Source organism: Chrysemys picta, chromosome 25, assembly GCF_011386835.1.
Source record: "Chrysemys picta bellii isolate R12L10 chromosome 25, ASM1138683v2, whole genome shotgun sequence".
Taxonomy (NCBI): domain Eukaryota; kingdom Metazoa; phylum Chordata; order Testudines; family Emydidae; genus Chrysemys; species Chrysemys picta.
The window spans coordinates 5,817,311-5,885,949 of NC_088815.1; the positions used below are offsets into that span (position 1 = coordinate 5,817,311).

Genomic DNA, 68,639 nt, shown 5'->3' on the forward strand with positions numbered 1-68,639 from the left:
TCTAGCAGGGTAACTGTCCAAATCTAACCAGAAGGGATGCTAGTGGGGTCTGCACAGGGGTAGACTCCCTGTGATCAGTGGTTTGAATGAGGGTCAGCTGTTCCCGTCACCCCTCCGAATGCCATACCTGAGTCTTTCAGGGAAGTTCCCGCCTGCCCTGTAGGATCCTGGGCACTTTCTCTAAGAGAAGGGGTTTACCTCTCTACCTGTGGCCAAATACCACTCTCCGGCTCCTGTGTAGTGCTGCTGTGCGTTGCCCTCCCAGAGGCAGCTGCATTTTAAAGGTGCTGTGTGTCTATAGTGTCCGTGCTTTGGGGCGCCAGGCACTGCTGGAACTGTTGTTGTTATAAGCAGTCGTTCATTCAGGCCATGGCTGTCGTATTTATTTATTTGTATAGAGTCCCCTTTTAAAGTGAACTTCCCCGTCTCAGATCAGGTCTGGTGGCCTTTTCTTCTCCCTAACTGCATCCAACGCGGCCATGTTAACCCTTCTTCTCCCAGAGGTGTGACCCACTCAGTGTAGCGCGCTGTCCCATTTTAGTGGGGGCTGGGCCATAGACAGAGGTTATTGAGCCTACTGCAGTGCTAGCTACCTAACTGTGGTCTTCTTGCTTGGGCAGTAGCGGCTTGTGCTTTTTAGAACCAGAGGTCCCAGGTCAATCCCTGCTACTGAGATCCCAGCTGGGAATGCAGTGTTACCAAAGCATCCCGGGTCTCCTTTGGTGCTGGCTCCCACACCGCGCCTTGCATCTCCCTGTAAGGATGGTTAATGCTCTCGTTCTCTAGGCAACATCTGCTGCAAAGCGCGGTACCTGCCAAGTGTAACAGGGTTAGGAAAAAACGGCGTGCAGCTGCTCTGTTCCTGGAGGTCGAATCATCCTCGACCCCATTTTTCAGGAGCTTTTAGCTCCTGATTTTGATGTGTTTTAGGATTCGCTCTCTGAGTTGAACCGAAATCAGGGTTCTCTCTCAGTGGATCTTTTTATCACAGCAAAGTTACTAGGCGGTGATGGGGGCAGCGGTCATTATTCCCCCCTCTAGCATCTTCTCCTCCCCAGAGTTTCAGTTTTGGAAGCAGCTGATGCCTCTAAGGAAAAAAAAGAGGGACTATATTTGTGCAATCATTTGGGTGGAGGGATACCATCTCCTTCCACACTGTGTAACAGCCCATAGGTTGGTTATACTGCTGGAGAGATTAAACTGTCACCTACTGTGGATTATTTTTTAGTTCCTGCTCCTGCTCCCATTGTTGCCAATGCCAGATCGTACAAGGAGAAAACCTTCTTGCCAGAGGAACAGTGGTTCCTACTGATAAATAGTCAAACTCCCAACTCCTTGCCCTTTTTCTTACTTATTTCTTCTGTAATTAACCTCCCCCATCCTATAAGTCACCAAGAAGGTTTGAACCTACTACCTTCATTTCTATAGTACCGCCCGCTCCATCTCTTGAGGTGAGCAAGTAACTCCATTAGCCAGCACTAGTCATAACTTTTTCTTCTGCGGGTGGCCCAGCTTCTGGAGAGGAACACGCTTTGCACTTATTCAGGCAAACCTCCCCATGAAGTCTATGGGAACTCTGCCTGACTAAAGGCAGAGTAAAAATGGAGTAAGAACTTGGGACTTTCATTTTCCCTTAAAGCCACCATACACAAAATAAAGCTGGACCTTATTTCTTGTTTGTTAACCACTGTTAGATGTCTGTAGGGGAATATCAGAATTCTCCACCTCCGTTTATTAACATGGCATTTTTCTCCACTGATTGCATGTTCCTAAATTCACTCATCTTTCAGAAGAAGGCTGCTGGCTTTCCCAGTAGCCCGTTGCAGTATCTAGTGCCATATATTGTTCTCCAGGACAGTGTTAGCAGGGGTGGGGACGTGATATTGCTTTTTTTGCTCCACCCTCTGATCCCAGAACTTTGTGGACTTGAAAAGTCAGTATTGCCTTTTTCATACACGGGGTTGTGCCTTTTTAAAAATCATTTCCAATTGCACCAATTGCTTATTGGCTATCTTCCTTGATGGACGGCAGACCTTAGGGGGCTAGCACAGCGAGGAAGGAATGTGCTTTGTTAAAGAGGTTTTTGTCAGTTTCTGCGAGAGGACAGAAATCCCTTTCTTGAAGGCAATAGCCACAAGTGTTCCGAAATGTTTGAAAAAAAAAAAAAAAGGCACAATTCCCGCCCCTCCCCCCTTTTGTGTCTTTGATGTTCTCCGGACAACGTGCACAAGGTTAAAAGTCGCCATTTTCATTTCATCAGCGAAGAGGTCAAGAGAGCACCTTACATCTGGAAAGACTGAGCCCTCGCCACTGAAATTGCAATTTCCCTGCTTGCGACACAGCGTATGTCAAATGGGAGAAATTTTGGATTCTGAGCAATAAAAGCCCACAGAGAAATTTAAGGAAGAGACTGGAAACATAAGACATTGTAACCCAACCTGCCAAACTGCAGGAAGCAGCAATTTTCTTTTTCTTTTTAAAGGCACCGAATTGTTGGTGAAATTAAATTTTTTTTTTATAAACCAGTTTGTCAAAACTCATGGAGTTTTGGCCCTTTTCACAAGTAATCTCAACCTCTAACAGCTGAACGAAAGTAGGACATGCGTGATTATTTAAAACAACCTGTTACGGCTGAGATCTTCAAATCCACCTAGGGGATTTAGGCATGTTGAAATTAATGGGAGTTGGGCATCTAACTCCTCTAGGCGCTGTTGCAAATCTCCACCTACATGTGTACCATATATACTTGCGTATAAGATAACCCTTTGTATAAATCACCCCCTAATTTAGAACTGCAAAGCTCAGTGTCCCACATAGGCCAGTTTCCATATACTCTTGTTCTGGCTGCACTGTTCAGCTCCGGGCTTGGGACCTGCCCTCCAGCCCCCACAAGCGTTCCAAGCCTTGTACACCTTTCCCTCTCCTTCTCCTCTCACCTTTGCCCCTTCTGTTCAATCTTATTCCCAGTGTAGTCAAAGGTAGTTATGCCAGTGGGGCCTGATATGCCGAGCTGCTGAGCATTCTCATCTCCCACTGACTTGTATGCCACTTGAGGGTGCTCTGCACCTTGCGGGATCAGGCCCCAGGTTCAGTCACTGGGTTATCATAATCACCGTAGGAGTGTGTCACCCGCCTGCCTCACAAATTAATGTCTTGGCATTCTAACAGATGTAATGAATGCTCCCATTCCCCCATATGGGATTGAAACTGGGACTTGCAGGCCTCAAAGTAGGGACCTCTATTGCTTGAGCTGAAGGAGTAACTCCACGGGCTGGTAGCAATTACCCACTTATGTGGGTAAGAGATTAGAGGCAAGGCCTGTAACATATGCTGCATCATTGGGGTATACATACAGTTTATATGCCAGTATACATGGTGGGCCTTAATGTAAATGGGATTAAGGCCTTTTTACACCACTCTGCCAATATGAAGTGGACTTAAAGTGCAATTACACACAGTTTAAGGCCCCTTTATGCTGCCAGAGTGCATTAAATGAGGCTCGGTGTAAGTCAGGCCTGGTGGATACACACACACCAAGCGATATAAAGATAAGATCACAGGTAAAATTTTCAAAAGTGCCTATGTGACTTAGGCACTTAAACCCCTTTGAGGCTCTTGGTCTGAATGCTACAGATTTCGGTGGGAGTCAGACGTCTACATCCCTTTGAGAATGGGGGCCTAGGAACCTAAGTGCTGTTTTCAAAAGAAACTTGGGCACTTAGGAGCCTCTAACTTTCAATGAGACTTAGGCTCCTATGTCATTTTTGACAAGTATCAGAGGAGTAGGCGTGTTAGTCTGAATCTGTAAAAAGCAACAGAGGGTCCTGTGGCACCTTTAAGACTAACAGAAGTATTGGGAGCATAAGCTTTCGTGGGTAAGAACCTCACTTCTTAAAGCTTATGCTCCCAATACTTCTGTTAGTCTTAAAGGTGCCACAGGACCCTCTGTTGCTTTTTGACAATGACTCTTAAGAGCCTAAGTCAGGTGCTTTGGAAAATTTCACACCTTGTTTCTCTGACTCATAGCTCCATGCTGAGCAGGCTTTAGATAGTTGGATGGGTTTCATTCGTTTGCTTTCCTTCTTTATTTAAAAAAAAAAAGTTGAATTGCGGAACCAAACAAAAAGCGAGAACTCACTCTTTCCCAGATGAAGATCTAATATATATATATTTTGTTTTATACGACCATTTAGCTGAGTGTGTTTTCCCACCTCTAGACCCCTCGCACTGTGTATAAAAAGAAGAAATGGCTAATATATATTCTTGTGAATGTTGGTGCAAAAGAGAAAATATATAACATTGCAGTCAGTCTTATGTTATTTTTATCTATATGAATGAAATGAAGAAATGTAAAGCATTTTTCCATCTAACACAACACACACACACATCCCACCCCCACCACCTGTAGATACAGACAGGTTTTATGGAAATGTTTTACTTTTTAGACTTAGGAAAACACTTCTGTTCTCATTGAATGTCCTGTCTTGTAAGATTGTAATTTCTATTTTTTTAAAGAAAAAAAAAACCTAACAAAATAATGAAACTTCCTCTTACGAATTGGCCAGCTGGGGGGGGGGGGGCGGAAATGTCAATTTAAGGAGCTGCGGGGCTTTGTTTGGATATTTCATAAAAGTACTATAATGTATGGGGGCGACCTTTTAATGAGGTGGATTCTATAGAGATATAGATGTATATTGCACAAGATTTATGGAAAGAAAAATAAAGTCTGTTTTACAGGAGGAAAATGTGTTGAAAGTATTGAATTTGACTCCTGTTTCTTAGCAGAAAGCCCAAAGCCCACTTGAATCCAGGGAGAGTCTTTTCATGGATTTCAAGGGGCTTTCTGGGACAGGCTGTCATTGAAAGCCCATTCACAAGGTACTCAGTGCCTGACTTTAAGACCTATGGTACTAGTCACATGCTTACAGTTAGGCATATGCTTACATGCCTGGTTGAACTGGCTAGTGGCCTGAGGGAAAGCGCTGAAGGGAAATTGTGAATGGTGAAAAGCAACAGAGGGTCCTGTGGCACCTTTAAGACTAACAGAAGTATTGGGAGCATAAGCTTTCGTGGGTCAGAACCTCACTTCTTCAGATGCAAGAATGGTGAATCACTGTCCAGTTCTGGTGCCCACAATTCAAGAAGGACGTTGATAAATTGCAGAGGGTTCAGAGAAGAGCCACGAGAAAGATTAAAGGACTAGAAAACCTGCCTTAGGCCTGGTCCCCACTTAGTCCGGACTTCGGACTAAGGTACGCAAATTCAGCTACGTTAATAACGTAGCTGAATTTGAAGTACCTTAGTCCGAACTTACCGCGGTCCAGACGCGGCCGGAAGTCTCCCCCCGTCGACGCCGCGTACTCCTCTCGGCGAGCTGGAGTACCGGCGCCGACTGTGAGCACTTCCCGGATCGATCCGGGATCGATTTATCGCGTCTTAACCAGACGCGATAAATCGATCCCAGAACATCGATGGCGTGCTGCCGGACCAGCCGGTAAGTGAAGACTAGGCCTTAGAGTGACACACTCAAGGAGCTCAACGGGTTTAGCTTAACAAAGAGAAGGCTAAAGAGTGACTTGATTACAGTCCGAAGTACCTGCCTGAAGAATAAATATTTAATAACGGGCTTTTCAGTCTTTCAGAGACAGGTCCAATACAATCCAATGGCTGGAAGTTGAAAGCCAGACAAATTCAGACAGAAAATAAGGTGTACATTTTTAATTAGCAATTTACCATGGCCTCCATCGCTGAAAATCAAGATGGGCTGTTTTTCTAACAGATCTGCTCTAGGAATGATTTGGGGCCAGTGCTCTGGCCTGTGCTATACAGGAAGTCAGACTTGAGGATCACAATCATCCCTTAGAATCTACGAATCTAGGGAAAAACTGTGAGTTGCTGCTGAGTTCTGAGGAAAACTGCTAGGAGGCCTGGGTAAAGCTGGGGAACCCTGCCAAACGGTGGGGAGGCTTGTGCAGTGCCCCTAGGAATGAGGGGAAGAATCTGCATGGTCAGTGGAAGGCAGGCCCAGAAGCAAGGGGCTGACTCCAGAGGGAGAGGCCAAGGAGTAGGGGTAAGAGGATTCCCAGGTTTGGAGGTCTGGGGAGTATAAACACTGCAAGGAGCCCTCTGGCAGAAGACCTGAATGGAGGGTTGTGGGAGGAGCCCAGGAATAAGGGTTGCTCTGAAGGGAGGTTCCCCTGAGCAGGGGGTAGGAATCACAGGTGAGGAGGCCTGGGAGAGTGAAATACTGCAGGGAGCCCTCTCATGGGAGACCTGATTCGGGACGACAGGAGAAGACTTGTGGGAGAGAAGCGAGTCTGGGAACTCTAAGGTGGATGTCCTGGAGAGTGGGGCCCTGGAACAGGGGCTAAAGGAATGGGGACAGACTGATTAATGACCGTAAGGTGAGTGACCTGGGAAAAGTGACTTTTGAATGGGATTGAGGAGCTGCTGCCTTGTCACTTTGTTTTACTTTGGGGAGGAACTGTTTTCCTATGAGGGATCTGCAGTCTGTGGCACTTTACATGAATAAAAAGGGGTTGAATTTCCTACTGAGAGACAATATTCCTTAGAGAGGTGAAACAAAGGGGAGCTAAGGCAAACATGTGTGTTGTGGGGCTGGAGGGTGTTCAAGCAGGGGCCGCCCAGGGACAGGGTCTGAGCTGCTATTTGTCTATCTTGGATCAGCACAAAATTCCTAGCACATCTTTTCACCCCTGCAACACAGCCTTAACTGGACCCTCTTTGAACAATACCTCACTCACACCAGGCGATTTTTGTACATGTGATTTTTAGGGGGCTGTATCTCACAAACACCTGGCTCAAATAACCCCAAATTTGGACCACTAGCTCCACCCCATACCCACACGAAGCCCAGCAAGTTTTGAGACACTCTGAGTTGGCACATAGATGTTAGAGCACTTAGACTAAGCCATCTTCTAAACAGTAAGCAACTCTCATTCTTTTTTGTTTGTTTGGGGGGTTTTCTGTAAAAAATGCTTTTGATAAAAAAATGTTCAGTTTTACAAAACTGAAACTTTATATAGAAAATGCTCAGTTTTTGATTTTTCATGGACACTGTCAGGAAATTTCAATACATTCAAAATCAGAAAATCTTCATTCCATTTGAAATAACCTTTTTCATCAAAAAGAAAGTGTTGAAAAATGTTCTTGCCAGCCAGCTCTACATATAACAAGCTGGAAATCCATTAGATGAATGTTTAATATCCACAGATGAGTGCAAACTGGCTAAGAATTCAATTATATTGAAAGTGCTCCTCAATAAACAAGGACACATTTAAAAGGTGGCGATAGGTCTTGTGCAATGAAACTCCCCTTCTTCCCCAGCTGCAGCCCAGTCAAGCTTCCAGTCTTGCTGGGTATTCGGCTGCTTCACTAGAACAGCAGTCCCCAAACTTTTGAGGGTCGCACCCCCCTGGAGCCAGGGCAGGAGCAGGGCCACAGCTCCGTGGGAAGAGGGGAAAAGTGGACAGGGTTAAGGGGGTCAAGGCTGGGGCCGCAGCTGGGGGTTGGGGCTGGGGCCGTGGCTGGTGCAGGGCCAGAAGTGGAGCCACGCCGAGACTGGGGACGGGGCCAGGCGTGGGGCCGAGAGCCAGGGATGTGGCTGGAGGCAGGACCAGAGCAGAGCTGGGGGGGGCCTGGCTGGTACTCCCTTCCCACCCTCCACAGGGGCTGGCCCAGGCCCTGCCCCCTAGATGTTCCTCCATGCCCCCCTAGGAGGGGACACCCCCACAGTTTGGGGACCGGTGCACTAGAGGCAGAATGATCTCTGCTGGTTTAGAGCTGAAATCCTGACTTCGCTTCAGCCATTCTCACAGAGGGACGTGAGACATTGGACCTGATTCTCCTCTGCCTTGCATACTTGTTAACTCTGGAGTAGCTTCACTGGGTATTTCTACACTACAAAAAAAGGTGTGTTCTTAACTCAGGTTAGCAAACCTGTGTTAGTTAATTCCGATAAAATAGCAGTGAAGACACTGCAATTTGAGTTGGCAGCATGAGCAGCTAACCCAAGTTAAAGGGCAAGTTGTAGTGTCTTCACTGCTATTTTAACCTGAGTTAGCTAACCCGAATTAAGAACAAGCCTAGGCAGGTGCCGCTGCTGGAGAAGAAAAGGGATCTTAAGTGGCCACTAATTGCCAGACACTCTTTTTATGCTGCCAGAGGGGAGTTGGTGCATTAGCCAGGATAGGTAAGGAATGGTGTCCCTAGCCTCTGTTTGTCTGAGGGTGGAGCTGGATGGCAGGAGGAGATCACTGTTAGATTCCCTCCCTCTGGGGCACCTAGCATTGGCCACTGTCGGCAGATAGGATACTGGGCTGGATGGACCTTTGATCTGACCCACTACGGCCGTTCTTATGTTCCACTGCTGCCAAAGGGCAGTGAGATCAGGCCAGACCAAGCCTGTCAGTCTACCAAGGCCCAAATGTGAGACACAGTATGTGCCAGAGCCCCACAACCAACGGTACACTGGAAACCTGAAATACTGCAAAGTTATTTCCTTCAGTGTCAACAGCTCTTTCCATAAACTCAGTGTCAAACTTCTTTAATTCTGATGTAAATAATTCTCAACAAGAAGGCCTTGTTTAGAAAGTTAATTCGGATTAAGGTAGGGTCTGAATTTACAGGACGATAGCTATTCTGGAATAACTCCACGTGTAGCCACTCTTATTCTGGAATAAGAATGCCTCGTTCCTGTTTGGTAATCTGCTTTCAAAAGGGGATTAAGCTAAACTGAAACAAGGCAAATTTACTTGAGAATAAGAGTGTCCACGCATGCAGTTATACTGGAATAACTCCAGGTGTAGATAAACTCTAAGAGTATGCGTACACTACAAATGCAACAGCAGCACAGCTAGCTACACTGTTGTAGTGTGGACACCTGCTACAGCCATGGAAGGGGTTTTTTCCATCATGGTAGTAAAACCATCCACTCAAGAGGTGGACGAATTCTTCCATTGACCTAGCAGTGTCTATACCAGGCCTTATATTGGCTTAACAACTTTTCTCAAGGACAACGTAACTTTTTGGTGCAGACCAGGCCTAGGGTTGCCAACTTGGTAATATTTAAAAACCAGATACTCCAGCAGGAGTGCCAGAACTTCCTCTGCCCTGCCTCTTGTCTTCCCCCCCTGAGGCCCCGCCCCCCACCTCTTCCCTCACCCTTGCCCTGCCCTCAATCTATTCCTCCTCGCCCCATCATTAGCTGCTTTTCCTCTCCTGCCCCCCACTCGGGTCAGGAGGGACTCACCTACTTCGCCGGGGCTGGGAGCTGCAGCTGTCTGATGCAGGTAGGAGGCAGCCCTTGCTGAGTAGGGGCAGGAGGGATTGACGACTCAGCCCCTCCCCACGGCAATCGGACTAGAGCTGACTGGACACTGTCAGGTCCCCTTTTCGACCTCATTTTCCGGTCAAAAACTGGGCACCTGGCCAGTGCCACCCTAACCAGGCCTGACACTAAAGGGGATGCCCAATCGGTGAGGAAAATAGGTAACTTGGTTAAGTCTTCACTAGAGGCGCTTCAGCAGCACGGCTGCAGCGCTGTTGTGTAGCCGCTCACTGCGGCGCCGGGAGGGGAACATCCGTCGCTGTAGTAAATCCGCCTCCCTGAGACGGGGCAGCCGGAAGAATTCTCCCCTCGAGCGGGTACTGTCTAGGGGGGCTTAGGCCGGCTCGGTGACGCCTCTCAGGGGCTGGACTGTTCACACCCCTGCGCGCCGTGGCGGGGTCCGACCGAACCGGCGTTGATCGGCCCCCTGGGCACAAAACCGAGGGGCAGGGACGTGCCTTGCGGCGAAGGGCGTGGGCGTCTGGCGGCCCCGGAGCTGCAGGCTGCAAAGGCCAGGTGGAGGTGCTAAGGGGCAGAGGCCTAAGCTGTGTGGGGGGTGCAGATGCCAGCCCCATCAGTGACCTCAGGCGGTGGCCAGCAGCCTCCACACTCCCCTGGTGGGCCCAGGCAAGCCCTGGCTTCGCCTTTCACACCCCCGCGCCTTCCCGCCCTTATAAAATTGTCCCCCACAGGCCGCCGTAGGCCAAGATCCGCCTGCCCCCTCCCGCCCGGCTTCAGACAACCCCCCCCTTGGCCCGCTCCTTAGTCACATGATGGAGGGACGGCCCCGTTGCCGCCGAGGGGCATGTTGGGAGAGGTAGTCATCGTCCCGGCTCGCGGCGGTGGAGCTCAGCCGTCCTGGAACTACAACTCCCGGTGTGCCCCGCGGCTGTTGCTAAGGGCTGGAGGGAGCGGCGGGCTTCGGCGCCTGATGCTGGTAAGGGCGATAAACAGCCGAGTCGGTAGCTGCCCCCGGCGGGGAATGGCTTGGCGGCCCGGGAGCGGCCCCTCGCCCCGGTTAGTAATGGGGAGTAACCGGGCCCCTAGCGCTGGCGAGCAATTAATGGGGGCGGGGGGTGTAACCAGGCCCCACACACCCCTAGCGCTGGCGAGCAATTAATGGGGCGGGGGGTGTAACCAGGCCCCGCACACCCCGAGCCATTAATGGGGTGGGGGGTGTAACCAGGCCCCGCACACCCCGAGCCCAGGCGAGCAATTAATGGGGCGGGGGGTGTAACCAGGCCCCGCACACCCCGAGCCATTAATGGGGTGGGGGGTGTAACCAGGCCCCGCACACCCCCACCCCAGGCGAGCAATTAATGGGGCGGGGGGTGTAACCAGGCCCCGCACACCCCGAGCCCAAGCGAGCAATTAATGGGGCGGGGGGTGTAACCAGGCCCCACACACCCCGAGCCATTAATGGGGTGGGGGGTGTAACCAGGCCCCACACACCCCGAGCCATTAATGGGGGAGGGGGTGTAACCAGGCCCCACACACCCCGAGCCATTAATGGGGGAGGGGGTGTAACCAGGCCCCACACACCCCGAGCCATTAATGGGGGAGGGGGTGTAACCAGGCCTCACACACCCCGAGCCCAAGCGAGCAATTAATGGGGGGCGGGGGGTGTAGCCAGGGCCCACACACCCCGAGCCCAAGCGAGCAATTAATGGGGGCGGGGGTGTAACCAGGCCTCACACACCCCGAGCCCAGGCGAGCAATTAAGGGGGGCGGGGGGTGTAACCAGGCCCCACACACCCCGAGCCCAAGCGCGCAATTAATGGGGGGCGGGGGGTGTAGCCAGGCCCCACACACCCCGAGCCCAAGCGAGCAATTAATGGGGGGCGGGGGGTGTAACCAGGCCCCACACACCCCGAGCCCAAGCGAGCAATTAATGGGGGGCGGGGGGTGTAGCCAGGGCCCACACACCCCGAGCCCAAGCGAGCAATTAATGGGGGCGGGGGTGTAACCAGGCAGACCTCTCTCCCCCTGCCCCCTCCCCGCCCCCCCGGCACTGGGGACTGATTGGATTGGAAACACTTCTCCCTCCAACCCCTCTGCCCTAAACAATGCTCTGCCCCCCAAGTGTGACTATTCGGCAACAAGCTGTCAGTGGCTGGTTCCCGCCCATATTTCCTCTACCGAGTTTTGCACCTTGTTGCCTTGTGATTTGTGGCGAGTTGGGTGTGTAACTGCCTGGTTTGTGGATGCAAATGACCATTTTGTATGTGTGGCAATTGAGGTAATTCTGTATTATGAGTGTACAGCAAGTAAGAAGGGTGGGGTGCTGTCTTGTATGCTGTGCAGGTGGAAGGAGAGGCTGCTTGTACAGTGAATGCGAGGGCAAGTTACATCTGTAATACATGGAGGTTTTGCACATGTGGTGATTGCAAGAAGGGTGAAAGTTTTTTCAAAGTGTGTCTTGGGCACTAGTAGTTCCAAGAGGGATGGTTTTCCTCCCCCCCCCCCTTTTTTGCTTTTTACTGCGATACCTTTTGCTAAATATATTCTGAAACTGTATTTCTCTTACACTGTAGTAATGAGACCTTTGTGGTATTTATCTGTGTTGTAGACATTTGACATAAATAATTGATTATTTTTGTGTGTGTTTTTAATTTTACTTTGTGTGTTACTGTTGTCTGCTGCAGAGGTCCCATTTGCTAGGCCAATCTGAGTAGTTCACTCCTGGGGGAATTCTGCATCACTGCATGTGTGCAGAATTCATGTCCCCCCACAGATTTCTTTTCTTCCCTGCAGAAAAATGACTTCTGACAGGGGAGCAAAGGGAAGCCACAAGAGCAGTCATGCATCCCTCCCCAGCAGCACAGGCAAGTCAGTTCAGGCACCTGGAGCAGCCAATAGAGACATAAATCACCACCAGGTGTGTGTGAAGGGGTGGGCAGTTGTGAGAGAGAGACACTGTCCTTGCTCACTATTGTGGCATGCTTGGCATGGAGGGGCAGTGCTTCAGAGTGTGTCTGAGGAGGTAGGTGTGGTGCAGGCTGTCCCCTCAGAAAGAGCAGAACATAGCAGCCTGCCCGCTTAGTGAATTGTTCCTATTGTCTTTGTGAATTCCCCCAGGAGTATAAAACCGGTGTGTAAGTTTTAAGGCTCCTTTACATGGTCAGAGTGGTGTAAAGGACAGTATGGCCTTATAAATGCGCATGGTGCTTTACTGATTACAACTGGTCTAAATTTTTGGACTGAAAAAAATTCTTATCAAAATGTGCTCTATGAACTGTTTGCTACTGACTTTTCTGGAGATGGTCAGTAGCCAATACAAATTGTGAGTTTGATTCCCCCGCCCTCACTTGCTCTTCATGTGCCTATGATGTAACACTGAGCATATGGCTGCATATATTTGTTGACTAATAACTAGAAATAAAGGGTCAAACCTTGCTACATTACTATTAGGCAAGGGAGTTTGGGGATTTCCTCCAATGCTCCCCACTCCAATTCTCCATCCCATTGTATTGTACTTTAAATAAATTACCTAAATAATTGAAACCAGCATGATTATATTGTTGTTTTAACAAATAAAATATGCAGAATTTTAAAATGCTGTGCACGGAATTTTTAATTTTGGTGCAGAATTTTTAATATTTTTAGCGCAGAAGTCCCCCAGGAGTAGTAGTTGTAATGCAGTGCGAAAGCACAGAGAAACACATGTTGGAAAAGCAAGTCTTTCTTTCCTCCTCTGAGGCCCACTCCTGCAATCTTTTACTCATGTGAGTAAGGCTTAGTCACAGGAGTAATCCCATTGAAGCCAATATCTGTCTATCATGGTTTTGTCGTGTGGGATCTTACATAAGGTAGGTAGGATATGGGGCTGTAAATAGTCCACCAGAGGTATGGGGGAAATTCCTCCAGAACAAGCATTGTGTTGGGCTTCCATAAACTGGCTTCTGCAAGTACCAGTATAGGTGTTGAGAGGGAGGATGGCAGTAGCATATATTGTTAGTAGGCTTGGCAAAACTTGGCTTTTATTTTTTTTTATAATTTTGACAGATCATATTAATGTCTATTTTAAATGTTTGTATCAATTTAAATTTTTACAGTTGCAGGAAACTATGCGGGGCAGGCAATAATTAATGACTGTAAACATCAAGCTTCAAAAAGTTGAAGTTTTATGATTGTTAAAACACAAATTGCCAACATCACATATCAAAATATACAAAATAAATATCCTTCAATCAAACTCTAATAAGATCTCAACACCATTTTTCTTTCTTTGCCCATCTGTAAATTTTGCTTTATTCTTGATGGAAATATTTCTTCGTCAGTTTGGCTGTGTGTGGTGAATTGACGTTTATCAGTAAAAATTGCATCCTTCTGAGCCTGATTGTAAGCTATAGACATCCTTGGAAATCTAATTAACATAGAGCAGCCCCTAGGCTGTCTAATTGACAGAAGAGAGAGGTTGTTTTTGTCCCATCTTCCCAGCAACTCAGGATTAGGAGGGTGCAAAGGTAAAAGCCTGTCAGTTACGACTATGCTCCCTCTCTAGCCTGACAGTGAAACTGGCTATAAACAAAAGTGAAATTAAATTCACTTATTTTGATCATCCATTTTCCTATTTCTCTTTTAGGTACTCATATGGCCCCCATTATCTGAGTGCCTCACAATCTTTAATGTATTTATCCACACAACACCCTTTGTGAAGTAGGGGAGTGCTTTTATCCCCATTGTACAGATGGGGAGCTGAGGCATAAGGAGACTAAGGGGCAGATATCTAGAAGTAGTTAGGTGCCTAACTCCCATTGACTTCAATGTGATTTAGGTGGTGCCTAGATACTTTTTAAAAATCTGGCCCTAAGGGGCTTGCTGAAGGTCACACAGGCAGTTTCTGACAGAGCAAGGAATTGAACCTGGCTCTCCCAAGTAACTCTCTAATCTAGGAACAAAGAATGTAGGCCATACTTGCAAGTTGTCAGGGGAGTCTATCTTGGGGCAAGCAATAGCTCCATGGGGAACAAAACATTGATAACTGGTTCCTCAATCTAGCAGACAAAGTTAGAACAAGAACCAGTGTCTGGAAGTTGAAGCTAGAAAAATTCAGACTGGAAATAAGGCACACATTTTAACGGTGAGGGTAATTAGCCATGGAACAATTTACCAAGGATTGTGGTAGATTCTACATCACAGACAATTTTTAAAGTAAGATTAACTATTTTTCTAAAAGATCTGCTCTAGTTCAAACAGGAATTAATGGATGGAAGTGCTATGTCATGTTATCCAGGAGGTCAGACTAGATGATCGCAATGGTCCCTTCTGGCCTTATTATCTATGATTATAGATAATATAATCATGCATCTGACAAAGTGGGTATTCACCGACGAAAGTTTATGCTCCAATACGTCTGTTAGTCTTGTGGAGGAAAAATGGTCTAAGGCCTAAACTTTAGTCAAGTGAACTGTATGTTTGATCAGGTGAACTGTATGTGTGGCCTGGAGGAAGGAGAAAGGGAGGAGGGGGTAAAAGGAGAAGGGCAGAGAGAAATCATAAAAGCAGAACTAACTGTAGAAATTATAAAAGTAGAATTAACCTTTGTAACAGACTATGATTAATAGATGTCAGGTGGCAGAGCAAGAAACCGCGAAAGACAAAACTAAGAAAAAACAGGAAAACTTGTTTTGCTTCATCCCTTATATGGATGTAAAACTTTAATGAAGTAGATGTAATTTTTGTGGTTTTATCCTATATAATCTCTCTCATTTTATCTGGCGGGGGGGGGGGGGGGGGGGGTTTCGGCTGCCTAAGCTGACTTCCCCCTTGCGTGCATGTTTGATCAATAAAGGAGCCTCAGGCTGTCTGATCCAAAATCAACCATGTGCTCAATTTTCCACAACAATTTGGGGGCTCGTCCGGGATCCACAGAAGACTCCCCCAGACCGGAGGACCGCGGGTAATCTCCCACCAAACCCAGGGCTCATCTGAAAGGTAAGAGACCTTTTGAAATCTCTATCGTGGGTTTCTGGTGGAGGATTTGCCCGTAGGCTCAGGACTGGGTGAGTTGCACGCTGGATCTGAACCTTTTGCTGACAGACACGCCTGATGCCCTTTTGTTTTGTCTTGTTCTGGTTGTTTTGTGTCTGTCATAGGTTCGGGGCTGGAACCCCCCCAAGGTAGGGTCCACTATGGACCCTGGGGCAGTGAGTAAGGTCAATTACTCTGGTGCCCTCGGAGTGGCCCTAAGGTTGGCCAGCGAAAGTTCACGCCAGCAGTATGTTGGTGGTGAACGCTGTAAAACTAGCCGCCAGTAATTGGGGCTAAAAGCCAGTTTAGAGGGTGTGCCGTATGTTTGTGAATGAGTGAGGGTCGCAGGGTCCCCTACCCTTGTTTCCCTCCTGGAGCCCTAGGCTCCCTTCCCTGCTCGGAGAGCGAGGAAGCCCTGGGAAACCGTCCACAAACTCCTAGTCAGTAAGGTGACTGTCTCCGCTCTCTCGAAGACTGAACGATGCCCTTTGCTGGGGGAGGTGTGTGCGGGGACCGCGCCTTTCCAGACCCTTTCTGGTATGGATGTCTGAATGTTTGGGTTTGGGTCACGCCTCATCGGTATAAAGAGGGGGCACACAGTGAATGGTAAATGTTATATGTTTTGGTGTTGTATGTTTTGTCCACTGTGCTAGCCTACCTGTTAAATTAGCCCTTTGTGGGTGCCTGTCCACTTGGTTGTGGTTGTCTGTCAGGTATCCATAATGGGGGCGGGGGAATCTGAGCGGATTCCCATGCCAGAAAAGGGCACTCTTGCTGCGTGTATATATACTCCAATTATGGTCCCTCAACCTGTAAATTTTTAAACAAGTGGAACTGGTACACTAGGAATAACCCTAGCCTGCAATTCCCCCCAGATGAAACTGGGCAGGGAGCTGCTGTTCAGACCCCAAGGGCAAGAAATATCAAGCGCCTTAAGTATCAAAAGGCCTTACAGGTACCCCTCAGACAGTGTCTCCCCGTACTGAAGCAATGTTCCCTTCCGCCAATTCCCGGGCATTGGTGCTTCAGGTCAGGAGACCTTGGTGTCTGTGCATGCACTTTGGTCTCCCCCGGAATTGTATAATCTGTTGTACCCCAAATGGTGTGTATCTGGATGTGCCTGATCCCGCTCACAATGAGGTCCTGGCAGTTTTGCAGAAGGACACTCTGAAAGAGGAGACTGACCCCAGCCCTTCCTCGTTGCAACAGGAACTGCTGGCTAAGGTCTCTTCCCCCCCTCCCCCCATTGTGGGCTGATCATGCCAACCTAGTTGGGCACATTGGGTCTGCCCAACCAGCTGAAATTCACCTAAACCCAGCAAAACCCCTTCCCAAAGTGCAATAGAACCCTCTCTCAAATTAGACCGAGAAAGGGATTTAACCTGCAATTACCTCCTGCATTCAGCAAGGAGTCATTATTCCTATGGTCAGGGAGTGTAACTCCCCCATTTTATAGTGCTTTTAATGCGGCTGTTCTCCCTATTTTTCCCGTTGTCCCTAACCCTGCTATTTTCCTTTCCTATAATGTACTGATGCTGAGGGGTTGTTACCGCCTCAAGAAAAGATTGTATTAAGTTTGGACATAGAGAAAAGGTTATTAAATAAGATGCATCTAGAGGTAATGTGTGTATGTAAATAGATAAAAGGGGAGTTAGTCAAAAGGCCCACCCTCCTTGCTAAATTGGTAGTGAAACAATGCCTGTGCCCATGGAAAGAAATAATGCAGCAAAGAAAAAAGAATCGGGCCCAAACAATCAGGCAACTGCAGTTCGAGGAAGTTGAAAGAAAGTCAGAAGTTAACTCTGTAGTTATTAGAGGGAATTAAGCAGTGAAACTATGTACAAATGTTAAAAGAAAAATTTGTGGTTTCTTTGCAGCCATTCCTTTGGGAATGTCTGTAAATAATCCAGGCAAGAGATTATATAAGTGAAATCATTTGACTATGAAAAAGTTAGTCGAATTTGCTAAAGAACACTCCTGGTGTGTACACATCTTTGTTTTATAAGTTTAAAATAAATTGATGTTGTTTTGGGGTGTTAAAACCAAAAAATACTTTTGCCAAACAAAAGAAATCAGTATTGTTTAATTTTGGTATTTAGCATTTAAGCCTTAAGGTGACTTAATGCTTTATAAGATTTAAATTGTTTTAAATAAAGACCAAAGTTGTGGCTGCAGCAGTGTAGTCAAAGCCAGGAGAATGGAAGATTTTAAATCTGTTTTGGGAACAAATAGCAAATAAAAGTGGATATCAACTAAAAAGCCGCAAAATTGTTCTTGAAGTGTTGCTGGGTACACCTTACACCCTGATCACCTTTGGCGCTCCCCGGACGGTTATGCCTCAGGTGCTCTGGCCCTATTTGCTCGCGAGCATCACCACGTGAGCAAAGGGTGGGTTGATTGCTGCACTTGAATAAGACTTTTCCTCTGTGGCCCAGCACTACTGCCAGCAACATAATGTTAGGCAAGCAGCATTTTCCCCTCTCTGGGGATCTTTTATAAATACTCAAATTGATTTAATTCAAATGTTTAAATGTTATAATTGTAAATATGTGTTAGTTTTAGTAATGTATTTTCTTGTAAAAAGGCAGATGCCAAAACTGTTGTAAAACTTTTGCTTAAGAATTCTGTATCATAATTTGGCATACCTGGACAGATTATAAAAGAGTTATGTGTAGCTTCACAGATCCAAGATGGCCAAATGCCCTTTGAAGGCCACTCCAAATTGAAAGACCGGACTCAGCCCTCATAAAATTTCTATCAGGGCTCCCGATGCGACTACCGGCAGTGCCCTACTGGCCCTGGCTCAGATGAACATTCATTTAATGGATGACACAATGCTTGATTATCGCCAGGCCCTAATGAAATGTGTTATATATATAGCAGCCCTGCCACTCGCTAAAACCAGGAGACTTGATCTACATAGAGGTCCATCAGTGAGGAACCACCCTGGCCCCACGCTGGAAAGGCCCATACCAAGTCCTGTCAACTATCAACGCTGTGAAGTGCCAAGAACTGACTGGACCCTCGCTTCACACTGCAAAAAGGCCCCTCCACCATGAGAAGATTCTCCGACTGATCCGCTGTTTCTCCTTCTGGTGCTGCTGTTTCTTCTGGACAGCAGGAGAAAAGCACAAGATAAAAAGCTGGTAACCTCTCCTTTGTCCGCTGACAGACCCACTGTGCCTTTGGATCTTGCTAAGAAAACAACCTCTCCACCTGAGCACATAATAAAGCCTCCAACCAAGCCAGGTGATTGTGCTAGTAACCTCTCCCTTGCTGCCTCACTGCCGGACAGCTAAGTGAACTAAGACTATGAAATCTCGACGAATAGCTTGCAAAAGCTAGCCAAAACTACCTGAAAATGAAACTTTTAATATTCCGTAGCCTCTCCTTCTTAACGAACGTAGGGTGGGGATGGGGAAATAATATTTTTTTAAATCTTAGCCAATCAGTAGCCTCTGATTTAGCCTGTACCATATTGTAATATACCCCTATTTATATTATTGATATTAATGCCTTTCTGCCCTTTATAAAGGTGTTTAACCAACAGATGTGGTATAATACTTCGCAAAGAAGAGATGTATTAGGACATCGGTGGACTGTAATTAATGCCACATTAGGGACCATTAAGTTCACGCTGTTCTTATCCAGTTTTCAAATTATCTTTATATATCCAAGTTGCTCTAAAGGAGCTGCCATTTGGCTAGCACAGCAAAAGACCTGGGCTTCTCCCAGAAGGAAGAGATTTGACTGGATACTTGTGGGATTGGGCTAATGGCGCAGCTGCAATTTGGAATATTCACAAAAGCCAACACCATAAGGAAAAATTAGGTCAATTAGAAAAAAGCCACTGGTCTTATTATTGAAACACAGCTAACGCAGGTGCAGGCCGGGGTGGGCGAATTGTATGTTCTTTCCGCCCTTAGTTCTATAACCCAGGAGTTGCTGACAAAGATGGTCTTAAATATCACTGGTGCTGGGAAGGCATCGCAGTGGGACTTGGCATGTTCAGAAGTTCAGGATTTCCTGAATGACCAGCTATGGCCATTCGGAGTGACCTTGAGCACCAGGCCTGGCCCACTGCCCTTACAGACACTTCAGGAGTACCATCTGATCTATGGCCATGAAGGCGTACTTGGAGGTTCTCCGGATGGAGATGGGGATATTCACTGTGCTCCTTCCAAACATACGGACCGGTTGGAGGGATGTGGGCTCCCACGTACCGAATCCTGCCGGGTCCATGGGGAGGATGCATGTGGGATTGGGTGATTCACAGACACATTTGGGAAATCAAGCCACCAGTCATAACCTTATTATGACTGTGGGCAGCCATATTGTCTACTGGCCTGTGGATAAAAATTTGTAATCCACTCTCCGGTATCAAATGCCCTTTAGCTGGACGACCCTGGTACCTGACCGTTTCCAAAATCTGCTTTCATTATTACCAGAGGTCCAAAGGATTTCTGATTTATAAGGGCAAATTCATATACTTGAAAATGTATAGCAGGTAGAAAAAGGTGCCTTTCAGACCGCCTATAGACTGTCTTCTTTGTGTATTAGTTGGGATTTGCTGTGTGTGATAACCAAAATTATACACGAACCCCATCATATTGTTACATTGAGTGGGCTAACAATTGTGGTGATGTTGCTTGGTTTGGGATTGTGCCTTTGTTATTGCCGTTGCAAAAAACATTGCTGTGCATATAATTTTTCTGCTAGGCAAGGGAAAGAGTGGCATTAATGATTGTTAATAAAACTTTTGATAAAAGTTGGGATGAGAAAAGGGAAAGGAAAAGGAAGGAAATCAATGGGCTCATGAATGTGGAAGTTTAGGCCAAAGGTGGCGCCAGAGAAGCACCAATTTTCCACAACAGTCTATAAGGTGCCACAGGATTCTTTGTCGCTAAGAGTCTCAGGTTAGCATCCTAACAGCTGGACTGTCCTTTCGCCAAGCTGAGAGAAATTCAAAAAATCAACGAAAGGCACAAACAGTGAGAAATAAATCTGATTTAAAATTTTCCCTTCTGACAACCTAAGATATTAGTAAAATAGGTAAAGAAATACATTTATTTATGACCTACGACTTTAAACATGATGTATCCCTTTAATGTAGTTTTTTGCCTGCTTCCTGTGCAGACAACAGTGTCCTGTTTCTTACATTTTTAAAACAGAAAATGTTACCCTCAACAGGATACAAGGGCATTTTGTATTTTTGAGATGGAGACAGTAGCAGCTTTCATTGAACCCCATCTTGGTTTTGTGAGTCATGTGAATTGGACTGTAAACTTTGAGTTATTCATGTTTGCTTAGGAGCATAGTGGAAAAGGGAAGTGCATTTTACATCCAGGTTTCCTTTAGTTCCCCCCCCCCCCCCCCCGCAAGATAGATTTTAATTGAAAAGTCTTGGCTGCAGAGAGTGGTGGGGTGATGCATTTTTAATCTGTTTTTTTCAGTTAACTTAAAGATTCTACATGAATGTACAATAGAACTTATGTTTCTGTTAATATCTTTCTTACGACTGCATCACAAGACATAAGTCAGTTACGGTCTCTATGTGCAAATGTAACTGCTCATCCGTATCTCTTCTTGCTTAACTGATCAATATTTGCAGTGCAGCTGTTTCACAACACTTGTATCTTGCAGCTGGAGTTGAGCCATTACAAACATTGAATCTATCTCCCCTTGTAAGTATTCTCACACTTCTTATCAAACTGTCTGTACTGGGCTATCTTGATTATCACTTCAAAAGTTTTTTTTCTCTTACTTAATTGGCCTCTCAGAGTTGGTAAGACAACTCCCACCTGTTCATGCTCTCTGTATGTGTGTATATATATCTCCTCAATATATGTTTCACTCTATATGCATCCGAAGAAGTGGGCTGTAGTCCACGAAAGCTTATGCTCTAATAAATTTGTTAGTCTCTAAGGTGCCACAAGTACTCCTGTTCTTTTAACTGATGGCTAAGACTTCTTCAAATAGAAATATAGCATTGTACGGGCTATATATGCTCAAGTCAATGGGAACTGAGCAACGTTGTCACCTTGCAGGAGCAGGATCTTTCTTCTGTTTTATCATAAATCTAAGGTGTCTTCTCCTCTAACATACAATCAAGTATTTGCAGGAGTCCCTGCCAAAATAAATGACAAGTTGGCAATGTGTAATAACGACTCAATTACCAAGCCATTTCAGAGCACTAAAGAAAAGTACTTCAAGGTCCAAGCCAACAATGTAAGTGCATATCCTCATACAACCAGTAGAAGCAAGCTCAAACTCAAGTCCATGGCAAAATTTCCATGGACTTCAGTGGGAGCAGGATTGGGGCCCAAAGCCAACCAAACTAGAGGAATCTAAATAAATCGTGGAACCTGATCCTGCAACACTTAACTTGCTCATTGGCTTTGTCTTAGTTGCAAAAAGGTGGTTGGGGGGGGGGTTTGTTTTGTTTTGTTTTTTTTACATTGAAATTGCTGTTTCAAAAAACCACCCTTTTTGGAGTGAAAACATGGACTTCAGTGAGATTACTCATGTAAGAAAGGGTTGTAGAACAGGGCAGGCTACTGTATTCATTCATGTGCTGTAGTATAAAATCATATGTGAGATTTAGTAAGAGTTTGAGCGCGGTCTCCGCTTAAAATTTTAGGTTGACCTAGCTACCTCAATCAGGGGTATGAAAAATCCTCATCCCTTGAGCGCCATAACCATGCCAACCCAACACCTAGTGTAGATGCTGCTGTGTTGACAGAAGAATGCTTCTGTTGACCTTGCTACCGTTACTCAGGGAGGTGGTGGTCTGTACTAATGGTAAAATCACATCCATCAGTGTACAGTGTGTGTACACTAGGGGGCTATGCTGGCATAGCTATAATGACATAGCTATGCTGGTATAGTCCCCATAGTGCAGATATACCCTAGGAAGGTTTAATGAGGATAAAGAGTTAAAGTGGGCAGTAGCCCATGAAAGCTTATGCTCTAATAAATGAGTTAAGAAAAGTTATCTTCTCTTAAATGCTTTTTAATTATAACACTTTTTAGTGAAAAAAATATATGGGGAAACTAAAACTCTGGGATGCTGTGACATGGCTCTCTGCAATGCCAGAGATATAATCCAGGAATTCTCCTCGGTTCCATGCTCTAAGCACTATACTGTTCCCCTCCCGTTAGGACTTTAAGGACTGATTAGTGTGCTCCCACACTATCTGCATTCCTCCGGCCTGAAAAAAATAACTCCATTTGTTTACTGATCTTTCTTTCAATAATAGATTTTTCTTTCTATTGACATTTTAATGTAATTGGTTGAATTGTGTGACTTGTTCTTTCCAAAAAATTTTGTTCTTTGTTAAAAGCAGCTGCATGTGGTAGGGCCAAATTTAATTTGAACTTCTGTCTTCATGCTTTATTTCCTGTTTACACAATACAAAAGGAACAAGGCAAAGCAAAAAAATAAGCCTCAATTTATGAATCATGTTTTAAGTTTAAAATGCCTGTCAGACAGAGTGTGAAGAGGTGGTGGTGGCTGGTTGTTTGTATTGTGATAGACCTTAGGGCACCAACTCAGATTGAGGTCCCATTCTGCCAGGCACTGTGTGCAAACATGTAGTAAGGGACAGGTCTGGCTCCGAAAAACTTACAATTTACATAGGTCTCGTCTACGCTAAACTGTACCAGTAGAGTTAAAGTGATGCAACCTCCCTAGTGAGGATGCAGTTACGGGGTATAAGGCACCTTTATAGTGGTGTATCTCTCTTCCTGGATGGGAAGGGGAATAAGCCATACCAGTATGAGTCATCTTTGTACCAGTATAACTGTCCACATTAAAGCTATGTCAGCACTAGCACTTCTGTCGTTAAAACTTACGTCACTCAGGGGTGTGACCCCGACTGACCTAAATTACACTGACAGAAGCGCTGGTGTGGACAGCGCTCTGTTGGCAGGAGATGGGGGTTGGGATGGTTTAATTATGTCGATGGGAGAGCTCTCTCCCGTCAGCACAGAGCAGATACATGGGAGATCTTACTGCAATGCAGCTGCAAGGTGTCTAGTGTAGACATAGCCTAAAGATTGTACCAGTATAACTAGATCAGTGTTAAAATAAATAAATAAAAATCACTAAGCAAAATAGATAAACTGGTGCAAAATGACAAGTTTCAGGGGGGTAGCCGTGTTAGTCTGTATCAGCAAAAACGAGGAGTCCTTGTGGCACCTTAGAGACTAAAAAATTTATTTGGGCATAAGCTTCCCTGGGCTAGAACCAGGGCCGGTGCAACCATTTAGGCGACCTAGGCGGTCGCCTAGGGCACTAGGATTTGGGGGGCGCCATTTTCGTCGGCAGCGACTGTGGCGGCCGGATCTTCTGTCATTTAGGCAGAGGGAGCTGGGGCAGTGGAGCACGGGGAGGGCCGCCTGCAGCGGGGGGTAGGAGAGGGCAGCACGCAGGGGAACTCCATGCCCCAGCTCACCCCTGCCCCGCCTCCTCCTCCCCGAGCACGCCGTGGCTGCGTCACTTCTCCCAGGCTCTGGCCCAATCAGTTTAGGCGCCGCAAGCCTGGGAGGCGGGAGAAGTGAAGCAGCGACAGCGTGCTTGGGGAGGACGCGGGGCAGGGGTGAGCTGGGGGGGGGAGCTGCTGCAGGGGGGTGCCTCAGGGCGGAGGGGGGGAGCTGCCGCGGGGGGGTGCAAGGTGGAAGGTTCGCCTAGGGTGCGAAACATCCTTCCACCGGCCCTGGCTAGAATCCACTTCATCAGATGCATGGAGTGGAAAATACAGTAGCAGGTGTATATATACATAGTACATGAAAAGATGGAAGTTGCCTTACCAAGTGGGGGGTCAATCTAACGAAACAATTCAATTAACAGTACCAAGGGAGGAAATATCCCTTTTGTAGTGGTAATGAGGGTGGCCCATTTCAAATAGTTGTCAAAAAGGTGTGAGTAACAGTATGGGGAAATTAGGTTTTGTAATGACTGGGAGTGGATGGGTCATTACAAAACCCAATTTGTCCCTACTGTTACTTGGTGTGCAGACCAAGCGATAGACAAGACTGATAAAGGGTGGGAGAAGAAACAGAGGGTCAGAGATGTAAAGTGAGTTGCCTCAAGTCACAACAGTTTAGTGGTGGTTCTGACTCACAAGTTCAGTGCCCTAGTCTGGAGATCACACTGCAGTGTGAGGTGCAACTTTGTACGTGTCTGTCGTATTAAAGTAAGGGCTGACTTTTTTTTCTTTCATTTTACCAGTTATTTTTGTTGGTACTTAAAATTCTGGTTTAGAATTGTGGCCAAAACAAAGGTGTTTTTTGTTTTTGTTTTTTTAAAGTATTCTTTGTTTTCAACTTGGGTTTTACTGAAAGCATTGGCACACATTTTCTGTCTTTAAATATCAAGTAGATAGAATCAGCTATCTGTGGTTCAGGACCCAAACCTGCAGCTTTTACTCACGTGGTTAATTCCACTGAAGTCAGTGGAATTGCTGAGGAGAATAAGGATTGCATGATTGTCTTCCAAGAATTGCAGTAATAAGAATGGTTCTCCACCCCTCATTAAATAATCTTTATTTGTAAAGTCTCTGAATGGTTTTGCATGATTATTATTTTTTTTAATTAATGATGGATGTGTGAATTCTGTGGGAGTTCTGTACTGCAGTCTGGTTCCCTGCCAAACTTTTGTGTAAAAGAATTATCTGGGAAGATGAACTATGTTGTCAGTTTCTGTGTTGCATCTGTGATATTGTGTGTGTTTCCTAGCAAACAATCGGTTAATAATTAAGGCCTGGTCTACAGTGGGAAATTATATCAGTATAACTACGACCTCTCTCAGCATGTGTCTACACCGAAGCACTACGGCAGTGAAGCTGCTGCTGTAGCATTTTAAGTGTACTCACACCCTAACCGTTCTGAAAGTGCCATGGTGAGCTGGGGAACAGTCAGACCATTACGTCTTTTTTTTTTTTTCCCCTCTGACCTGAGTCCAAACCAGGCTCATTTGTCTCAACTTGTTGTCTGCCTTCAGCTGGACTGTGCATGTGTTCTGGCAGCAGTTTCCTGGGCAACCTCGGAATGCGTCAGGTACATTTAGCAGCACGTTTATACATTGCTGAGCAATAAAGCTGCTAAAGTTGTTGACCGTGAGGTTGTAATTAAGCCTTCAAAGGTAGCATCCCATTAATACAAATAGGAGTAATTCATATTTCTCTTAGTGATGCTGTTTGAGGCTGCCTGCTCTGTCGAGTTAGAAACAAACGCTTTGCACTGGAAAGGCTACGCTGGCAGGCAAGAGCTAGAACGATGAATTTTTGAAAAAATGTGGACTTTGGATATTGCAAAAATGCCTTTAAAATTGGGGTTTCTGTGGATATGGGTTACAGTTATATGCTATTAATCTGATTTCTTTCTTTAATAGATCCATTGCTGTCTGATTTCAAATTTCTCCAAGGAACATTTCTAGCAGAAATGGCAGGTAAAGAGCAGTACTAAATACAGAGAAACAAAAACGATTGCAGATAACGTTTTAACAGTGTACAGCGCTCAGCATAGTGGATTAGGCATGACAAGCTTTTCTTCTTCTCTCCATGGGCCCTTTGCATCCCTTGTAGAGCCTTCTGGCTGCTCCGCTTTTCCTCCCTTCCACGTACTCCTGTTTTACACTGTGTGTCCCCTTAGGATCATTAACTGAGGTCCCCATCCTGGCCATAGAAGGCTGGGTGTGACTTAAATGCTTGTGTGGAGGAAATTGGTCACTGCAGTCCCTACAGAGATTAAACATCTGCTTCCACAGCACTCCTAGCTGCATTATGAACTTAAATCAAGGGCTTAATTCTGCTCCCATTGAAAACAATAGCAAAACTCCCATTGACTTCACTGCGAGCTTATACAGGCTCTAAAATTGACAGTGTTTTTTAGCAGACATTGCACTTGCTGTAGTCGAACAATCTTGTCCTAGAGCAAAAGCGAGTATTGTAGAAATCTCGGTGGCATGTGATCAGATCTGAGAGAATATTCTTACATTTCTATTGTCTTTCCTCTGAAGAAACCCCAAGCAGTTTAAAATTACATATGCACAGCAACCCTAAAATGCAGCCAACTCTGGGGTCGGCGGGTAGCAGCCAACTGGCACACCGCATGGTACACAACAATAGAGGAGAATAATAGAAGAGGAAATTTTGGCCACTGACAAACACCTTTAGCCAACTACCATGGGGTCATTACTTTCCAGGCAGTGCAAAATGCAAAGTAAACATTATGGTACTAAATGTATCTGCCTGAGAAAGCTGGAGGGCTTATCTGAATCTGCCGGGTTTTGAACCTGTGCTTCAAGAAAATCTATGGGCCAGATGCACTGGTGGCTTGCAGTCACGGGAAATGTTGGTGAGTGAGACCACCTTGCTGGGAGGGAAGGAGAGAGGGATCTGCAGTAACATAAAGTGGCTGCAGCTACATTTTGGGAGGGGGGACAAAGAAGGGGCTAGCAGAACCCTGATAAAGAGGCTCTGGCCAGACTGTTCATTTAGCATCACAGTGAGGTTGTTCCTATTGCTGGTGTTTCTATAGAGAGCACTAATTTTCTATAGAGAGCAGTTAATTTTGCCAGAGCAGCTTTTTATCTTCTCACACAGAGATGATGGCAAGAGAGGGGGAACTCTCTGGGCCTGAAAGGTCATGTTCAGACGCTTGTCTTGTCTTCCGTGCCATTTGGAAGTTTTCCCAGGACATTTTTCTTCTCTTCCTCTGATTGTTTTTAATTCTGTTTACTGAAGCTGAAGACTTGAAACAATTAGTCACAATGCCCTGGAATCAAACTTTAATCAGCACTCAAAGGCAAGAACAAATATTCCCAAACATGTAGAAATGCACACATGGTTATATTCGATATTCACACGTGCATATCTTCCCAGCAGCTAACAGCAGTTTGGATTACACAATTTAAAGAGCCCTATTACTTATTTAAAATTTTTTTAAAAATCAGAGGCTTAAAAAATAAAATGCATATAAGAAGGTATGTATCTCTCTGCTCCTCGTTGTGTGGCTGTCCCTAATATCTGTATAACGGTGTCTGAATTTATGGCTTGGTTTGCTAAGGGCAGGGCTGAATGAGAATAGAAATGTTGGATTTGGAAGGCAAGAAGGCCACGACTTATGAAATTCATAACAATGCATCCCTGATATCTGCAGGGCAGATAGTCCATGAAGAGTTAGTGTGACTCATTTTCCCCTTTGACTGGATGGCATCCTTTTTAGAATAACCTATTTCTAGAGGATTGTTCTCCTAAAGTCACCCCTTTCATTGTTATCAGACCATATCAGCTGCAGGCCACAAGTCCTGATCGCTGTACCCAGCAAGACCTCCTCTGGGAATGTAGGCTCTTCTGCAAGCAAACCTCCATCTGTCTCTGTCCTGTGGGAATCCCTGCTTTTCATCTGATTTGTTTGGTCTGGGAAACCAATATCCATCCCTGCTTGTGTGCCCTAATGGATTAGATAAAACCCTCCTACAAGGGCTGCCACCACTAGATGCAGCTAGAGACCTGCTTAGCTGGCCTCTCACCCTATCTAAGCTGCTACGCTCTTGAGCAGAGTCTGGAGTCTATGTTGCGCTGCACCTTTTGTGGTCATTTATGCCAGTCAAATGCAATTGAATCAGAATGGTGGTGCTTTTCCCCTGGTTTGCACTGATGTAAATGATTACACAGGCTACAAAGCACCAGAGAATGAGCCCTAAATATCCAGGGTGAAGAGAAGTGCTGATGTTGGCCCATTTGAGTAAATAAACTGGATACTGGGAACTAGGGATCCTCTCCTCTCCTAATGGTGGGCATGTTTTTCAGGATCATTCCAAGCTTCCACACTCTTTTTTCTGTGCTTCCTCTGGATATTTCCAGGCTGGGAAAGTGCAGCTGAGTGGTCATGTCATGATGATGATTCATTAATTTAAGAGAATATGTCTGAGTTAGCTAAACTGTGTGTGTTTTTTGTTCTGTAGAGAAAGTGAATAACTTCCCTCCGCTCCCCAAGTTTATTCCTCTGAAACCGTGCTTCTACCAGAACTTTGCCGATGAAATTCCCATAGACTATCAGAGTCTGGTGAAGAGAATTTACCATTTATGGATCTGTAAGTGAAATTATGACATTTTTTGAGAAATTGTATATATTGGGCTCAACAGCTATAAAAAAGGTAGATTCCCATGTATTACACGTTTTAGAGTTTCACTTCTGTTCACTTACCAAGAACAAAATCTTCCTTCTATGATGCTGTGGTGTAGATTGTGCCTGAATTTTAACCTGTTGTCCCTTGAAACTTACTTCAAAATTAACTAGGGGCTGTCAAGTGATTAATTTTCCTGGGCAGGAGGAGGAACCGGGGTGTGTAGCTGGAGGGGGTTTGTTTGGAGCTGGCTGGGGAAACTGAGGGAGACCCGGGGCTGGGGTCCAAGCTCCCTGCCCCCCAATATGGACCTGACTGAGGGGGTCCTGTTGTCTGTACCTGCAAGACCTGTTTTGGACTGTGTTCCTGTGGTCTAATAAACCTTCTGTTTTACTGGCTGGCTGAGATTTGTGGTGAATCGCAGGAAGTGGGGGGTGCAGGACCTTGTCTCCCCCACACTTTCTGACAACAGTGTAACCTGAAAATGAGAACAGGCATTCTCATGGCACCATTGTAGCCGACATCGCAAGATATTTATGTGCCAGATGCGCTAAAGATTCATATGTCCCTTCATGCTTCAACCACCATTCCAGGGGACATGTGTCCATGCTGATGATGGGTTCTGCTCGATAATAATCCAAAGCAGTGTGGACTGACGCATGTTCATTTTCATTCTCTGAGTCAGATGCCACCAGCAGAAGGTTGATTTTCTTTTTTTTGGTGGCTCGGGTTCTGTAGTTTCTGCATTGGAGTGTTGCTCTTTTAAGACTTCTGAAAGCATGCTCCACACCTCATCCTTCTCAGATTTTGGAAGGCATTTCAGATTCTTAAGCCTTGGGTCATGTGCTGTAGCTATCTTTAGAAATCTCACATTGGTACCTTCTTTGCGTTTTGTCAAATCTGCTGTGAAAGTGTTCTTAAAATGAACATGCTGGGTCATCATCTGAGACGTAGCGATTGGCTGAACAAGAAATCAGGAAGGCCAAATCACACACACAAGAAGGGTTTCTACAGGTATGTTAGCAACAAGAAGGTTAGGGAAAGTGTGGGCCCCTTGCTGAATGAGGGAGGCAACCTAGTGACAAAGGATGTGGAAAAAACTAATGTACTCAATGCTTTTTTGCCTCTGTCTTCACGAACAAGGTCAGCTTCCAGACTACTGCACTGGGCAGCACAGTATGGGGACAAGGTGACCAGCCCTCTGTGGAGAAAGAAGCGGTTCAGGACTATTTAGAAAAGCTGGACGAGCACAAGTCCATGGGGCCGGATGCGCTGCATCCGAGGGTGCTAAAGGAGTTGGCGGATGTGATTGCAGAGCCATTGGCCATTATCTTTGAAAACTCATGGCGATCAGGGGAGGTCCCCGATAACTGGAAAAAGGCTAATGTAGTGCCCATCTTTAAAAAAGGGAAGGAGGAGGATCTGGGGAACTACAGGCTGGTCAGCCTCACCTCAGTCCCTGGAAAAATCATGGAGCAGGTCCTCAAGGAATCCATTTTGAAGCACTTAAAGGAGAGGAAAGTGATCAGGAACAGTCAGCATGGATTCACCAAGGGCAAGTCATGCCTGACTAACCGAATTGCCTTCTATGATGAGATAACTGGCTCTGTGGATGAGGGGAAAGCAGTGGACGTGTTATTTCTTGACTTTAGCAAAGATTTTGAAGTTGAATATGGTCTCCCACAGTATTCTTTGCCAGCAAGTTAAAGAAGTATGGTTTTATTTTGTCGGCAGGAGAGAGCTCTCCTGCCGATAAAGAGCGGCTACACTGCGAACCTTACAGCGCAAAGATGTGCAGTGTAGACATAGCCTAAATGTTGTGATAGGGATCTGGAAAGGTGTGTTGGGGAGGGTATTGATCACTGTGTAAATGTGTGAGAGTTCAGAGGCTTTAGTCAACAAACAAAACTGGAGGTATACAAAGCATCGTGTTGTCAACTTTGTATGCATGCGAAATCTGGATGGTGTACAGATGCCACGTTCTGAAGCTGAATCACTTTCCCATGGGCTGTCTGAGGAAACTGATGAGGCTAAGATGCAAGACAAGGCTCCAGATACTGAGGTTCTCATATGGGCAGGTATTCCGAGCATTCATACTCTGTTGATGAAATCACAGATGAGATGGGCGGGCCATGTCACCAGAATGTCAGATGAGCAACTGCCAAAGAAGATCTTTTATGATGAACTAAAGGAGAGAGCTCTCAGGGAGGCTATAAAAAACGTTTCAAGAACTCCCTCAAGTTATCCTTGAGGCATTTCAACGTTGACCCAGTGTGTTGAGAAGATCTCGCTCATGATCGTTCTACCCAGCGAAGTCATCCATACTGGAGCTACAGTCTATGAGCGGAGCAGAAGCGCCAGCAGCGTAAATCTTGCAACAGCAGCTTGTCCACTGTTAATCAACTAACCCATAGGGACATCTCTTGTTCAGTGCACCACAGACCGTTCAAAGCTCAAATTGGCCTGATCAACCACTCAGGGGTTCACAGAAACCAAACCAGTCAGTGACGTCATGGTCCTCTTCGAACTGGAAGGATGAACAACATCATCATTGATTATTTTGGCAGTGGAGATATGTCTGCAAGTTTTGCATCTGTTATGGTTGGGTTGGTGCTGCTTTGCATCGGTGTGTCCTGGTTTGTGCAGAGCTTGTTTGTAATGATGAGCTTGGTGAGGTTGGGGGTTGTTTGAAGGCCAGAAGAGGGGGTTCAGGAAAGATATTTTTTTTTCAGGATGTGATCCCCATCAAGTATGGGTTGTAATTGTTTGATGATGATCTATATGGGTTCCAGTGTGGAGTGGTAGGTGACAACAATTGATAGGGAATCCTATTTTGAACAGAAGATACTGTTGGATCTCACCGTCCACTGAGCTTGCACTCTCTAGCTGAATAGTTCTGAAACCAGGAGTGGAAAGTAAGCTTTCCTCTCTGTGGAATGAAATTTAGACTAGACCTCAATGGGCAGACCTGTAGAAAGGGAAGCCTGGGCCAGGGAAATGCTCTTGAACAGGGGTTCTCAAACTTTTTTTGCTGGCACCCCCTTTGAAAATATTTCAGGCTCTGATTCCCCTATAAAAGTGGCAACCCTCCACCATGCCATCCTTCCTTCTGTGCTGCTGCTGCTGGCAGCAGTGCTGCCTTCAGAGCTGGGTGCCAGGTCAGCAGCTGCCACTCTCACAACCCCCCTACAATAGTCTTGCAAACCTCCCCTTTTGGGTCAGAACCCCCAGTTTGAGACACCCTGCTCTTGAAGATGAAAAAATCCCTTTGCCCTACCAACCCTTTCCTCCCAAAATACCTGTCATCCCAGCTTCCCTTCCAGTTACAGAAATAACTTTCTCACTGAGGGACACAATACACACTTGATGCTATGGGTTTTATTCCAAATGTACAGTGTGTGCGTGAGAGATTTCTGTGTGTATAAACAATAAGATGATCTGTCACTTCATTGTTCTTTCGTTATTCAGAGATGCTGAAAAAAGCTCTAATTTTCTTGCCTGAAGAAACTGCTGGTCTCCTCCAGACTGACTAGTTAAATGTTGCATGCTGTAAAGCTGCCTTTGTGTGTGATTTTTACTTTTTAAACAAAGCGTCCCTCATTCAATTTAGTGGAAAAATGGAAAGGTGCCAGCCATTTAGGCAAGTGGGCCACGTGTATGTCTGAGCGGACCTGGGCTTTCCACTCTGCATTTTAGATTTCCATCTGCTGCACGTTTTCTGTTTGGGTCATGCTGGGTTTCTGGGATGGGTGTGGGAGAGAAACAGATCCATAGAGGAGACAGTGAAAAAGAGAAGACCAATATTTAAAATAAAGCCATACGAGACGGCTGAGAGGTCATTATTTTAATTGGATTTGAGCATTTAATAACAAAAGGTGTATTGAGATTTGGGGAATCCTGTACCAGAGCTCCCACTACTGGAGAACAAATGCCTGTGTAAATCACATAACAAACCTCTTTTGCATCACAGCTTTATAAGCACCATTGGTTTAAAGGGTTTGTATTATTTGCTTGTTTTTATAGCCCACAAGTTATCAAACTAAAAATTCTAGACTTTCCAGTTAGTCACTGTAAATAGGATTTAATTTTTAACTTAAAAGTGAGTTTTCCCTTTGCTGAACTTTAAGACGTATGCAAACCAGGGCATTTAAAGCAAGTCTTTTGTTAACCTCTTACAGTTCACTTATATCATGGAAGTGAAACCTGCATAACTGAGAGAAGGGTTTTTTTAATTAAAACGGTTGTTTTGGATGTTGTTAACCCCCATTTAACTTAAATGCCTGAATAATCAGTTAGAAAGAAACCTCTCGTATTAAAGATTGAGCTATTTATCTTCCCCGTATGATGTGTTGGTACACAATCATTTATTAATTGCTCAGTGGGTTGGGAGGGGGCGTATAATTGGCTGAACTTGCGAGACACTCAACTCGATGGTATAAGATATCTCTGTTTGGGTGGTTAAGCATTGGAATTAATTGCCCAGGGAGGTTATGGAATTGCCCAGGGATGGTCTAGATAATACTTAGTCCTGCCATGAGTGTACGGAATTGGACTAGAGATGACCTCTCTAGGTACCTTCCAGTCCTACAATTCTATATAACTTTTTAATGCTCCATCCTATCCGTTTTAAAATTTCTGGGAATTTTCTAGGTATCAATAGGCAGAACTCAATTAATATTGCAGGAGGGAATCAGAACGCCAGAAGGTGGGAAATGGCATCACACTGAGCTCCTGGCATCAGTTTAGCATAGCCATAGCTTCAAGCCCCTCTGTAATTGTCTTTAGATTGAAGAACCACTTGATGGAAGTGATTAAAACATTCCAGCATAACACCCTATCACATCTCTGCTCATCCTCCCAATAGAGTTAAACAAGTTGAAACCTTGAATGATGCTTCTCCCAGACAGGAAGAAGTAAAATAATAATGTTGCGGGGGAGGGAGGACATGTGCAGACCCTGGCATTGAGGGATGTGGAATCCTGTTATGGGAGTTGGGGGAAATAGGGGGACACAGAGTCCCTGCCATGGAGGGCGATTGGGAGATCCTGGTATAGGAGAATAGGGTGTCCAGAGCCCCTGGCATGATGGGGAAACGGTGTGGTGTGCGGGAAACCCCCCATAGAGCCCTTACTTGGACTCGATGTGCTAGCCAGGGAAGCTACTTGTGCAGGGGGTGTTTTTTCAATGGGATGATTCCACTCCTTTAAAGACCCTTCTATAGCATTCTTGGGGCATTAAGGGACCTTGGTGTAATTAAAAATCTGTCCACTCAGTTTCTCTTTGTAACAATAGAGGTCCAAGTCCTGATCTTCCACTGATCCCTTCACTTGCAGAATTATCCACCCAGTTTTCCTTCCACTAACCTATGCTCCCAAATGAGTCCCTTGTTTCCTCTCCTGGTATCTGCCCCATTCCAAAGCTGACAATCCCTAGAGCAGTTCTGCCAAGTTACAGTAGCAGCCTTGCCTCATGGTCCGCGTGTTGATAACATCCACCCCAATCATTTCATTGTGCTAACGATTCCTCCCGTGACAAGGTCTCTTTGTATTATAATACAACCCATTTGCTTCCTCTTTTTCTGAAGCCAGCAAACAGCATTACTTATGCCCTCTCCTGTTCTCTCTTTATAGTTTACTGCATCACACTAGTGGTGAATCTAATTGGCTGCCTGGCCTGGTGGATTGGTGGTGGTTATGGCGTTAATTTTGGCTTGGCCATCCTTTGGCTTTTTCTCTTCAGCCCCTGCAGTTACATATGCTGGTTCCGGCCTGCATACAAAGGCTTTCGGTAAGTAGACACTCACCTTCTTCCTTTGATCAAAGGGTTTCCTCTGGGAGGTTCGTTCAGTAAACGTTGATCAAGAAGACAATGCCCGCAAGCTGTTCTATCTGTCAGGGCAAAGATTAAGGAGAAAGTAAATGGAATATTCAGTTACAACAATATTTGGTTAAGAGAGTTTTTGGCCAGCGCGGGAGCTTATAGATGAAGCTATAGGGCTTCTCATCTCTGGGTGGCTGGTTTGAATCCAGCCAAGGTGGAGAGCGACTGAAAGTTGCTGCTGTCTGTTTGTTGTTTGGTGGCCTGTTGTTGTTTGTATTATGATAATGCCTAAAGGGATCCCATTGTTCTAATTCTGTACGGATATGGACTAAGAGCTAGTCTCTGCCCCGAAGAGCTTACAGTTGAAATAGACAAGACGGACAAAGGGTGGAGGTAGTGGGGAAGGCTATGTCTACAAGCTACGTATGAGCACAGTGAAGAATACGACGATTAGTGAGAAGTATCCATGCCCACAAAACACCACCCTTGACCCAAACTGACCCCTTGTTGGCAGAGAGGTCCAGGCCACAGAAACTTCACTTCTCTCTTGTCCCCATAAAGGGTTCCTTCAGAACAGAGCTAATTCATGTTGGTGAAGGGGGGCTTGCAACAAGATCTTGCATTGCTGATGACCATACAGTTTGACCTATTCCGTGGTCATCGCAGCACTGATTGGTTTTGCACTTTCACAAGCATGAAATCCATATTTTAAAAATTGTCAATGTATTGTGATTATTAAATATCCCTAGGGTTACTTAAGCATTCACATGGCTAATGGTATGGGAGACATTCTTCTAAAAGCTTGTTTAAGATTTTTGGTTTCTCGGTTCTTTATGGGAAAACTGTACAGAAATAGCTTGCTAAGAACTGTTCTGCTTTTTGTCTCTAGGCCCAGCATCTAGTTACTCATATTGGGAGGGGGTATTTAAATAAAAGTAACCCACAAGGACCAGGGCTCTTCTCAAATGGCACAGATATATTTAAAATCATCCTACATTTATTTTTTTATTAATAATCATTTGCATGTCTCTAGTGCCTGCTGGAATTGCAAAGCACTTTGCAAACATTAGTGCATTGAGCTTCACAACATCCCTTTGAGGGACTTAAGTTTAATCTCCATTTTGCATAGGGACACTGAGGCGTGGAAAGGGGAAGCTATTTTCCCAAGGTCATGCAGCAGGTCACTAGCAGAGCTGACAGGAATCTGCCATTCCAGCTTCCTAGACAACCCTCTCCCCTCCTTCACTACCAATGTATTTTTTTTAATTGGCTAACCATCAAATTCTATGGTAAGAGAAGTTAATTTAGAAGAAAGCGGAAGCAGCTGACAGGAATAGAAGCAGACAGACTAAGGCCCTGATTCTAGAAAGCACTCAAGCATATGCTAAATTTTAAGCATGTACCGGTGGGACTTAAGCAATTACTTAACTCTAAGCATGTGCTTAAGTGCTTTACTGAATCTGCATCTAAATGCTCACCTCAAATACTACCAAATATGTGTGCTAATGTAGTGGATATTATTAAAACCATAGCAACTAAGTTTACGTTCTAGAATTCAAAGGAGGATAACTTCTAAAAGGATATGAAAAGCAAAGGAATTGAATCATATGAAACTCTTAAAGGAAGTGAAAAATGAAATCTGAGAAGTGTTACTCTACTGGGCTGTGTTTTGTTTTTTTCCCCTTCCCCTTTCTTAATTCAAAAGTCCCTGGGGTTTCCAAGTCACTAGTAGAACTCTGTTCAAAGAGCACTTTCCATTCCAAAGTCTGGGAAAAATTACTCCTCCACAATGCTTTCCTCTGGGCTTTGTGGAGTCAGATTCTAATTATTTCTTTAATGCTGTTTGTATGTGTTTGTGCAACCGAATGCTGAAAGGCCCTTGAGATTACCCTGTGTAAATACTTGTATATAAAATCAATACCCTAGGGACAGACCAACAAGCCACAGAGCAGTTAGTTTGACATTAGTTTGGAGGAGACTTTAAAGAAAATAGCGGTGTAATCAGAGAAATATTTTTATGGGAAAGGAATACTGTAGCCAGATTCATTAGACCCACTTGCTATGCTTATTCCCGGCTGTTACAGCCATGGTAGATATTGGGATACCATAGTCTGTGGATGCTTTTGTGAAACATTCACCATATGTCCACATCCAAAGTTAAATTAGATGCAGAACCTTGGCGTGAGAGCAGAATGGTGGCAAATTTCCAGTGGAAAGGTGGATGAGAATTCACCTTTTCTACATGTTGTAGCTCAGTGGTGTTCCACATTTTTTTTTTTATTTGTGGGTCCCTAAAACTATTTCAGATGGAGGTGTGTACCCCTTTGGAAATCGTAGACATAGTCTGCAGATCCCCAGGGGTCCACAGACCACAGGTTGAAAACCACTCCTCTAGCTGATTTATTTGGGCATAAGTTTTCGTGGGTAAAACCTCACTTAGGTTTCACTCTATGCATCTGAAGAAGTGAGGTTTTTACCCACGAAAGCTTATGCCCAAATAAATCTGTTAGTCTTTAAGGTGCCACCAGACTCCTTGTTGTTTTTGTAGATACAGACTAACACGGCTACCCCCTGATACTTGACACTCCTCTAGCTGATTCCCATACACCCCTTCAAATTGAGATTTCTTCACTATTGCCAGGTCATTGTCATGAGAGTCCATTTAAAGGTCCAGCCTGGAACGTTGTCCTTTCACTGTGATTTGATTTCAGTATTGAGACAGAATTACCTTACCCATGGACTATTTATCACAGGAAACGTGTTCTACTCGGATCCAGTATTCGAAAGGAGAATGCCATGATGGTAGCATTTTGCTCTTCTGTAGCATTGTTCAACCCAGGCTATCTAGTCTCTTTCACAACACCCCTGGGAAGTAATAATACTATTGGAGACAACGGGCCACATCTGCCATTGACCTGCCCTTTGTGTAGCTATTCATGCAACTTGACACGCACTTTGCACTGGTGTAAATGACTGTATAAGGTGCAGGGCAAGAGAGAATCAAGCCCTGAGACTTTCCAACTTGCCCAAGGTCAGTCCCATTCTTTGCTCTCGCCATTAAGTACCAGATTTACAACCGTATTTAGATGCTTAAACATGCAGATAGGCCCCTAAGAGGAATTACATACTCAAGGGGAGTTAGGTACCTATCCTGCTTAGGCACCTAGGGGATTTAAAAAAGCTCCTCTCTGCATCTTTAGGTGCCTAAATACGTTTGTACATCTGGCCTAGAACACAGACCCTCCCTGTTTCTGTGATTCAATGGATTTGATGTAAAGAATTTGCACTATTAAATATGTCATCAGGTATGAGTGGGTCCAGAGCTAACCTTCAGTTTAAAATAACAGTATTCCTTGCCAAAGAATGGCGGACTAATATGGGTGGTGTTGCTAGATGAAGACACTGCATCTGATAGCACCATCTGTGCTACTATTGCTGTACGGTATAGCGAGAGCTCTGGTAGAGCTATGTGAACCCCAGTGATGGAGTGGCCATTGAGCACGCCTAGTTTTGGTAGCCACCGTGCATACCTGGACCACAAACATAAACTCTACTGATCTCGTTCAGTAGCTTGGCACCTATCCATCCCAAAGGCATAGATGCCGTGGAGTTACAAAAAGCAGCGTTGCCTCTGAACGCCACTTATTTCCCCAGGCAGCATTCCATCCCATTCGTTAGGCTCAAATACACTCTGTACGTGGCTGCCAGAGCTGTTTTTCTTCCTAATCCATCCCAGGGCTGGGTTGTCAATGGCTCACCTCCCTTAACCACAGGTGTGTAAACTGATGACAAACAGCCCCTGAGATATTCCCAGCTAGGATTCTTGTTCACAATAACTGCATGTAATGCACATATAGGATCTGTCTGGCTGCCAGCACTCGTACCCATGTGTTCCCGGGGCCTTGTGCCTGCTCACAAATGGATGGGTTGCATTATGAAAAGCACAGGTGTCAAACTGCATTGAGTGTAGACATGCAATCAGGATAATGCTGCAAGTGTCTTCTCCTCTACAAGAGGCTGCTGAGGTATTGGTGGAAAACAACATGCCTCTCTGAAGGTGGTCATACGTGTAATTAGTTTGTTAGATCAATTTCAGGACCTAGGTTTATTGAGGGAGATGAAGTCCTGATGATGCAGAGATCTGTATGCTTCCAGCCCTAGAGAAAAGGGGGTGGATATTAATCTTCAAGGTATGAGACTGAGTGGGGATCTATTGCTTCATGATAAAGTGTGTATGGAGAGAGTGGGGACATAGTAACTTGGTACAGTACAAGGTGATAAACCCCATGCAGTCTCCCTAACATCCTCTCTCATTTCACAGGTCTGACAGCTCTTTTAATTTCATGGCCTTTTTCTTCATCTTTGGTGCCCAGTTTATTCTGACTGTCATACAAGCGATCGGTATCTCCGGCTGGGGAACATGGTAAGCAGCATGCTCCCATGGTCTTTGAGTGGAGCACTCAGTCCACGTCTTCTCTCCGTCTAGCTGCAGAGATTTTGTCTCATAGATTCAGCTTGTGTTCCACATTTCCATGCATTAAATGCTGATGTTTGGGGCGGGGTGGGGAGGGAGAGTTGGGGGAGATAAGGAAAGGAGTTGGACAAAGAAAGGGTCCTGGTTGGAGTGAGGGCATGTTCTCCGCTCCTCTCGCCTCGCTAAGGTAATGACTGAATGTTACATGATTTGAGCCTCCATAGGATTTTCATCCTTCTGTTCTTTCAGGGCTACATGTGCCCCCACCCCAATAAATAGGGCCCTACCAAATTCACGGCCATGAAAAACGCATCATGGACCATGAAATCTGGTCTTCTGTGTGCTTTTATCCTATACTATACAGATTTCACAGGGGAGACCAGCATTTCTCAAATGGGGGTCCTGACCCAAAAGGGAGTTGCATGGGAGTTGCAAGGTTATTTTAGGGGGGTCACATTATTGCCATCCTTCCCCAGCTCTCAAGGCGGCGCCCCACCAGCAGCGGCACAGAAGTAAGGGTGGCAATACTATACCATACCACCCTTAATTCTAAGCTGCTGCTGGCAGCAGCCCTGTCTTCAGAGCTGGGCTCCCGGCCAGCAGCTGCCGCTCTCCAGCTGCCCAGCTCTGAAGGAATTGCCACCGCCAGTAGCAGCGCAGAAGTAAGGGTCGCAGTACCGCAATCCTCCCCCCCCCCCCCCCCTTACAGTAACTTTGTGACCCCCACAACTCCTTTTTGGGTCAGGACCCCAACAATTACAATATCGTGAAATTTCAGATTTAAAGAGCTCAAATCATTAAATTTATTATTTTTAAAGTCCTATGACCGTGAAATTGGCCAAAATGGATCATGAATTTGGTAGGTCCCTGTCAATAAATAACCATTTTCCCCTCCATATGACCACACCATTGCAACAGAGAAGCCACCTGGGAGTTTGCAGCAAGGTTCTAACCTAGCTGCTTTGGGGGGGTGAGTGAGGCGGTCAAGACATCTTATCCTTTCTTACCATCTTCCCCATGCACATAAGTTTCACTTCATCTCCAGTCTACAGAGCTAGAGTCCCAAGGTTCATCCTTAAATAATAATTGGAGGTTATGTTCTTTACCTTCCCGGTTTTGGTCACAGAAGGTTGGTAATTTAACCTGCCATCTTTAGAGCCTGGATGCAAATCCTGCTGAAGCTAGAAAAACAGAAAAGAAGGTGCTACACAGAGTGCTGGGTTTATACACTAATCCTCAGAGTGCCCCATGAGGCACAGTATGATGACCTGTGGAAATGGAGACTCTGAGCTAGGTCAAGGACTCTCCGGTTCCTGGTTCTTAACCCTAGCTATATTCCACTAGCCCCCACACTATCTCTGCACAAGTGAAAATAAATTTGGTTCCCTTATGGACATTCGTTTACCTCCTAAAACCTCACCATTCAACTGGCTTTCTCTAGTGGCCTGGAATTCAAATAGCCGGGGATGTTGCAGGTCAGGACTTGAGGTGCATTAACAGAGATGTGCAGGGGAAATATTTACCTGTGCTGCAGCTGGTTCTTGCCCTAGTTCTTACTTTTCCATTCATATCCTGGAACTTTACAACTCACTTGCAAATATTTTCAGGTTGGCGGTGAAAACAAACTACAGTGATACTTCTCTGTATTTCACTTTCTTCCAGTGGATGGTTGGCAGCCACTACTTTTTTTAGTACCAGTGTTGCAGCTGCTGTGTTCATGCTGTTTCCAGCCATAATGTTTACGATGTCAGCGGTTGCGATGTCCTTCTATCTCCTAAGGGTAAGTGCTTCAGTTGCCTTTCTGACGTGGAGTATCTGTCAATTCTGTGCATCAAAGCAAAGTGAATCCTCAGCTTAGTGGTCACTGTAACCACTCACGTCCTAGAAAGTTGAGAGTATAGACAGTGTGGGGGCTGTCCCCCTGCCAAGCCAGATCCCCCCTCCAGGACAAATCTAGATGAAAGGTTGAGAGTGCGATTGAGGGTTCTCTCCATGCAATGGAACCATGTCCCTCCCAGCATGAATCCATGAACAGCCATTGATTCTGAGAATTAAACCTGCTGAGACCCACACAATGACAGACGGGGGTGGTGGGAGGGAGATTCATGGAAGGATCTTTCTCCTTAAAGTGGTCTGCAGAAGGATAAAACTGGAGAGCCACTGTCATGGGCAATACAACAGGAGAGACTTCACCAGTGTTGCACTTCATGGGAGGAGAAAAGCCAGAGGGGTAAGATCTGTCACACAACAAGATGCCAAAGCTGACCAGTCCAGCAAAATATGTTCTCTACCCCAAAGCAGCTGCCATCAGGACAGTTTACCTCTGGAATGTGGGAGCATACTGCCGCCTTTGAGATCATGGATAGTGCCACTCCAGTCATGCGTTGGTTGGCATCTGTGTGGTAGGGTGGCTGAAAAAAGTCACTCCTTCTCCTGCACCTCTATACGCCCAGCTATATAATCCTTCTATTGTGCACCCAAGCTTTGCCAGTCTGGGATGCAGCAATTTCAGTAATGCTGAATTCTAGGTAAACTGACCTAGTTTGGATGAATTGCCTCTAACATCATTACTATGCAATTCCCCAACCTGAGTTAGTCATAATGCTGCGGTGGGTTAAAAGACTGTATGTAGATCTTATCTAGCTGCTTCTCTGTTGCCATCTGCTGCACTGTTCTGTTTATAGCACCCTTGTTCCTTTGGAATGTGGACACTTGAACAGAGATGTTACCAGATACATGGGACAGCACTAGGAAGTGTCTAGTATATTGGGCATTAACAAAGTGACCGTAGTTCCTATTGGAAAGGAAACTAGATGCTCGTTGCTGATTCTTCCCTTGCTCTCTTGATTACCTACTAGGTACATAAAATTTACCGAGGGGCTGGCGGAAGCTTTCAGAAAGCCCAGGATGAATGGAACAGCGGCTCATGGAGGGACCCCCCGAGCAGGGAAGCTCAGTACAATAACTTTTCTGGAAACAGTCTGCCACAGTATCCCACGGTGCCCAACTATCCCACGGGAAATCAATGGCCTTAAGCAGCAACAGCTGTCAAACTGCCTGGATTATCTTTTTTGGTCTCCTCATTATTGTTTTTATTATTTGAAAAGATCTTTTTTTTTTCCCCATCATCTTTGGGTTTTTTTAGTTCCCTGCTCCCCATGACTGCAGAAAATCTGTGCACTCAGCCTGTACTGCCTCCAGGGCTTTGCCCATCTCTATTGGAACGTTTTATTTTGTGCACAGTTGCCAGTATTTGCCTTGCTGCAAACCGCAGAACTATTCGCTGCCCTTGCTTGGGGGAATCCTCCAATGATCAGTACCCGGAAAAGGCTGATTTTCCCCCTGCGAAGAACACTTTAAGATGCTCTTTCCCCTGCCCTCTTCATTCTTATCAGATGCACAGTACACCACCACCATCTTCCTGTTACTGAGCAGGGGACATAATTTGAAGTGGGCATCAACTGGCATCTCCTGATGAGTTTTCTGGAATTTCTATTTCTCAAAGGGAAATGTCTCATCTATTTTATTTTGTGCCTCGTAAGATTGAAATTGGCGGCCAGGGCTCCCTTTTTGTTCATAAAACCCTTGAAGGTCTAAACTGTCTCTTGAGTTCTCTGTAGGGAGAGAATGCTTTAGATAACTCTGCCCACAGTGAGTGAGTGCTGGACACTGCATCTGATTAGCAGAACCTCCACTCAGCTGGTGAGGTATCGTTCTATTAGAATTCATTTTCTTCACCCCCAAAGGTTTTTCTTATGATAGGGTCTACATGTTTGAAAGTACCGGTTCATCTCACTTGTCTATAATCCTTGCTTGCTAATGGCCTGATTGAAAGCCCAGTGGAATCACTGGCTTCAGTGGGCTTTGGCTCAGACTGCATCGGTTATAGTCACTCTTATGTAGACAGCCAACACAAGACATAGGCACCACTTAAGTCCCACTTATGCAGTGTCTAGGTTTTGTGCTGGCCCCACATGTGCAGGCCCCTCTTCCTCCTGATTGAATCTCGCCCCATTGACAAACCCTTATAATGTAAATAATCTTCTGGCTACAGTTCTGTAGCCAGGTGGTGGATAACTCTAAATCTGAATACTAAGAATGACTTGTGTGATTTGGGAGTAACTCCGTTAAAATTGATGGATCAATCCTGATTTATTCTGACATAGCTGACATCCGAATCTGATCAAGTTTCTCATGCTTGTGAATTGTTCTCCTGCAACATGTCACCTGTTAGTTTACAAGACTATTAAGCATTTTGTAGTCTATCCTTTATTTAGTCATGCAGGACCACTCCCCATGTATACAGCCAAGTGTACAGCTCTTCTCTCTACTTCAGCATGCAGGCAGAGAGAGGTGGAATTTTCTTTCCCTAAGAAGATGGTTGAGGGGAAGATAAAGGTTCTGTTGAGAGGGTCTTTTCTTGCTGAGAACGAGGCTTTGTCTACCATACAAATGCTTTGCTGGCCTAGCCGTACTGACCAGAGCACCCTAGTGTAGACATAGCGTATGGCGACAGAAGTTTTTCTGTTGGCACAGTAACAGCACCTCGCTGAATGACATTAACTACGTTGACAGAAGCACTCTAATGCCTGCTTAGTTGTGGCTGTACTAGGGGGGTTTGCTGACATATCTATGTTGGCTGGGGGGATGTTGATTTGTTTTTTTGTTTCACACCCCCATCAACATAGCTATGCTGGCAAAACTTTGTAGTGTAGACCTGGCCATAGTGTGTCATAGTGCTGACTTCCATCCTCTTATCTATTTCTCATGTCACAAGTACTGGAATCTGTAGGCAGAGCAGTCAAATTCCTTTCCATTTCGTACTAGATCAGCCCAAGCAGTACAAGCTACAGTTTCCCGTTTCTCCTTAAAAATCTGCTACTCAATGTTGAGATTTTTCCAATCAGCCTGTGAGATTTGGATGCCCAATTTCCGTTAATTTTTATGGGAACTGAGCCTCCAAAACCCTGCAGCAGCTTTCAAAGCCTCTGCTAAAGATCCCGTGAGGTGCTAAAAGCCTTCAACTTCCGAAGGAGACATGAGGGAGGTTTTGTATTTGTTCAGATCTGCAGACTAGTGCTGGATTCTGCTCTCAGTCGTGTTGATGTGAATCCAGAGTAACTCCATAGCTATCAGTGGAGTTATGCCAATTTTACATTGAGTAACTGGAAACAGAATCTGCTCCTGAAAGGCTTAGAAAAGGTCTCTGAGCTGGATGGAATCCATTTGCAAATGATCCTTTGAAAATGGTCTCAATAAACAAGTGCCTTATTCAATAATATATTAGCTCTTAGGGGAGAGTTCTTCTTCCCTCGGTGCCCCATTCCCCATTTTGTTTAGTCTTAATTTTTTCCCTATATGCATATATTGTAAATATTAGGTAAGTGAAATGCATTACCATGGGATTTGTGTGACATCTTTGTTATCAGATGGGCCAAAGGAAAAGCAACTGATTAACACTGGAGGCCAAAGCCTCCTTGAACTTCAGTTTAAAAGCAACATTTCCCATTGCTGCAAAGCCAGCCCTTTGCTGGGCCTCTCAAAATATCTTTCTAACACATTCCTAACGCAATGACTTGTGTCTGTGTGTAGGTGTATGTGTGTATGTGATTTGCTCATAAACACAAGGACAGATGCTTGGAACTTTGCTAACAGAATACAGTCCAATCATGTTGCCGAACTTTTAGTTGCCTTCATCTTGCATAGAGTGTTGTGTGCCTTTTCTTTGTGTGCTTGCCATCGAAAGGGTGGTGAAAGAGAACTGCCTGTCATTTAACTCCCTGGAAATACGAACATGCTGCCCAGGGGATGGGTCAAAATTCCCAGTGCTTGGATCCTGTTAATGAAAACGGGAGTCCTGCCTGTGATTTGCCACATTGGGAAGCCTGAATATGGCGTGCCTGCCTAATCTCATCCTTGGAGGTGCGGAATATCCTCCGCCCCTCTTGGCCATTCTTTTCAAGATGGGGTGACTGAGGGTGAGTCGTAATTCCAGAAAGTTGACTCAATCAATGTGCTGCCAGAACTGTTGTGGCTTATTTTTGGGATCAGAGCTATATTTTTATAAATGTGATGTTTACATTAGATTTCCAAGGACCTACCAACGTTTTGGAGAATTGTTAACCTGGACTTAGCCAACTTTAATTTTTGTTCTGCATCATGTTATGTGGGATGCTTTGTGTCGTCTGTGGGGTTCTTTGTTGTTTTCCTTGCAGGCGTCAAATAAATCCTCATTCTATCCTCCGTGAGAAAAGCCTGGCTACCTTGGAGGTGTGTATGTATTCATGATGGTTGGAAGAAAATAGTGAGGTCTGGTTATCCCCGTTCAGTATTTCCCTCTCTTAGAAAACTCCAAAGCCTTCTGGGAAATAGGGGGTTTGGACAAGTAAAGGAACAATGCATTGTGGGTGAAATTCACCCCTTTGCTGGGAGCCAGTGCAAGGCATATGCACTATTTAATTTATCCTCTTTTTGCGCTTTTCAACTATAGATCTTTGCAAAGTCCTTTACAAAGGAGGTATCGTTATCCCCATTGTGCAGATGGGGAAACTGGGCAAGTCACTTCTCTGTGTGCCTGGATCACCCAGAAGGCTAGTGGCATGGCTGGGAATAGAACCAAGATCTCCTGAGTCCCAGTCCCGTGCTCTATCCACTCGATAGGTGCTACTTAGGAAAGGTAGTGCTAGGATTCAAGCTGGTCCTCTGCACGGAGATGAATTTCAACCTGAGGGGGTGTTGATCAGCCTTGGGTTAAACAGGCTTATGCTGAATTCAGTCAAGTTTACACACACACACACACACACACACACACACACACACACACACACACACACACACACACACACACACACACACACACACACACACACACACACACACACACACCCTTAATGTTATCCTGAAGTTAAGGTGCCTCCTCAAGGTTGCTTAACTTTAGCCATTTTACTCGGCGCCAGAAAAGCACTTAGCAGAGCAGATGACAGTGAAAGTCTTCTGTCAACAGTGCAGACCCATTTGGTGTGTTCACCTAGGCCTACATTCTGGCCTCAGGAGGTCAGTGGCAGCTTTGCAATTCCAGTTGACTTAGTGGAAGCAGGATTTGGCCCCAGGGTGAAATTCACTGTAGTCTGGAGGACTCGCACAAGGCCCTAGGCACCATTTAAGCAGGGTGTAAATAGCTTGTGCTGACTACCTGCATGGGGGTGTCGGGAATATCGCTGCTAGTGCACCTCTTTGCACTGTTGGCGATTCGTTAATGGTAGTAAGTGGCAACTGCTTCATGGGGTGGTTTGCTGCTGTGAGGTGGACTTTCATCCCCAGGTCTCTGTTCAGTGCACAGGGATAGACTCTCCTCTCAGCCATCGATCTTGCAAATCCTTGCGTGGACCACCACAAGTGTCACAAGCGTGCCGCTCGCCAAGCCAAGTGTAGATCGGCATAGTCCCTTGCAATGAGTGGTATTGCAGCAGGAGCCGCTGTGCACTCACTCCCTAGTACACAAGAACAGAGGGTGGCGTGTGGGCAGAAGTTGGCAATGTTTTGAGATGCAGGCATGACCATGGCCTTCATTGTGCTACTGAGGAACTCAGATGCTCCCCTTTCAGGCCTCCCTCCAGCTGGGGACAGGTGTGACTTGGCACCCACCCAGTCGTGCTCCTGTTATTTGTATTGCAGTAGTGCCTAGGAACTCTAGTCATGGGCCAGGACTCCATTGTGCCTAGGTGGTGTACAAACCGAGCACAAAAAGTCCCTGCCCCAAGGAGCTTGCCTGTGGGATCAGGGTTCCCAACTAACTCCCTCTCAGCAGTGGTTACATCATGCCCCTACAGTTGGGGAAGATCAAGCCCTGTGTGTGTGGGCCTGGCCCCTGTGACAATGTGTACCTGCTTGTTTGCCTGACTTCTGCCACATTCCCAATGCCTGTGTGCATTTTCCTTGAGCCCAGACCACGAATGCTGTGTAACAGAAAGATTAAACTTGGTTGAGCAGTTTGCTTTTCCCTCTGCTTTTAAATGGGTGGATTTTGTATTCTCTGCTTATGAATTAGCCCTAATTAGCTTATGCCCCCTGGGATGAATGGAGGGTTTGCAGATGTATGTTTTCCAACAGTAATACAGTGGCTTTTATAACTAGCTTACTAATGCGACGCTGGATGTAGAGCATGAGTTGTATTGATCTCTACACTACATGTCTGTGCTACCCTTTCACACCACTGTATTTGATGCTGAATTACAGCATGCTGGAGCATTCTAGTTAAATAAAAGTCAAACTGTGGTGCTTTTCCTGTCTTCAACTCCAAAGAACGGTCTAAGCTCTCCAGCCAAGTGTCTGATCATGGTGGGTGTTTTGTGGTACCAGATCAGAGCACTGGCCCATCTCCTCCAGTGCCCTGGGTGGGGGCCTAACCTGCACAGGAGGAGCCTGCAGGAACTCCTGCTGAAGACCGTGGACGTTTTGGCTGGGATGGGAGGTGCTTGCAGTAGTATTCTGTCATGTCCTGATACTCAAAGGAACTGGGAGGGGGGAGAAAACCCCTAAGGCTGGTTGTGTAGTACTTTACAGAGAGGGAGGGACACCATTTCCACCCCCTGCAGCAATCTGCTAATGCCCTGCGAGATGAGATTTGATTACTCAGCATGCATATCTATAATAAAAAATTAAACAGGACCTGGGCTTGCTTGGCTACAGAAATGGCTGCAGACGCTACCTCCTGGGAGCAGAATGAATAAAGCCCCATGGAAAACAGGAGTCCCTGCTCAGCCTAGTACCTTCAGTAAGGACCACAGGCCTATTCAAGCAGGCCAGGCTGAGACATCAGAGTGCAGTCTCCATTGCAGACCTAACTTGCTGGCTTCTGCTTAGCCACCCCCTGATCCCAGGCACTTGTTGCATATGCTTCCAAGAACTGGGGAGGAGAACAGAAGGAGCAGCATGTGTTCCCCTTTGGAGAGATGCTGTTGAAGAGCAGAGGAGATTCGGTATGAGGATAGACCCATCACCCTCCTCCCAAGACCCTGGAGCCAGGGAAGGGAGCAGAGTCAGCCATGTGCCCCTACTTCTATGAAAAAAATTTGCCCTGGATCTGTGCCCTGCACCCTAGGCTACCTGAACAACTGGGACTGGCTCCCTTTGTATCACGTGTGGTGGAGTGGGTCAGGCTACCACCCACATTCAAGAGAATCCACAGCATGAGAGAGTGGTGGCCTTCTCTGGCAGGTGCTCTGGTGGAGGCAGGGGGAGGAATCCATCAGCTGAAGCCTCTGGGTGAAGGGCCAGGGGTGGGCACCTGCTAAAAGTGAGGCAGGCTTGGTGGAGGCGTGAGCCGGAGAATTAGGTCCCGCAGTCAGATCCAAACTGCTGTCCGGGGTTCAGATAAAAATCAGGTAGATGCTCCCACCCCCCATGCATCCCCAATGGGCCTCCCCCAATCTGTGGGTGAGTTCAGCCTGAAACACTGTGTGGCCTTTCCCCTGTTGATCTCTGGAGCGGGTGATGATTAGGGGTATGTCTACACTGCAATTAAAACCCCACAGCTGGGCTGTATCAGCTGACTTGAGCTCAGGGGCTGTTTAATTGAGGCGTAGACCATTCGGGCTCAGGCTGGAGCCCAGGCTCTGGGTCCCTCGGGGTCTTCGCTCAAGTAAACAGCCCTGTAGCCCAAGCCCTAGTCTGCTGACACAGGCCAGGGCAGGTGTTTAATTGCAGTGCTGGAAACCATAACCAGGTCTGATGTGATTTAAGACTTGTGGCAAATTCTGCTCAATACAAGTCCAGGGAGCAGAGAAACAGGCACCATTGCAAGTGGCAAGGGAAGTGCCATGGCAGAGCTGTTGGCCAGTTCCACTGCATCTGTCATAGGCCTGACCCTCACCACTGCTATTAACCCTTCTGTTTCAGGGACACTAAACTTACACCAATTTAAGAAGGTTTATATATACTTGTAACTGTCATTTGGAACCTTAAAGCTCCTTTTTGAGACTACATGTTTGGGCAAATTTGTAGTAAAGGAGACATCATGACCCAAGCAGGCATATCACTGGGCTGGGGCGCAGGACCTCTGGGTTCTATTTCTGGCTCTGCTACTGACCCGGTGAGTGCCCTCGTGGAAGTCCCTTCCCCTCTAGGCCTCAGTTCCGCCATCCATACAATGCGGAGATTTACCCCCCTTTGTAAAATGGTTTGAGATCACTGGCTAAAAGACCCTAGATGTGAGTTGATTATTGTTGTTACAAAAGGAATCTTTGGAAAAGTAAGTGCTTAATATGTGTGCTAAACCTTAAAAAAATGAGCTGAGTAGAGCTGGTTGGAAAATGGGGTTTTATTCCCCCATGAAAAATTGCAACTTTCTGGCAAAAAAACAAGTATTTCTATTTGGGACTGTGGCTATGGTGCCTCACGTGCGCCTGAGTACATCTGACTAGTCAGACTACACCTTCCAGGATGCACCACTGTCTGCCTTCATGGGGAGGGACACCATTGCATCCTGGGAGTTCCTGGTCATGGTGTCTCATGAGAGATGATGTACGACTGGGGATCCGGAACCATAGAGGAGAATGGGAACATGAGGTGGCTGAACTACAAATCCCATGAGGCACTGCAGCAGACTAGCCAAACCTGAATGTTTTGATTTTTCAACAAAAAATGGAAATTTTCTTTCAAAAGCAGACACTTCTCATGGAAAAAATTCAGTTAATGGAAAACCCAATTTTCCTTTGAAGAACAGTTCAGATAGAAAATTTTTGACCAGTCCTACCGTGGGGAGATTTAATTTATTAAAATTAATCAATAATGAGTAGAGTGACATTTGGAAAGATCACTTTTGGGGGAGAAGCTGGTTCTATTTTTGTAAAATCAAAGCAAGTGAATCCAGTTGTTTTGTTTTAAATGTGGGACTGACTGAAAATTTTCCTTGATGATTCTGTCCTTGAGCAGACGAGATGATCATAATGGTCCCTTCTGACCTTGAAAATCTATTAGTGTACTAAATACAGCTTTAAAATGACAGGCCTGCAGTGATTCTTGCATCATTGATAAACAGGAAACATTCCTCTAGTCTGTGACCTCATTTACGAAGTTAACACAAGGAAGGAGTTTTTATGGCTGAATTATTTATTTGGGTGTTGTCATTTCCACAGTGTTCATCTCTAGCAGAACTGAGTTAAGCCTCAGAAGTTCCCAGAGATGGGTGCTGCCAGGCCCCTTGTCCAGATTGGAAAACAGGGGAGAGCTGGTTGAAAGCCTTCATTTGGAACTTTGTGACAAAAAATAAAGCCTTTTGTGGCCAAATGGAAATACCGAATTTCAGCATCTTTTTCCCAGTTGCTGAAGGTAAAATTTCCATGGTCAGGTTTTAGGTTTTTCAGTGAACGTTTCTGATTAAATCAAAAACTTCAGAGAACTTTTTCAATTTCTTTCATGGGAACAAAAATAATTTCCTGCCCTGCTCTGACTGTGAGAGTCAGTGAGGTGAAAAGACTCGTCAAGTCACACAGACAGTCTGCTGGAGCATCAGGGATAGACTCCTCATCTAAGTGTCTGCCGTGGGCATTATCCACAAGCCTCTCCTTCCTTCCTGTTATAATCCCCTTGCAAGGCTGGGGAAATAATGGAACTATTTTGTCCGTGCCTTATTGTAGTGCAAGCAGGCTTTGCTGTAATGCTGGCCACACATGGAATTATTTATAGAGACAAAGGATACGAAAACATCTCATCCTTCTGAGCAAGCCCTTTCAAACAGGAAAGTGCCATCCTGCCTAATCTGGGCATCTCTCACCACTGCAGCAGCCTTGTGGGGCTGTGTACAAAATATACCTCTTCTCCAGGAGACAATCTCATTAACAGCTGGGATTTCAGGGTGGGACTTTCAAAAGCACCTAAAGAATTTAGGAACATACGTCCCATTGAAAGTAATCAACGACTCTGAGGTATGTAGAAATTCCGCCTTTAATATATAGCACCATAGGGCCTGAACTAGCTCTCCCTGAAGTCAGTGGAAAGACTCCTGTTTTCTGTGTTTGTACAGCCCCTGGCACAGTGAGGTCCAAGTCCATGGCTGGGCTCCTAGGTTCTAGGGGTCCTAGGCAAAAGGTGCCATGGATCTTTAATGGCCACACCCGGTCATCCAAAAGCAACAGACACCGTAAACTGCCTGGAACTCAGGACTTCGTCGGTCGAGGGAAATAAGCTAAGTCAGTCGTGCCAGCATTCAGAGCTGTGGTTCCAGGCAGTCGGGGTATTTTGAACCTGATGCTTAGAGCGCTCATCCGTTCCATGTCTATGTATCAAATCCATTTGTTAGGGGGCAGCAGCAAGGTGCAAGGACTGAAAAGGCCAAAACAGGAGACAAGATACCTCGCAGGGAAGGGCAGGGGGGGAACTGACGTTATTCGGGGCTTCTGGCCTTCCAAGTGAACCAAAGGCAATTCCAAGTGATTCATCATTTTGTATTCAGGACCCTCCTTTAATGAACCAGTGTTGTTTGTTCCAGAACCTAATTTTGAGTGATTTGGGGTGGGTTTTGTTCTGGATTCTCATTGTAATGAATCAGCTGTTTATACTCTCACTCTCCTGAATCAGCCTTTTGCATTCTGGAGCCTCACTTTCAGGAATTGGCATCTTTTAATTGTTGTTTTTGATCCTCGCTCTTGTGAATCAGCATTTTTTTAATCCGTGTTCAAGCGGACAGCACTACGACTGTATGGGCTGGAAGCTGGCTCTGGCTTGTCAGTGACATATGGACCAGGTCCTTTTATCATCTTTCCTCTGCCTACTGCGCCAGTCCTTCACACCTACCATCCGAGTTCATGGCAGACTTTTAGTGGGTGTTCCCTGAGCATGGTATCTGCACCAAACGGAAAATAACCATTAAAACTCCTTTTAACCCCACACCCAACTCTGCTGTCTGTTCCCTGGCTCTAAAGCATCTATAAACTTCCTGGCCAGGGAATGGATTTTCTTCCTCCTCCTCTTCTCTATTTTTCCATTTGCTAAATATATTACACGATTGACCTCAGTCCTCTGTGTGGCTTCCACCCCCTGTAGGAATTTCACAAATAAATTACTGATCCCGCTTGCAACATGTTTACAGTTAATGAGCTACAGAAGCACCCAGAGCACACCCACAATTCTCTAACAGCATGGCAGGGCCTAGGGGGAGTCTTCAGTAGGATATTTCTTAGTAGCCGTTCCATAAACTGGATATTTTGCATAATAGTTGATGACCTCAATCAAGAGTAAACTCTGAAACTGATTTATGCATGTATGAGAGAGCGACAGAGTGTGGGAGTTACATAATAAAACAGGCACACATGTCTCGATTACACAATAAAACAGGAGCATTTGTGCTCTATTGGACTATACACAGAACTCGTGACTCCAGTCTTGCCTTCTGTTTCCCAGCTCTGCCACTGACACAGTGTATGCTCCCGAGGTAGGGTTGCCTCGTGGACAGAGCAGTGGCCTGGGATTTAGGAGATGTGGGTTCTAGTTCTGTCTATTCATTTTAGGGTTTTCTACTGCCACCCGTCCCCGTAGTGTCTGAGCACCTTCCATGTAAAATCAATAGCAATAGAGAAGTCTCTAGAAGACTTCATGGAGTCGTAGGCACTGGCAATTTTTCAAGGTTAAAACTCTGCTTGAGAGAGGGTGTTTTTTCCCCAGGGAAGAGTCGGGAGGGTTTTAGGAATAAAAGGGGTGTCCAAATGGTGAGCATCACTGATGGTGGAAAGAATCTCTCAGAGGATGGCCTTGTTTCCTAAAGCTGATCAAACTCTGGAATCCAGGTCTCCTCAACAGAGAATGCTTTGTCCCCAACTCTCACATGCTCCCTCTGGGCTTGGAGATCCTCATTGTCCCAGAAGAGCACAGCTGTCACGGTGGTTAATAGAACTAAACTCTGTCTCTGATGTGGCTGGGGCTTCATCCATTAATTGCTTTGAAGATTAGGAACGAGGCCTTAAATTGGCATCAGAAACGGACTGAGAGCCAATGGAGGGACCCGAGCAGAGGCCTGATGTCTCGTGGCGGCCGGAGTCATGGAGAAGGCAGGCAGCCACATTCTGTACCTGCTGGCACCTGGGGGTCATGAATGCATGGATCAGCGTGGGCAAGCCCTCAGCTGGGAGAAAGGGATGAGCTTTCCTAACATGCTGGACTTGAAAGAAGGTATTTGATGCTGCCTGGTCATCCAGGCTTAGCAAGGAGTCCTACAGGACCCTGAGATGTCGCCCCACTTTGTCTCCACCTTCCATTGAAGGTGTACAGCCCCCATTTGTCAATGTTGTCACCAGTTCATTGAAGTGTTCCCTCTTTCTAACCAGCACTGCTTTGCTTTTGCCTGGCTCTTCATCCAAGAGCTGATCTCCTCTGGTCTTTCCAACATTTTACCAATGGCGGTGGTTGCATCAGGTAAGAATGAGATAGTGGAGTGTCATCAGAAACCTGTTGTCCAGGTCTTACTATTTCTCCCAGTGATCTCATACAGATATCAAAGAGAAGCAGGGATCGTTTGGATCCCTGCAGGATCCCTTTGGAGAGGAGGAGTGGTCACCCGTCACCACATCAGTTATGCTGGAGAGGGACAAATAGAGTCGGCAGTGCTGGGCCGTCTGCTCCTGCTACGTCATGTAGGTGGTTAAGCAGTACCTTCGGTGCACTGTCAAAGGCTGCAGAGAGGTCCAGCTGTGTGAGCATGGAGGTCTTAACTATGTCCGCGGCCATGAGGAAGTCCTGTTTACTGGCCCTAGAGCCGGCTTTGGTCTGAAACCTGATCCTGAGGCCTCCAGGGTGTTGGCTGATCTCACGAGTTGCTGGAGCTCGGTGGTTACTATTTTCTCAGTTATTTTGCTTGGGAACAGGAGGTTGGAGACGGGACAGTAATTGGAGAGATCCTCAGGGTGGAGTGTTGGCTTCTCAAGGACTGGACGAACTATCGCCTTTTCCAAGGAGTGTGGTAGGTGTGTTTCTCTGAAGGGGGTATTGACGATATCAGTGGTAAGGGCAGAGCTGTTCTTCACTGGCTTTTACTGCCAGGAAGTCCTGCATCTGTTTCATAGGTTGTGGCTCTAATATTTTTCAGGCCTTCCTAACCTTTAGCCCGTGTGATGGGGCCAAATACAGTCAGGGTGGTGGGGTGTATAATAATCTGATCGGGGTGACATTTTCTTTCCCACAACTCCATCATTGACCCTCTGTTTGACCTTGGGCAAGTCACTTCCTGCCTGTTTCCCCTCTAACCTTTGCATGCTTTGCCGATTTATATTGTTCGTTCTTTGGGGTAGGCACTGTCTCATACTAAGTGTCTGTACACCACCTAGCAGAGTAGGGGCTCTGATCTTGGTTGAGGCTTCTAGATGCAACTGTGATACAAATAATATATAATAATAAGCAGGTCATTTAAGCTCTCAGTATCTTTGTTTTTCCCATCTACACAACAGAGGTAATGGTGCTGACCCACCTGGGGAAGCTACCTTGAAATCTACATGTGCAACATAGCAGTAGTATAAATACTCAAGCTTGCAGGGACAATGTCAAGTGGTTTAGGTCATAAACTTAGATTTTGAAAAGCCAAATGTTTTGCTGACCCAAATATGAACAGAAATCTTCTCTACTAAATGTAAAATAGACAGTGACAGCAGTGTTGTGGGAGGTTAAATGACGCCTGCAGTGTTTGAAAACCCAGATAAAAGAAGGTTTGTGCATGAGAAACCATTCTTGAAACTGACTAGAAACAAACCGCGAAATTGACCAGTAGTGAATTGCCATGAGGGTGTCTAAAATGTTTCTGATGGATCTTATTACACCCAGCTATTCATGCTGTGTTCTGGAAGCTCTTTGGGGCTGTGACTGTCATTTACTACATGTCTGGACAGCGCCTAGCACAGTGGAGTCCTGACTTTGTTGGGATCTCTAGCCCCAACCACAAGACAGATAATAATTAGGGCTGTCAAGCGATTAAAAAAAGTTAGTCGTGCTGCTAATAATAGAATACCATTTATTTAAATATTTTGGGGGTGTTTTCTACATTTTCAAATATATTGATTTCAATTACAACACAGAATACGAAGTGTACAGTGCTCGCTTGGTATTTATTTTTATTACAAATATTTGCACAGTAAAAAACAAAAGAAATAGTATTTTTCAATTCAGCTAATACAAGTACTGTAGTGCAATCTCTTTATCATGAAAGTTGAACTTACAAATGTAGAATTATGTACAAAAAAACCCTGCGTTTAAAAAAAAAAAAAAAAAAAAAGTAAAACTTTAGAGCCTACAAGTCCACTCAGTCCTACTTCAGCCAATCGCTCAAACAAGTTTGGTTACAATTTGCAGGAGATAATGCTGCCCGCTACTTGTTTACAGTGTCACCTAAAAGTGAGAACAGACGTTCACATGGCGCTGTTGTAGCCGGCATCGGAAGATATTTACGTGCCAGATACGCTAAAGATTCATATGTCCCTTCATGCTTCAACCACCATTCCAGAGGACATACGTCCAGGCTGACGACGGGTTCTGCTTGATAACGCTCCAAAGCAGTGCAGACCGACGCATGTTCATTTAATCATCTGAGTCGGATGCCACCAGCAGAAGGTTGATTTTCTTTTTTGGTGGCTCGGGTTCTGTAGTTTCCGCATCAGAGTGTTGCTCTTTTAAGACTTCTGAAAGCCTGCTCCACACCTCGTCCCTCTCAGATTTTGGATGGCACTTCTGATTTGTAAACCTTGGGTCAAGTGCTGTAGCTATTTTTAGAAATCTCACACTGGTACCTTCTTTGTGTTTTGTCAAATCTGCTGTGAGAGTGTTCTTAAAACGAACAGCATGTGCTGGGTCATCATCCGAGGCTGCTATAACACGATATATATGGCAGAATGTGGATAAAACCAAGCAGGGGGCATACAATTCTCCCCCAAGGAGTTCAGTCTCAAATTGAATTAACACTTTTTTTTTTTAACAAGCATCACCAGCATGGAAGCATGTCCTCTGGAACGGTGGCCGAAGCATAAAGGGGCATTTGAATGTTTAGCATATCTGGCATGTAAATACCTTGCACCGCCAGTTTCTAAAGTGCCATGAGAACGCCTATTCTCACTTTCTGGTGACATTGTAAATAAGAAACAGGCAGAATTATCTCCCGCAAATGTAAACAAACTTGTTTGTCTTAGTGATTGGCTGAACAAGAAGTAGGACTGAGTGGACTTGCAGGCTCTAAAGTTTTACATTGTTTTGTTTTGAGTTATGTAACAAAAAAAAATCTACATTTGTAAGTTACACTTTCATGATAAAGAGATTGCACTACAGTACTTGTATGAGGTGAATTGAAAAATTACTATTTCTTTTGTTATTTTTACAGTGCAAATATTTGTAATAAAAATAATAAAAAGTGAGCACTGTACACTTTGTAATAGAAATTAATATATTTGAAAATGTAGAAAAACATCCACAAATATTTAATAAATTTAAATTGGTATTCCATTGTTTAACAGCACGATTAATTTTTTTCAGTCACGAATAATTTTTTTGAGTTAATCACTTGAATTAACTGCAATTAATCAGCAGTCCTAACAATAACACTGCTCTACAGCCAAAATGCTTCTGAAATAAATGTAGTCAAACTTTACTAATTCTGGGTCACTGAGAACGAAAATGATGCTTAAAATTGTTGATTGGCTCTAGTTTTCAAGATATGCTATTGGGTCAGTATATACGACCCTTGACTTGGGAATGGCGGAGGATAAGTGAATTATAAAGGGAAGGGATCTCAATTTAAACCAGAAATGACTAAAATACATCTTTGACTGGATCTATGAATAAATCCATGACTGGGTTTGGACAGTACTTGCTTTTTAGGCAAAACAATGAACGATGCAATCTGAAGCTGGTATTGCGTCATACATGCTATGAATTGCATCATGTTATTCCTAGAAGTCATGGATGATGCAATCATAACGAAGCTTACATCACTCTGCTGAACAAATTGCCCTCTATCAGCTCTAGAAATCATACAGTATCGTGCTCTCTTATTTGTCAGTGTTTGATTTTGCAAAGGGACACATTTCTGTTTAGCCAAAGTGAGCAGAGATGCTTCGTACTTGTGTGAACAGTGCAGATAACTTCTGCTATGTTTGTGGTGAAGTGACTTTTGCATCACAAAAGCATAGTATAACCACTAAGGTTAAGAAAGCCTATCACCTTTATTTTGGCTGCAAAACTGGAGATCAGGACAAGAGGTGGGCCCCACACATATGTTGCAACACTTGTGCAACAAATCTTCGCCAGTGGTTGAACAGGAAAAGGAAATCTATGCCTTTTGCAGTGCCAATGATTTGGAGAGAGCCAACAGATCATACCAGCAATTGTTACTTCTGCATGGTGCCTCCAGTTGGGAAAGGTGTGTCAAAGAAGAAAAAGTGGACTGTGCATTATCCAAACATTCCATCAGCTATACGCCCAGTACCCCACGGAGAAGGACTGCCGGTTCCTGATGCACCAGAATCATTCTCACTTGAGTCAGACGAGGAAGAGGAAGAGGATGAAACTTCTGGTCCTGAACCATCAATGTCACAGGACCCACATTTTCTCCCATCCTCCTCCTCTGAACCACACCTCGTAACACAAGGTGAACTGAATGACCTTGTCAGGGATTTGGAACTACCCAAGAGTAAGGCGAAGCTGTTGGGCTCCAGACTACAGCGGTGGAATCTCCTGGCAGGTGAGGTTAGGGTTTCCGTGTTCCATGACCGTCAAAAGGATCTTGTCCCATTCTTCTTCATGGAAGGTGATCTTGTAGCCTGCAACAACATCGATGGTGTGATGGCAGCCCTCAACATCGTTCACAATCCAGATGAGTGGAGACTGTTCATTGATTCATTGAAGACTAGTCTTAAAGCTGTTTTACTGCATAATGGCAATGTTTTGCCATCAATTCCAGTTGGTCATGCAGTCCATATGAGGGAAACCTATGACAACATGAAACAACTTTTAAGGTGCATAAACTATGACCAACATCAGTGGCAGCTTTGTGGCAATTTGAAGGTTGTTGCTCTCTTGCTTGGTCTGCAGACTGGATACACCAAGTACTGCTGTTTTCTCTGTGAATGGGATAGTCGTGCAAGAGATTCCCACTACATCAAAAAGAAGAACAGGAGTACTTGTGGCACCTTAGAGACTAACAAATTTATTAGAGCATAAGCTTTCGTGGACTACAGCCCACTTCTTCGGATGCATATAGAATGGAACATATATTGAGGAGATATATATACACACATACAGAGAGCATAATGAGGTGGGAGTTGTCTTACCAACTCTGAGAGGCCAATTAATTATCACTTCAAAAGTTTTTTTTCTCTTAATCAAGCTAGCCCAGTACAGACAGTTAAGAAGTGTGAGAATACTTACAAGGGGAGATAGATTCAATGTTTGTAATGGCTCAGCCATTCCCAGTCCTTATTCAAACCGGAGTTGATTGTGTCTAGTTTGCATATCAATTCTAGCTCAGCAGTCTCTCGTTGGAGTCTGTTTTTGAAGTTTTTCTGTTGTAATATAGCCACCCGCAGGTCTGTCACTGAATGACCAGACAGGTTAAAGTGTTCTCCCACTGGTTTTTGAGTATTTTGATTCCTGATGTCAGATTTGTGTCCATTAATTATTTTGCGTAGAGACTGTCCGGTTTGGCCAATGTACATGGCAGAGGGGCATTGCTGGCACATGATGGCATATATCACATTGGTAGATGTGCAGGTGAACGAGCCCCTGATGGTATGGCTGATGTGATTAGGTCCTATGATGATGTCACTTGAATAGATATGTGGACAGAGTTGGCATTGGGGTTTGTTACAAGGATAGGTTCCTGGGTTAGTGGTTTTGTTCAGTGATGTGTGGTTGCTGGTGAGTATTTGCTTTAGGTTGGGGGGTTGTCTGTAAGCGAGGACAGGCCCACATTTTTTGCATTCTCATCTAGATTTTTTTTCCACCAAACTGCGGAGCAGTGAGCGACGAGCACGGCGAGCGATTTCACCAGGACATTGCAACAATGGAGAAACGCTATCAGGGCAAATGGAGCCCATCAATTCTTGCAGACTATTGCTGGACAGTGACAAGAGATGCTCCATTTAATGAATACAAGAGACAAGCCAAGAAGCGCCGAGTAGACACTGAATAGGACTAAACTCTGTACATAATAGTTTTTTGCCTTTTGTTTCATAATAAATTTTATTTATATAACCCTTTTGCTGATTTTTAAAGTGTTACATAAACAGGACAGGTGAAATATGATCATGTAAAGCAACCATAAACACATGAAAAGACCTAGGTTTACAATTTATGATTAAAACTCTACTATCTACACAATATACATAGACATAAAATGTAAAAACTTAAATATCTTAAAACAACTGATTGGCTACTGTTTCTAATTGTCATATTTGAATTCAGCACATCAAAATGCATAATAAATAGCACATTTGATCTCTGAAGCAGACGACTTCTCAAAAATTGTAGACCAGTGTAATCAATGATGGTTCAAGTTGAGCAATCTGCAAAAATTAATCAAACATCAAAAAGTAGATTAGATTTTCTTCCACGTTGATAAACTAACTTGTCACTTAGCTGTTAATCACTCTTAAAAGTGTCGAGCTGATTCAGGGTACGGCCAACTCCAAGTGTTAAAAATTTGTGAGTCAGGCCTAAAAAATTACAAGATTTAAAAAAACAATAATAAAATTTAGCTTTTTTTTTTTTGTCTTTTATAGTTTCTGGGCCTTTCGAGAGTCACATTTTCAAGCTCTTCTCTGCAGCCAAGAAGGCTAGAAAATTTTTTTGCTTTCATTAAAAAAAAAATTAAAAAATTCTCAATCGATGACTGGGGCGGGGGGTGGCCTGGGATATACAGGGGGTCAGATTAGACAATCTGGTGGTCCTTTATGATCTTAAACTCTCTGACTGTGCCTCCAGGTGCTGGAGCAAAACACCAAATATTGTGAGATTATTGATAAAGCGGCTGAGTGGTGGCCACACTGGATTTTCATCTTGACAGCGTACGTCCTGTCAAACGATAGGAAGCTAATGCATGTTTTAGACTGAGGGGCCTTTCCTAACTGTGTCTGGAATGTAAAAGCTTTGTTGTTTGTTGATTCTTTTAAAACGCTACCCCTGCGCAGCTGAGCTCCCACAAAGCTGAGGCTAACGCACACAGGCTAACTGCAAATGGAAGCTTCTAGGGTTACAGTTCTATTGAGCGTGAAGCCAGACATGAAAGCCTCCTGCTGTCCCCTGTCCTAGCCCTGCAACTGGTATTTAGTGTTTCCTCCTCTCCCCCTCTCTGCTTTCATGCTCAAATGTGCTTTTATAACACAGGTCTTTGGGGGTGGGGTGGGGGGAATCGTCTCTGTTTACTCATCTGAGGAAGAGCCGATGCAATATTTATGTTTGACTTACACAAAATGCTTCTAAGCTCTGTGCCGGTCATACACCCACACACTGTCTGTTGCACTCTCTCGCACACGGAAGGAACTTGTTTTCAAATCCTTTTCCACTCCCAGAATATCTGAATACAGGGACCTCTCCCTAATGCAGATTTACATACTCGAATATAAAGGAAAGCATAGCCGAGGCAAAGGTAAACCCCAGCTGTAAACCCAATCCTTTGAATTGCTCCTAAAGAGGTTTAGGGCGACAGGAGCTTCTACTGAAGGAATCCTTTAGTCTGTTTAGGACTCAGCACGGCATCTGACCACGCTAACCTACATAATCAGGGAGCTTGCACAGATCCGTCAGCCTGCGAAGGGGAGAGACAGCTTTGCCATTAGCACCTTCCCTATGGGTGCCGGCAGTTATAGATAACATATCTATCTGGCTGGAGCTCACTCGGCCACGTGGACCTTTTGGCAGTATTTTGTCCCAAAAGCTGGCCGCCTTTAGCTGCTTGTGTACAGTAAATTATTGGATTGTGGATTTGAAAACTGGCCAACTGTTCTGCATCCTCTCTTAATACCAGGACACTAAAATATATCACGCGCTAGCAGCATTTTTCCATTGTGGATCAGGCTTTGGGGGACGGTGGGGCTATTCTGATCTGTGCTGCTATTGGACAAGGTTTTGCCTAACCCAATGGCAGAGGAGTATTGGATGCTCAACCAAGAGTGCTGGCTAGTGAAGGGATCTCCTCTCTGCTCCAGCTACAATGTCGATGTGATTCAAGCCCGTGGGGCTGGCTGCGCTGTCAATCTCTGTGGTTTCTCTTCCTATTAATGGCATCACAGTAGCAGCTAGAGAGCCCAGAGCCTGGTACTGTCTGTGCACACAGTAAGAGACACTCCCTGCCCCAGAGAGTTTGCAATCTAAATAAAGAAGAGAGACAAAGGTTTATTATTCCTATTTTACAGATGGGGAAACTGAGGCCCGGAGACGTGAAGTGACTTGGTTAAGGTCACACAGGGAGCCTGTGGCTAAGCTGGCAATGGAACCCAAGCCGACACCTCAGTCACCAGACCCTCCTTCCTCTCGGGGATCTGTACCTGAACCAATATCAATTTCTGCCCATAGATCTGAGGGAGTCTTGTATCCATCTTTGGCCCCCATTACTCTATTAGGTGAGCTCCATGCCATCTTGAATGTATTTATTCCCCCAATCTCCTGTGTGGCAGGGCAGTGCGAGTATCCCCACTGTACAGCTCGGGAACGGAGTCACAGAGAGACTATGTGACTGGCCCAAGGTTCCACAGGAAGTTTGTAGCAGGTCAGGGAACTGAACCAGGCTAGAGCCCTAACCCCTGGACCATTTTTATTCTCCTCCAGCCCATCACTGCTGTTGCATCCTTGCTGTCAATACTCTAGGATAGAGTCCATCAACGTGATTCCCACAGGAATGAGGACCAGATAGGGGGTGGGACTTAGAGAGCCTCCATCCTATACGAGTGCAGAACACATACCCTGAGCAATTTTTATGGGGCAGGGAAACCACTTCTTGGCCAGCTCTAGCCAGTCGCTTCATCTCCCATGTGTGGAGAGATTCATATTACAGTAGCACATGCAGGCTTCACGCTGCTGAGCCTCGTAAGAGACAGCCCCTGCTGCTAGGAGCTTACAGTCTAAATAGACAAGACAGACAAAAAGTGGGACTGGAAACAGCTTGTCCAAGGTCGCACAGCAGAACCAGGAATAAAACCAAGGTCTCCTGATTTGCTCTCCGATGCCTGATCCCCTAGACCGTGCTGTTTCTTCACGGTAACATGGCTCGCTGTAGGTCTGAGTCCAAAAGGAAAGCGTCAGATTTCCATGAGCCGCGTCACTGCTCCAGTACCCGAGTGCGATCCTCTTGGACAACCCCCCACTCCCAGATAATGCACATGACGTCCTGTCTCAGCGCTTCAGCCTGGGAAATTGGGGACACCGAGACTGGCAACCGGCTGCAGGTCGGTGCATTCCTGGGTGACCGCTGCATGCCTTGAGGGGAGCTGTGATGAGACATGAGGCTGAAGGCTTTGTGAAGCTTCTACCACATGGGAAGTGCCCTACTTATAGAATCGTAGAAATGTATAGTTGGAAGGGACTCGAAGAGGTCATCAATCCCGCTGTGTTGAGGCAGGACCAAGTACACCTAGACCATCCCTGACAGGTGTTGTTCCACCTGTTCTTAAAAGCCTTCAACGACCGGGATTCCACAACCTCCCTTGGAAGTCTGTTCCAGAGCTTAACTACCTAGAGTTACCTAGGGAGGTGGTGGAATCTCCTTCTTTAGAGGTTTTTAAGGCCCGGCTTGACAAAGCCCTGGCTGGGATGATTTAGTTGGTGTTGGTCCTGCTTTGAGCAGGGGGTTGGACTAGATGACCTCCTGAGGTCCCTTCCAACCCTGATATTCTATGATACCCCTAGTGTTAGAATTTTTTTTTCTAATATCTAACCTAAGTCCCCCTTCCTATAGATTAAGCCCTTTATTTCTTATCCTACCTTCCATGGACATGGAGAAGCATTGACCCCCGTCCTCTTTATAACTGCCCTTAACATATTGGAAGACTATCAGGTGCCACCCCCACCCCCCATCTGCTTTTCTCAAGACTAAATAGGCCCAGTTTTTTTAACTGTTCCTCGGAGTTCAGCTTTTCTAAACCTTTTATCGTTTTTTCTTGCTCTCCTCTGGGCTCTCTCCAGTCTATGCACATCTTTCCTAAAGGGCCGGGCATGTTCACAGCATGGAGTGATTGTGTGATTGGGAAATGGAACTTCTAAATAAAATAAAAAGAAGGGCTTGTGAGGGGAGGCTTGTATTCCCACATAGCGGGGCAAACCCCAGCCCTAGGCCAGGGGCCGTCTACATTCCCGATGATCCCTCTGCATTGTGGACTGAGGATTATCCCCCCTGCCCCTAGCACTCTATAAACCCTATCTCCGCAATGCAGCTCTGAGAGCAGGGCTCCCTTTTACTCCTTACCTGCACTGACCCTGGTGTGACAATGCTGGCAGCCAATCACAACGCTGGGCTCTAACAAACTCACTTCATAATGAATAAGGCAAGGAGGCTCTTTCAGAGAACTCGGGTCTAGGGGGATTTTCAGCTTAAAGGAGCCCAGACAAGGAAACTCCGGGGAGGGCTGTGAAACCAGCGTCTGTAATGCAAAGTGACACCACTCCATCCCATCGAACCAGGCCTAGCGCAAATGGAAAAGTCAGGGCCTAGAATAGATCCCGACTCTCTTGGGACACTTGGCTTGTTCAGGGAGGACCTCAGGGCTTGGGCCCTTGGGATTGAAAGGCAACTGATACAAGAAAAGAAAAAGATGCATGAAAAGCACCTGGTTCTGAGATTTTCTGGTTGTTTCTGGATGTTGCATAAATATGCCGAGATACTACCATGAGTGGCACCAGATAGATAGATTGGTGTATATGGAGATGGATGGATAGATAGACAGACAGAAGGGTGTCTCTAGGGTTAGCTAGATTGCTTTACTGGGATATTTACTGGGGACAGATGCACAGTCCCTTTAATTTTTGACAAGCCTGAACTTACAATTTCAATAAATGCCCCAGGTCACACTACATCTGGGGCCTGATTCTGCCTCCAACTCCCACTGGCTGCAGGGGGAATTTTAGGTGTAGAAGGCCAGCGGGATCAGGCCCTGTGTGCCAGATCAAGGCAGCTGGCACCTGAAAGTTCCCCTCCCTTTGCCCTCCTCACGCAGCTCCCTATGGCATCAAGGGCACCGCGGATGTCCCCCCTGTCTGTCAGGTGGGAGCGTTCCGAGTGGGGCCCAGATAGTCGGGGCGCCTGTATCCTGGCCCTAGCTCTTGTCTCCAAGTTGCTTTGTGACGTTGGGTCAGTTGCAAAGAGTGACTCTACATTGCAGTTTCGGGGTGTGATTGCAGCTAGTGTAGACGTACCCGAGCTAGCTTTATATAGCTCGCTGGAGTATCGGATCAGTGAAGCCGTGGCAGCAAAGTCCTACCCTAGGAGTAATTGCTAGTTCTAGGAAAGCTTGTCCAGCCCCCGCTGCTGCCACTTCACTGCTCTAGTACCTGAGCTAGCTAGATCAAAGCTAACTCAGGTGTGTCTACCCCCCGGGATCGCAATGAGCCATCCCCAGAGGGAGGTGGAGTGCTGACTCTCCTCGGAGCAGGACGTCCGTACACCCACTGCCTTCCCACGTTCTTCTACTGGCTACGCTGGATCAGAGTCCTTTATGCACCATGCCTGGGAATGAGACATTCCTCTCACTTCTCCTTGGGATTGCTTATTAACATGGATGATGATTGTTGCTGACAACACCAGTCAGGACCTTGGCCATCCTCCCAGGAAACGCTCCCCCAGCCTCTGTCTCTTGTCGGCTGCAGCTCATCTGCATGGTCACAAAGGCGGCTGGCCATAGTGGGGACTGCACCATGGGATTAATCCCGCTTTCACAGGCACTCGAAAGAGGTGTTGGGGGGTTTGTTTCCACCACAACGCCCTCCGCAGCACGGATCAAAGCCCACACCAATCTGCTGCAAAGCCCGTGGGCAGCAGGGGAGGACTGAGGACAATGTTTCCAGACCTGGGTCCTACCAAGGTTGGTGGAAGCTGAAGGTGCTTAGCACCTTTGAAGCAGACTTCGGTTAAGACTCCTTGCTTCACCTCTGGGACGTCCACCCCCAGCCCTCCCGTTGCGCTGGTGTTTGTAAGGGGACCTGTGCCAGGCAGCCTAGGGCAGTCCTACACCGGGCCTGCTCCAAGGGAAATCCTTCCCTGGCAGCTAAGGGACTTTTGCTACCTCTGTATGCGCTGGGCCTGGCCTGGGCGCGAGGGCCAGCATGGCCTAGTGATTAAAGCACGGGACAGGGACCCAAGACCTGGGTTCTGTTTCTCCCCTCTGCTGTTGACTCACTGTATCCCCTTGGGCAAATTGCTTTCCCTGCTCTGTGCCTCAGTTTCCCCAACAGTAAAATGAGGACAGTGATACAGTGCTTTGAGCTCTACAGGTGAAAACCACTATATACACAGGTGTTGTTCATTACTAAAGGAGTGATGCACTGTGGGGAGGCTGGGGAGGCAGGCTCCTCTGTGACAGTAGATGCTGTCCAGACACATAGTGAGAGGCACAGAACTTACAGTTGGAACAGACAAGGCCGACTGAAGGGCGGGAGAGGAAAGAGGCTCAGAGAGGGGAGGGGAGTTGCCCAAGGTCACCTATCAGAGCTGGGACTTAGGGCACAAGGTCTCTAGAATCCCAGGCCAGAGCGCTATCCACTAGGCCATACTGCCTCCCAGCGCAAAGAGCTTTATAAATAAAAGACAGTAGGAAGGGGAGGGTGGAGCACTGAGCCCCTTGACACTTCCCTTTCCCCACCAAAAATATCCCACCACCCCATTCAAGTTGTACAGTTGTGACGGTGATTCCCCGCTGTCCAAAGGGGGCCGGCCCAGCTCTCCCAGCTATTTCTGGTCCCAAAGCCGCTCTATCCCACTGGCTTCCTGTGCACAGCTCAGCTGACGTTCTAGCTTTCCTCCAGCGCAGTGCTGCGTTACTGCAGGGGGCTGTGGAGCGGCCGCGGTACAAACCCCCAGGCCCCGGCGCTGAAGCCAGGCACCCGGAAGGGTCATTGGAAGCAACATTCGTTCAGAGGCTGTAAATCATGGGACTAGTTTGCAAAGCGAGGGGCTGGTTCTGCTTCTGTAGGGCTAAGCTGGGGGGTGTGCTAGGGTCTGCTGCTGGAAACACAAGGCGTGTGTGTGTGTGTGTATGTGTGAGAGAGAGAAAGAGTCAGAGAGATTGGGGCTCTGTGTGTGTGTGCACGCGCGTGACTGGGTGTGGTGTGTGTGCGTGTATCTGGATGCTGTGTGTGGGTTTGACTGAGTGCCCTGTGTGTGTGTGAGAGAGAGTGGGTGGTGTGTGTGTACACGCATGACTGGGTGGTGTGTTTGTGTATGCGCAACTGGGTCCTGTGTATGAGCATGAGACTGAGTGCTCATACACAGTGTGTGTGTGTGTGTGTATGTGTGTGTGTGTGTGTATGCGTGTGACTGGGTGCTGTGTGTGAGCGTGTGTGTGCTCGTGACTGGGTGCTCTGTGTGTGCGTGTGTATGTGTGTGACTGGGTGCTATGTGTGAGCGTGTGTATGTGTGTGACTGGGTGCTATGTGTGTGTGCGTGTTACTGGATGCTGTGTGTGTGTGTGTACACACGCATGACTGGGTGGTTCTGCCTTTCTCCGCGAAATTACAGACCACTTTGTACCAGTATTTTCTCCCTGTGATGAGGCTGATACCAAAAACTGGTTTTGACCAGAAATTCCTTCCTGGACCTTCCCAATGAAAGTTTTGTTGAAACTGACACAGCCCCACAAATTTGGCATTTGCTGGAAAAAAAAAACTTTCATCAAAGAATTCCCACCCAGCTCTACAGTGCTATGACTGCACTACCCATTGTCACAAGATAGATCCTCTGTTCAATGCCTGGTCAAAACCGAGATGGGCATCAGCACACTTATCCCCTCGGCATTGACCACCCTGTCTGGGGAGGGATGGGTCACCTGCCTCCACAGCACCAGTCCAGACCCTGTGGAGAGCCTCCGGGTTCACTGCTCCATAGCTGGGGAAGGGTCGGGCTGGGATGGAGGTGTGGGGTGGGGTGGGGATGACTTTGGTCTCCTGTGGCTTTGTGGAAGATCAGTGAGAGTGGGGGGCAGAACTATCACCCATGCCCAAAGATGGATCCTGGCACAGCATCCTTCTCACTCTGCAGGAGAGGGCGTTGGGACCCCCAGCTTGGCATCAGGACCCTGTGGCATCTTTAATGACGAGAAACTTGTGGGCTTTACATCTCAGCTGTAAAGTCCATCCGGGCCAGTGTCCCTTGCGAGACCGAAGGCTCATACAACTCAGATTCATTCATTCTTTCCAAGCTCCCGTTTTGGTGCTACTGACGCTGCGTTGGTTGCAGGGAGCAGCCTGACGTCTGGGGATTGTGTGATAAGATTATCACACATACAAACAAGACAAAAAAATCCAACGCCTCCCCCCCACACACACACACACACGAGCAGTAAAGAATTTTGCTGCATCAGCAGAAATCCTCTCCCAGCTTAAAACCTTGTCCTTCCAGCCCATAGTAAAGAACCGTGAGAACTGACAAGTCTCAGGAGTAAGGGCTTTTGTGGTTTCCTAAATAGGATGGAAGATCCTGTTGTTCTGCAAAGCCATTTTGCCTTTGACTTCACCCCCATCAGACAAAGGGCAGAGGGAGAGACCGTGTCAACAAATCGGGTTGTTTTGGTTGGCTGCTACTCTGAAACCTTTGGTTGGTTGGTTATTTTTGCTGAGGTGGTGAAAATAAGCTGCCTTTTTCCCAACCCACAGTGCTTAAAGAGTTCCCTGACTGCAGCAGACGTAGAACTGTTTAATCTTATAAGGTAATGCGCACACACACCAATATTGCCAACTCCAGGTGTTCAAAAATCAGGAGGTTGCCCCTTCAAAATCATGATATTGGCTTAAAAATCACGAGATTTTAACAAATAATAAATGTTTGGCTCTTTTTTTATTCGCTGTCTGGTTTCTAAGCCTTTCAGGGGTCACCTTTTCAGGCTTTGCTCCTCAGCCACAAGGGACAGAAACTTTCTTATTATTTGAAATGAAAGGTGAGAGTCTGACACAATCACATGATTCCAGGAACTGGTGCTTAAATAAAAACACCAAATATCATGAGACTCATGAAAGTTGGAAACACTGCCCATGAAGGCTTGGCTTTTCAAAGGGGCCAAAGGGAGTTAGGTGCCAACATCCATTGGTGTTCACTGGGAGTTGGGAGCCTGTTATTGGAGGATCCACAGTCTAACACTGTGGTCTAGTGGTTCCAGCAAGGAAGCGTAGGCCATTGGCCACTCCTCCCAGCCCTGCTGATGTAATCCTAGTCAAATCACTTCATTTCTCTGGCCCTCAGCGTCCCCATCTGTAAAATGGGGGTGATCACGATCATTCTGCCCTTCTGGGCGCTGTAATGATTGTTTATTGATAAACTACAATAGCATCAAGACTGGGGGCCCCACTACGCTAGGCGCTGTACAAACACAGAGTAAGCGACAGTCCCTGCCCCAAAGAGCTTGCAGCCTATATAGACAAAGGAGGTGGGAAAGAAGGATCATGATTCCCAAGTTACAGCCAGGGAAACTGAGGCACAGAACAAGCAAAGGGACTTGCCCAGGGTCGCACATGGAGTCTGTGGCAGAGCTAGGAACTGACTGCAAAATCCTGAATTCTCAGCCAGTGCCTTAACCACAAGTTCGTCCTTTCTCTCATGAGTTGGCCACTCAAGTCAACCCTTCTATGGCAAAAAGCAGCGGTCTTGCATGCACAAAAATCATTTCAGCGACCACAGAATGCAGCCACCTCTGGAGTGGAATGTAACATCTATTTAACTGTGGAACTCCTAA

General features: G+C 45.9%; 1 protein-coding gene across 3 annotated transcripts; it reads left to right on the top strand.

The window, feature by feature from the left end:
- Nucleotides 1-10,102: 10,102 nt before the first annotated feature.
- Nucleotides 10,103-45,001, top strand: SCAMP4 (secretory carrier membrane protein 4). Of its 3 annotated transcripts, XM_065578416.1 has the most exons (8): nt 10,103-10,366; nt 25,326-25,381; nt 25,716-25,772; nt 28,293-28,421; nt 34,085-34,241; nt 38,596-38,697; nt 40,411-40,528; nt 41,607-45,001. In XM_065578416.1, exons 1-8 carry the CDS (start codon nt 10,155-10,157, stop codon nt 41,781-41,783), a joined length of 1,008 nt encoding a protein of 335 aa, XP_065434488.1. In that variant the 5' UTR covers nt 10,103-10,154; the 3' UTR covers nt 41,784-45,001. The 3 variants fall into 3 exon arrangements, with proteins under 3 accessions (XP_065434488.1, XP_005283901.1, XP_005283900.1); XM_005283844.5 differs by lacking the exon at nt 25,326-25,381 and having other exon boundaries at nt 10,144-10,286; XM_005283843.5 differs by lacking the exon at nt 25,326-25,381 and having other exon boundaries at nt 10,225-10,366.
- Nucleotides 45,002-68,639: the final 23,638 nt, after the last annotated feature.

Excerpts from the sequence above, each read along its gene's own strand:
- SCAMP4 (XM_065578416.1), top strand. The coding sequence starts at position 10,155 with ATGTTGGGAGAGGTAGTCATCGTCCCGGCTCGCGGCGGTGGAGCTCAG. Across the intron at positions 10,367-25,325 it reads GGGAGCGGCCCCTCGCCCCG|CTGGACTGTGCATGTGTTCT; the intron begins GTTAGTAATGGG and ends GTCTGCCTTCAG. Across the intron at positions 25,773-28,292 it reads ATTTCTAGCAGAAATGGCAG|AGAAAGTGAATAACTTCCCT; the intron begins GTAAAGAGCAGT and ends TTTGTTCTGTAG.